Source organism: Metopolophium dirhodum, chromosome 1 (assembly GCF_019925205.1).
Source record: "Metopolophium dirhodum isolate CAU chromosome 1, ASM1992520v1, whole genome shotgun sequence".
NCBI lineage: Eukaryota > Metazoa > Arthropoda > Insecta > Hemiptera > Aphididae > Metopolophium > Metopolophium dirhodum.
In genome coordinates this window covers 33,453,935-33,525,835 of record NC_083560.1, presented here as the reverse complement: position 1 = coordinate 33,525,835, position 71,901 = coordinate 33,453,935, and the positions used below count along the sequence as shown (strand labels likewise).

Here is a 71,901-nt window from a genome sequence, read left to right as displayed (position 1 = left end):
TTTTGAATAAATAGATTCTTGTTTACGATGTTAAAGATAAACAAATAAAAATAAAAATATATACCAAGAAAAAATAACAATAATAAAATATTTAAGATTAAAGGACATTTTAGCATATTTTAATATAACCACATATAGGGATGAAAGTAATGAGAATAAACTAACAATAAAAAAATATAAGTATAATAATTTTATTATGGTGAATTAAATACACAGAATTAACACAAATCATGTTTATTTTAGATTTATTGAAGAATTAAAAAAAATAATAAGCACTGAAGTACATATTTAATATTTATAAACTTAAGGGAGATAATATGGAGTCATTATTTTTTAACTGGCATATAATGTTAAAAGCCAACAACAGATTAAAAAAACATTTTGATTTTAAGAAATTAATTAAAATAACTAGAAATGTTTAATTTTTTATGAAAGAACACTGCAAAGGAGAGTGTAAGAAATTGTTAAAAATAATAGAAACCACAAGGGACCCAAGTTACATACTCGATTACCCTAAATAATAATAAATAATAAATAATAAATAATTCAAGATACATAAATATGTATATACTAGCTGATCCCATGCATTTCGTTTCCCGTTAAATTTACCAACTATATATGACATAAACTTTGTTCAATTCGTTATTTAATATTCAGTGTATGGTGTTCAAAATTTATCTTAATTTTTCTATTGCCTGGAATAAAAATTCTAATTTGCAGCAGTATATTATCAGGTAGGCAATCTACCTGCGGTAGATCGCGGACGGCGTGCTGTTTGTATGTAACTTTATAATTTAACTCTAAAGTATCAAAGTTATACCAAGTATGTTACTGAACTCCTCTTAAACGGCTAGACTAATTGTGAATGCCCGAGTCTGTCGACCAATATTTCCTCCTTGTCCACAAAGACGTGGCATTGTTTTATGTACGTAACTTATGTGTGAGTATAATACGCTCAATATTTACGTAATTGCGATACATATAATATCAAGACACAGCAAAAAAAAAAAGTTTCAAAAAAATTGGGAATTACAATATTTTTGCAGTGAAATCAATAATAAAATACTTTACTTAATATGTAAAAGTCTTATTAGTGCTCCAAAGTTGTACAACATTAAGCGACATTATGAACAACATAAGTCAAAATACGAACAGTATGAAGGGTTTTTGAGACAATAAAAACTGAAAGAGTTTATACCAGGGTATAAAAAACAACAGATAATGTTTACTAAAATACCACAAGAAAATGAAGCTGCAGTAAAGGTTAGTTACGTGATGTCAGAGTTAATTGCCAAACATCCGAAACCGTTCACTGAAGGCGATCTTAAAAAAACGTGTTTGATTAAAACTGCTAAAATTATTTGTCCCGGAAATCTAAAAGCTTTTCAAAACATTTCATTAACACGAAATACGGTTTCTGAAAGAATAACTGAACTAGCTTGCAATTTGAGTAATGTAAAACAATTTGTAAGATATATGAGATTGTAAAACTTTTAATGACCTTTGCAGTCAAAGACCTTCAATCACGATAAAAAAAAAGCATGACAATGATACAAAACTAGCTGATCCCGCTGGCACTTCGTTGCCCGTTAAATGTACCAATTATATATGACTCAAACTTTATTCAATTCGTTATTTAATATTCGGTGTATGGTGTATGGTGTTCAAAATTTATCTTAAATTTTCTGTTGCCCGGAATACAAATTCTGATTCGCTGCAGTATATAATCAAGGAGGCAATCTACCTGCGGTAGATCGTGGACCCCGTGCTGTTTGTACGTAAGTTTATGATTTAACACTAAAATATCAAAATTGTACCAAGTTTGTCATTTTTACTTAATTCCACCTACAGAGGATTAGTATAATCAATTAATACAAAAGCCTAACGCATCCGTACTAAAACCCGATGAATAAAAAAAATTTTAACATATTTAACACTTTTTAAATTAGCCTATCTTCTTCCCAGAGGTCTAATCTACACACAAACATTCATTTTTATCTATACTAATAAATAAAATGATAGCGTTTGTTTGTATGTTCGGGATAAACTCCGAAACTACTGAACTGATTTCAAAAATTCTTTCACGAATACAAAACCACAATTTTTGTGAGTGTCATAGGCTAATTTAAAAAGGGAAGTGATCACCCCCGGTAGGTGCTCAAACAGGAATTTTGAGATTTACGATAGAAATTTTTGTTTTTTAATGGTTGCTATGAGTTATATATATAGATAAAAATAATTGTACAGACGTTGTTGTTGTTTTTGGCCATGTCACCAGGTGTGCACTTATGAGGCCATAACTCGGGAACCACTTATCCCACAGCGTACAAACAGAAACCATCTAATCGAAATCGGTTTGGTGGATCTTGAGTTATAAAATGTATTCAAAATGTACACTTCTTTTTTTATATTTATAGATGTATTATTATACGGTTGTACTATACTAGCTTCCATATTATTTTGTACTTATTTTAAAACTGTTGTGACTGTATCGACTTCGTGAAGTCAAAGTTGTATATTTGTATTGTAAAACAGAAACCATCTAAATGTCAATCTTAATATGCCCTGAAATTTTTATCGAAATTGTTTTGGTGGATCTTGAGTTATAAAATGTATTATAAATGTACACTTATTTTTATATATATAGATAAGTATACTACTTTGACTTCAAGTCGATACAGTTACAACTGTTTTAAAATAAACACAAAATATTATAGCAGTATAGTACAACTATATACAATACATATAATATATATTATACATGTATAATAATGAGTCTTTGTTGTACCTATGCATAACTACAACAAAGCCACAAAGTAAGTGCGTCATCGCATACACGTTTAGTTTGAAGATAATTTCCTGATTGAATAACGGCTGGAATCGACTTATAATGGGTTATTGTCTTAAAGGTGAACGCAATGCCAGAATAAAGTCGTCGGATGATAATCTGTAACCAATGAAAATCATTTATAAACAACATTTTTAATTTCCATCGTGAATCTCAAAACCCTTGTGTGAGCACCTCTCTAAAATGCAAATTTGGGGATATATTTTGATATATTTCAATATAAAGTACAGGATACAAAATCGGAAATTCAATCAACAACAAAAAGAAGCATATTGGCGCAAATAGCTTCATTATTCGACCCACTAGGTTTAGTGGGGCCGATAATTATAAAGGCAAAAATGTTAATGCGAGAAATGTGGAGGTTAAAAATTGATTGGGATAAACCAGTGCCAACAAAAATGCACAATGAGTGGACAAAATATTCACATGAATTGACAAGCTTACGTGAATTGTATATACCGCGTTTTTTATGTACGGAAGATAATTGTGATATAGAGGTACATGGTTTCGGTGACGCCAGTTTAGCCGCCTATGGCGCGTGTATATACGTACGCACTACAAATAATAGTGGCGTTTGTACGTCGCATTTATTGTGTGTGAAATCTAAAGTCGCACCTTTAAAGGTTATATCGCTACCGAGATTGGAACTATGTGCGGCCGTAATTTTGGTAAGGCTGTACAACAAAGTAATACCAAAATTAGGTATAAAAATACAACATCGTTATTTTTGGTCGGACGCGTCAATCGTCCTAGCTTGGGTAACGTCACCTTCTACGCGTTGGCAAACATTTGTTGCGCATAGGGTGGGGGAAATTCACGACCTTAGTTCAATAAATGAATGGCACCATATTGGAACTAAGGACAATCCAGCGGATATTATTTCAAGGGGTTGTAGTGCGAAGGAAATTATAAATAGTTCTATATGGTGGCATGGACCAAGCTGGTTAACTAACGATCATAAAAATTGGCCAAAAACTATTTGCGAGTTAAAATATACCGGAATACCAGAAGAAAAGAGTACACAGAAAACTGCTGCATTTATAGCACAACCGGTAATAAACGAAAAATTATTAAGCAATTATTCATCTTGGAATAGATTATTACGTATTTTTTGTTATTGTTTGCGTTTTATAAAAATTCGAATAAAAAAAATGAAAGTAGTTGGTCCAATATTAACTGATGAATTAAAAGAAGCTGAAATAATTATAATTAAAATAACTCAAGCGTCCTATTCGTCCAGTGAAATAAACGATTTAAATAAGAATGGTACTTTAACGGTAAAAAGTAAATTACATAATTTACAACCCTTCTTGGAAAGCGGAATTATACGAGTAGGTGGTCGCATAAAAAATGCCAGGCATGTAGAAATAACACAACGACATCCTATTTTAATACCGAAAAATAGTACAATTGCTAGATTAATATTGCTTAACGAACACGATCGACTTTTACACGCGGGTCCACAAGCGATGTTAGCAAATAGCAGATTAAAGTATTGGATAATTGGAGGCAGAAATATTGCAAGGCATGTATTTCACCAGTGTGTGAAGTGCTTTCGACTTCGACCAACAATATTAGAACCTATAATGGCAGATTTGCCAACCGAACGACTAGAGCCAAATCGACCGTTTAAAAAGTGTGGTGTTGATTATGCCGGACCTATTGCTATAAAAACAAGCTTACGAAGAAATGCTGCTGTACTAAAGGGATATATATTATGTGTATTTATATGCTTTAGTACCCGGGCGGTTCATATTGAGTTAGTTGCTGATTTGACTACTGAAGCTTTTTTAAATGTTTTAAAACGTTTTATCGGACGCCGCGGTGTATGTTCCGATATATTTAGCGATAATGCTACAAATTTTGTAGGGGCTAACAATAGATTACAGGATCTAAAAAAAATATTTCATTCTGAGGAATATTTAACCAAAATATACGATGCGCTATCAACTGAGGGTATAATGTGGCATTTCATACTCCCCTCGATCCCCACATTTTGGTGGGTTGTGGGAAGCTTCCATTAAATCTGTTAAAAACCATTTATACCGAGTTTTAGGTACGGCTAATCTAACTTATGACGAATTGAACACTATCTTAATTAGAATAGAGGCCGTCCTTAATTCTAGACCCTTAACTCCCTGTTCCTCTGATCCTACTGATACGACACCATTAACGCCTGCTCACTTTTTAATTGGTGAGCCCACATTTTCTTTACCCGAACCTGATTTAACCGGTATACCGGACAATCGCTTAAAACGTTGGCAGCGGGTAACACAGTTAACCCAAATATTATGGCAGCGCTGGAATAAGGAGTACCTGTCACAACTTCAAACCAGGCGAAAATGGTTAACCAATAAGGGCCCTAAGATAAAGGTTGGTACCATAGTGTTGGTGAAAGAGGACGACGCCCACCCGATGTCGTGGTCTATGGGTCGAATTGTCCACGTCCAGGCTGGTGACGATGGTGTCATTCGAGGAAGCTACCATATTAGTAAAAGGGAAAGAAGTAACTACAGCGGTCCGTAAGCTTTGCCCTCTGCCTTTTGAGGGTAATAGTACATAAATTAAAAATATATTTTTCCTTTTATAATTTTATGATATCTCAATACATATTATATCAAATTATTCCCATTCTAATGATTTATTTATATTTAATTACGTCGATACTTATATTTATATTATTTATTTATTTTTACTATCTTTATGTATTTTTTATGAACGTTTTGTTGAAAAATAATGTATATGTATTTGTTCTTATTATGAATATTCTAATTTTTCAAGGCGGGCGGAATGTTGACGCTTGTATAATACTATTGATGTAGTTATTATTATTATTCTTACGTTTATCTATACTGTCATATTATTATCTTATTTCCACCGATATCGGTTCGATCAACGTTCAATTGTTATATTATTTAAGTTAGTGTGTGTTTAACCGTGTGCCCATGTGCATATGCGTGTCACCGTGTCCGTCTCCGCAAAATAAATAAATTATTATAAACTAAAAAAAGTGTAATTTAATATCTTACAAGAAAAACTCAAAACTATACAGTCCACTAAAACCGACGTCAACACTACCTATGTATATAATATGTGTAATGCATGGTCGTACTATTCGACTAGTTATATTATAATATAATAATGCATTTATTTTAAAACTGTCTCGAATTTATCAACTTCTTGAACTCAAAATGGTATATCGTCGTTGACGGGAACAAACCTCCTATGTAAAAAAAGTGCATTTTTCAGGAAACAATAAAAACTATTTTAAAAAATAACTTTATAAAATAGAATATAGGAATAATTTATTTCAACTAGTAATTTATATAGTGAATATTTATTTGTTTTTGTTTTTTAACTGAATCCAACAAATTATTTAATACTTTAATATTAAACATAACTTTTGCACATAGGAGGTTTGAGAATAAAATATTTTTTTTAAATAGCACACATAGGATAATTATTATCCATTGAACTTTATTATTCATCAAAAAAAAAATAATATAATATAATTGCTCTATCATTATATTTTTTTTTTTAGCAACCATACTAAGAGCTGAAGCCAAAGTTTTATTTCGATTTTGATAGTTGCAGCCATCAGATATTAAGGTTACTTCTTTGACTTCAGTAGATAAATTGGATATATAATCTATAATACAAGATGTAAATTCATTTGCTGTTACATGTCCATTGCTTTCATGCCATACATAAAGAGTAACATCATGATCATGTAATCTATAAATAGTGAAATTGAGTACTTGCAATTTTTGTTTATAGTACATTGCTGATGCATTAGTAAGTGGGCATAAAAGTACACTTTCCAAGTCCATTGTAATAACAATTTTGGCATTACTGGCCAAACTTGTTTGACAGTTTTTTTCTTCTCGAGCTAAAGTTTTCCTTTCTAAATGATCATTATGCTCATTTTCCCCAATAGTACCATTTTTATGACCACAGCAAACATCACACTGATCTTTCCTTGGTTTATGAATTGATATTTTTTCTGATTTTAATGTGTTTAGAAATAAAGTTTTTGAAGCTGATAAAAACCCTTGTTCAATAATCCAGGCACTGTACACTCTAAACATATCTGACAGTGAAAAAAAAGTTGACTCTACATATATTTTTGAGGTTGATTTCCTACAATAGTGGCTAGGAACCTTAGGCAATAATTCAAGCCATTCTTTAATTTTGATTACACTCTCTATCTTTTTCATTTTTCTAGGTGCTGTTAATAGTTCAGAATTGTTATTAATTGTACTTTGAGAATTATTTGTTTTACTATCAGGTAACTCATCAGCTTCTGTTTCTGTATCAGTTTCTAGTTCATATGATTTTGTCCAACGTTTAAAGCTGTCTTCACCCAGACAAAGTGTACTTAAAAAAAAATGTCTGCAGACTTTTCTTTTTTCTATACTCAAAGGTAATGAAATATTTTTACTCTCCTTTTTTTTTAGTATCTTATTCTTTTTTAATTTTCTTCTTCTTACAATTTCTCTTGTCTGTACTAGACCTCTGACATAACCTTTTTTTCGCTTAAGACTAAAGACATATTGTGCAAGACGCTCAAGTATAAAAATTTATAATTTAACGAATTAAAAAAAGTGATAACTATTATGTGATAATACTCTCAAATGCATGTTTCCCAAACAAAATGTATAATATCTATGAATGATAAACCTCCTATGTGTTCTCAAAAATATTTTTGGCACATAGGAGGTTTTTCAAAATCATTTTAAAATCATCAACACATAGGAGATTAAGTTTATCATTTTTCATTTATTTTGCCATGAACGTAGCTTATCAGAGTTTTTATCATATTGTGGCATATTTTTTCCTGAATCCAGGATTATCAACATCTCAAAAACGTACATTTTGCACATAGGAGGTTTGTTCCCGTCAACGACGATATTATACTTACTGCAAGTTACGAGTATTACTATATTATAATACGGCTAAGTATATTTTCCTCGATAACGTGGCCATTCGTCATTAGTGAATATGAATAGTTTATTAGGTATAATGCTCACGATTTGGTTCTATGTTAATATTATAGTGACGCCATAGGTTAAGTCAGACATATTAATTGGTATACTAATGGGTGGCTCCATATTCACGCAACCTCAAGATGCTTCTTTTTTATTCTAATCTCACATTATACTTATTGTGCTTGAATGTATAGATTGTATATAAAAAAATAAAAAAAATAATATGTCTGACTTATATTTTCACTGTATAAAATTTGATTACAAATTATCAATAATAGATTTTATTAAAATGTACATAACTAATATTTTCACGCGATTGCCACCGTCCGGTATTCGCTCCTAAATAGAACGATTTGTCTCATTATTAGGTTATATGTCACTGCAGTAATATTCAATACAACAATACCTAATAATATTTAAAACAATATTATAAATTAAATGCAAACAATATCTGGTTTATTATTACTATTACGTTTAATCGTATGATTCTGCTGTGACTCAAAAACTTCTCTACCGATTCTGACGAAAATGTTAAGGATTGTTCTTAGAGTTAACAGAAAAGTTAAGAGAACCACGTTCGGCAATATGCCAAGAGCTATTAATATGTGAACTGAGGTACAATAAAACCGAGGTAAATACACCTTTGATATAACTCTGTTTTAATTCTTTAAATTTGTACTACTAATCTTTTTATTGATTGATTTATTATAAATTTTTTTTACATCCAATTAACCCAAAAGCCACGACCACCATAACTAAAAAGCTACCTATACCTTCCTATGTCCATTTTTCCTAGATCGCAAGTACTTATACTGTTTATAAAATATTTTTTCAGTGTAGTTACAAGGTGGTCACGATGGGTATCTACATTTTATTTACGATTTGTCATATGAAATGAAAACGACAATCGCAGTGAAGAGAGGTGAAATAATTTAATGGTTGATAATAAAAACAAACCTAAAATACAATCAGATCTGTCATACCTGTGTCGTTTCAACTGAGGTTGAAATAAATAACACATCTATATCAAATCTTAATTTCAAATAAATTGTTTTTCGTCTTGTCGGGTTTACTGGCCATGACGAGAACACACCTTTCAGACGGTGACGGAAAGCAGGCATATACATAAAAAACCCAAAGCGACGTGGGCACGAATGAACTGCAAGAACTACTATTTACGTATATTTAATGTTTGTTTTTACCACATTTCGTCACTCTTATCAACGCGTGATAGCAAGGTCAATTTCCTCGGCCCCCTTTCTTGAGAAATTCAGAAATCCGACTACGCTAATCGTTTGTGCTCGGTTTTGCCGTTTGTGCCCGGTAGTCTTACGTTTGTGCCCCGTTTCAACTAGCGTATTACAGTGCACTATTGTTTCGGGATGTATGCACATTAAATAAGATTCAAAACTGTTGTTATATACATTTAATATTAGTATTCAAACCATGTAAACACAAGTGCGTGTACATTGTCGTTTTCTAATAGATACTTATGCAGTTACGATATAGCTATGCAACACTTTTACTATCGCTTTCTTTATTATATACGGATACGGGATGGCCTCAATTATTCATATATATATAGGGTCATAGAGCCTTTGATTTATGTAATATTCACTTGCACAGAAGCCGTTGTACGGTTGTGTATAGTCACAGATAATTGTCCAAGTTGGGCGTTACTTATAGCACTTAGCTTGGAAGTTTAAGACATATTTAACAGGAAAATAATATGATGACAATAAATAATAACAATAACAATAACAAAAGAGGATAAATTAGGTTTACATCAATTTTAAAATAATCACGAACAAAGTGTGTTAGTTTTACGTGAGAAAAACTGGTCGGTAAGTAATTCTGATGGTATTATCAGCTATTGTGTATGTAAGTACAGTTGAATAATGTAGGATACTCTCGTCCATTAGGAACTTTCTAATGCACTTACTTACATATTATATTCCCGTTACATTTTATAAAAAATAACATTTCCTTAGTTTTTATCGGAGAATGAGTTTTCAATAGTTGAATTGTCATTCCATATGCAGGTAAAATATAGTCATTAACAATAAGATAAATACAAAAACGACTAGGTATGGTTTTAAACAAGTACAGGATGCGTACTTCGACAAAGAATAAAATAAATAGATGTTGAGAAAAATCGTCCGGATAAAAGCCAAGGACTATAATATATACTATAATATTATGTACAATTATAAGCTTATAATTACAGCTCCATCGCGTCGTCCGCACGCATATAGGTAAATATTATCCAAACTCGACGACTGAAACATAGTTTATAGCTTATACTTTACAGTAAAATCACGATTGGATTACATTCGTTAAGTACCTATACCTATGTACTATACGTCTAATATTAAGGCGTCCTTGAATCCATGACAGCATGAAAAAATATCGCGTTAGTCATAAGTTTAGGGTGTCAGGTGAGTAGACAAAGAGTGGTTCTTTTGTGAAAACTTGAGTCATATTGCTCATGACCCGAGAGTCATGTGGTCAAGTCAGGTCGCCAACCACAAGCCGAGACCCCAAAAAGTCGGAACGTCGTGGATTTTATTTATTTTGTAGTACCAGGAATGAGGAAATTTTAACAATAAGAATACGCAAAGAAAACATGACACACTATTTCGGGTAAAATATTAATATAATATTTAAAATTGGCACTGAGAAAGCCGTCGGCATAAGACTCGGACAGAGAGATAAATAAAAAAAACACATACCATAATAATAACAATAAATCAAACAATATGGCAATAATATGACTCAGAAGTTATAGGGATACCGTCCACGGTGTTAAAGAAATATATACAAATTATTCAGGCACGTTACCACCATGTTCTTGTATGTGCCGTCCGATGGTGCTACGGCGATCGCGGAGCTCTACTCCAACATGGTACTTGAATCGGCGTATGGAGAGAAAGTGTCGTCCGTCGGCTTAGTCGGCCGAAAACGCACGAAAAGACGATGTGGGACAGAGACGGTGGGAGTGAAAATAACAGAGAAAGAGCATGTGGAGACGTAATTATTCGGCCGATATCCCTACACACGGTATTAGTCGGCGTGGCCCAGAGCATGGAGACGAAAGAGGGGAGCGTGTGTGTGTTTGCCGCATCAGCAGGTATTGTCGTCGATCGGCGGACTTGGACCCACGGGACAAAGTCGCTATCGCACGCACACGCTACATACCTATCACTGCAGCATAATGCGTACAGTCGATGGTCAACTAGTCACCTAACTTTGATCGTCACAGAAACCTCCCTGTAGAAGTTGGTACACGTGGGAACAAACTTCTACACTGAAAAACAGAACATGATGTGGGTGACGTGTATGACTATAACGATACTGTGCGTTGGGGGACCTCGGTTACTTCGACCGGTTGAAGTGGACCCGGTCCTGGTGTGATGTACCGACGCAAGTGGATGATATTATAGGTCCCTATAATTCAGTTTGTTTCGGCTTCGGCTACCGTGTAGGCATTTTGTGACGAAACGCGCATAATAACGTATGGTCCTAGATACAGCAAAAAGAATTTGTGGATTTGCTTATCGACGCCTTGGTTCGTTGACATAGATCACACGTGCGTATCACTAAACTTACACGGGTCTGGAGGTGTTTGAAAAAACAGAAATCGAGAATAGCGAGAATACATTTCTTTGGCCCTACGTGTCCGAAGTGGTGATGTACCGAAACGATGAGTTCATCGACTCGATGGTTTGGGACACAGACCAACCACTGGTCGCTGCTTGCGTGTCGGCGATAGAAAAGAACACCTTCAACAAGGCAGTAGTACTGACTTTGTGGCCAGGCCTCTGGACTGTCTCCGTTAAGGAGATCGATAATCTTTTTTAATGGTGGGTCGTCTTTTTGCTAGGACAAGATAGCTTGGAAACATGGTAGTTGTCGATCACGTTCTTTACGAACACTTATAGGGGTGGTTAGTAGAATACTGGGACCACTTAGTGACCTGGATACCTCTTCATTCCGTCCTGCTGGGTTTCGCGATTATGCGTCCAGGATATTATCAGACCCGGGAATATAGGTGATACGCAAAACGAATTGTTGCAAAAGTAGGGTCCAACGAGTAAGACGCGCATTCCTCAGATTGCACTGGAAAAGGAACGTCAACGCTTGGTGGTCCGTGAGCACCTAAACAGGATATCCCCAGAGGTGTTCCCATAGGGTATACTACATATACGCCGTATACTCTCAAGATATTTTGTCAGAACTATGGGTATACTGCGTATACTCTCAAATTATATACAAAAGTAAAAAAAAACTGGTTTTGGTTACTCAGAAAATGCTACGAAAGTTAATTATTATTTATGACGCTGATAACGGAAATATGACACTTATATCTTACAACTATTATTAGATTCTCAGAAAACAAGAAACGAACTATCGCGTTAGATGGATTAGATTAGATGATGGAAATGCGTCTGACTCTGAACACGATTAATTTAATCAGTACATCCGTTACCGCCGACTTGTAACATTTTATTATTTTTATAAATCGATTGTGCGTTGTGTGATCTACCGTTCTTTGTTTACCGCGAATAAGTTCTTAATTCTTTTATTAATTATTAATTACTAACGTATTCATTTTATTTGAGCAGTTTTATTAATTTATTTAATTGAGTTTAATTAACTATCCTAATCTGTTTTACTGTATAAAGTGTTATTTAAATTTTTATCAAATATGAGTTCGAATTTTAAACGTGAAAGCGGAACACTTGATAGTTTTTTTATGCCCCGAGAAAAAAAACCTAAAAATGCGACTAATACTGCCATTTGTGCTACTAGTTCACACGAGCTAGTGATGCCCAATGAAGATAATTTTGTTAGTGATAGTCAAATCGATAATCAAATACAAGATGTATGGGATACTTCCAAAATTTGGCGGACATTAGGTTTTTCTGAATTTGAAAGTGTAGTTGACTTCCGTTCAAGAAATGTTTTTTCTAGTTGCATGAAAGCATTAAATATACTCCCAACTTCAACAGCTGATTGTGAACGAGGGTTTTCCGATATGAATTTGACAATAACTGATTTAAGGACTAGATTAAACATTGAAAATGTGTCAGATTTGATGTTCATCTCTATCAATGGCCCTTCAGTTGCAGATTTTAATCCTAGACCTTATATTAAAATTTGGTTAAGAGATCACCGTTCTGCCGTTTCCACTCCTAGAGGTAAAGAAAGAAAAGAAATAGACGACGAAAATAAGATGCAGAAATTATTTTTTAACAATTTATTTAATTAATTTTTTTAGTATTTGTATATTTTCATATTTTATTGACTTATAAAGGTAATTTCAAGCTTTTTTTAAAAGTTTGATTTTTTTTTTCATATTTTTAACACATCCTTTATAATTATAGACCACAGTAAAAATATTTGTATATTATTAAATATTCATGTTTATTACTAAATCATGGATCTTCACCTTGACTAGAGTCGTAGTATACTCTCAAAAAAAATATTGGGAACACCTCTGGATATCCCAGAACAAGCGACAAGAGTTCTAACTCGGTAATGGAGTTATTCCGTTCCGCGGAGTTCAGGATACGGTTGGTGAACAGAATCGTTCGGAGTTGTCCGTCAGACTAATTTGGAACAGCTCGGCTCAACCCCACATCGGTCTGATAATAAAATACCTGATTGAACAAGGGGTGTGAGAGGTACTGTTCGGTAAACGATTGCTTCACGTTGTTGAACATTTTGAGCTCCTATTCTCCAAACTTCCACGGCACACCTTGCTTAATGAGATTGATCAAAGGGGCAATTAATGAAGCGTGATGATCGGTGAACTTCTGGTAGAAATTGCAGAAACCAATGAACGACTGCAATTCTTTTTTAGTACGTGGTTTGGGAAAGCCGCGGATGGCTATAAGCTTCTCGGGGTCCATGGACATTCCGGACGAACTAATAATATGGCCCAGATACTTGATCTGCTGTTTAACGAATTCTGGTTAAGTCCAGGGCGGTCACTAAAATTGAGGATGAGATAAGTATTTAGCTTTAGCAATCCAGGTCATAGCATGAGTGTTGATCCCCACTGGTAAGTGGTATTGAAAGAGTTGGAAAATGTCATTCCAAATTTTTCTTTGTGTGGCCGCAGACCAAAACTGCTGACGGAACAACTTCTTTACCTCCTCATAGGTGGTTGGAACAGGCATAAGTGAATCAAACCATACTCGGGAACATCTGGTCAACCACCGTTGAAACAGTTCAACACGTTGATCGTCGTGTGGACAATTATACAAGAAGTATTGGTCCGGCTGGTTTAAGAACTTCTCTGGGTACACATTCTGATGATGACCAGTGAACTCGGACACAACATCAGTAAAACGTTCCGATTCACTAACTGATGCAGACACATTAGACTGGCCATACGGATTTGGTAATTGTCGAGAGTCATTGATATGGCACTCCGTCGAATTGTATGTCAGCTGGAATGTTAGCGCTTGAGATGTAGGATGAGTCGGAAGGTACCTTTAAATCAGATTGTATCTGTTTCACAGTTTCCTTAAGGGATTTGACGTCGGCGTGGATCTTCGCTACACTGTCATCGGTTTTTGTGTATGTAGTTCGCTGTTCAATCGAGTTGCGGTGAAGAGTGACGATATATTTTCAGTTTTATCCACTCGAAACTCAACTGCATCTTGCCGTTTGGCAAAACCACTAAACTGATTTTCCAGACGGTCAAACCGTTGTGCATGATCGCTGGCATGGCCATTAATAATAGCGATAAGATCGGCAGGAGTAGGTTCAACGTACATGTCCCCAGCCCAACCCAATAAAAATTTTAACATTTTTTTCAACTCAACATTTAGCAGTCAATTAGCAACAATTTGCAAGACTATTTTCACAATTTGCAAGCCTTTAGTTGAATCATAAAATAAAAAAACTAAGGGTGGGGCTGGGGACATGTGTCTCCCACCCCATCCATACCATCGAAAACACATTTTTAAATTTTTCTTGAACCATCATTTAGCAGCCAATTAGCAACGATTTGCAAGCTAGTTGTCGAAGTTTGCAATTCAATATTTCATCTGTTATACGCATTTCCGAAATTTGCACATGTCGCCAGCCCAGCGCCGTGGATTTTATATATTTTGTAGTACCAGAAATGAGGAAATCCTAACAATAATAATACGCAAAGAAAACATGACACACTATTTCGTGTAAAATATTAATATATTATATAAAATCCACGGCGCTCCGACCTTTTGGGGTCTCGGCTCTTGGTTGGTGACCTGACTCGACCACATGACTCTCAGGTCATGAGTAATATGACTCGAGTTGTCACACTTTTAATTATTACACTTTTATTTCGAAAAATATTAACGTTTTAGAAAATATTTTATTTACAGAATTGTAGTAAATCATCTCTACAAATCATCGTTAGCTTACAAATTAGAGTGAATCGGCCTATTATGAAAATGTATGGTAAGACATTATCTGTGTTTGTGTGTGGATTATTTATGACCCGAGGGAGTTTACTAGTTTTATAAATTGGGAGAGTTTACCACCACCCATCAATTTGAGTTACTAAATATTTGGTAACCCCATTTCTTAGATTACTGGCAATCAAACTTTGCTCAACGCTGAATAATACACCGCTTGCGTATATTTATATAATATATTATATATAGGTAGGTATATCGTATTTATGTATGAGTATTCGTATCGGATTAAATTACTCCGTGGAAGGCGACTTCCAATGTAAATTGTATTACAATATTATCGATTCAACCTTTATGGTTTTGAATGGTTAGACGTAAATATTATATCGAAACCTCGATAATCATTATATTGGTTTTATGAACGGGTACCTAGCATGCATAAATGGAGCAATTCGAATCTGCGTGGAATGGAAACTTGAGTTAGTCAATTATATCACAGATGTAACGATGCCTCATAAGCCGTATATCTAATATTACCTCAGTCCGCTCTGAGTAAGATCAATATATTTAATAAACACGTATTTTTTGGCAATACATTTAATATTACAAAAAACGATAACGTATAATCATACATTCATACGTTATACAAATACATAAAATATTTATAATATAGAATATTATATAAACATTAAAATGAACAATGAAAACAATATACATCGCAGGTACCTATGTGTATTGTAATATTAGGTACAGTTATACATTTAAATGCAACAGTTGATTTTTTTTGATTTTTTCAGTTTTTGAAAAAATTACCTATATTATCATACTACCTATATATGCATTATACCTACCTACATGGGTATATTCAAGTTTATTGCTTCATTGAAATGCTTACTATGTACATACCTATTAGAGACATTACACTTCATTCATCGAGTTTGAGTTTTTTTTCTAATATCCTGTGTTTGTAATTTTCTCCTGGCTTCTGAGCATTCGTCACATCAATGCCCGAATTCAATTCAGTTGTAATTTTGCCAAACTTTTTGTGTGTGCGTCTTAGATTAGTGTACACTATAAAGTACAAAATAATTTTCTTAAGGTTCATCTTTGTAATTTTAAGCAATTTAGAAAACCTATCAAACCCGTGGCATCTATTAATGGTAATAGATTATATGTCTTTGGTATAATTTTGTGCCAAAAATCTAACAAAGTAACACTATTACGTGTATAATATTGAAAATATTAGTAGTTTGATTTACACATTGATTTTTATAACTTACGATAGTATTTTGAAATTTTTTTTTAATGATCCTAAGGATATTTATGTGCTTAAGACGATGGTGTGATTTAAAATTTAATATATCTGATTATTGTATACATATTATAAGTTATAATTAAGTAAAATTATTAAGTTTGTGGTAAACTGACAATCGGGCTAATTGCGTGGTTTACCAGGTTGCAGGTAACAAGACCGTTGTGATGAGGATTTCTTCTTGTTGATTGAATAAAATTAAGCTCGTTGAATTGTAAAAGACGTTTATTAAGATTTTACTCTGGTGTATAAATTATAAATTATATAATTCTGGTGCTGAGTGCCGTGAAGATGCTTGTGATGGCAATGGGTGAACATTTCTGATTACAGACCATTTTAGGTCTGCTTTTATAGGGGTCTCCTACTCCCCTACCTGCCTCCTTGCCAATCGACTTATCCGTATTGCTCACAGTGTGCTATCTATATCCTGCACGCTTAGTTGTGCAAAAAGTCGTATCACTGTGTCCATGGTTGTCAATCATTTATTAGATACTACTTTCCTGTTTCTATTTATGCGTTATGTACATAAATATATCTTTATACAATATACATGTAAAAATATATAATTATGTACGTTATATACATATATATATGTGCCCATTTCCCATTGTTTTATAGGCGATTGACAATTTCGTATATCTGATGTGATTTTTTCTAAAGATTACTTTTTAGGTAATGTAATTGGTGGTTTATAATGGATTGCCAATTAAACTTCCTCACTATCTTAGTTGTGTATCTTATTTCTATTACTTATTATACCTGTTTGTTAATTACTTATTCTCCTTATTCGATTTACATTGTTGTAATAATTATATTTGCATTATTTATTATATCTGCATGTTATCTACTTATACTCATCATTTGGTATACGTAGGAGTAAAGGGACGTCATCCGTTACAAGTTCACAACTCGCGTTGTATTACCTAGGTACTGTGTAAACCAAATTTTACGAAATTTACTGTAATATTTTTATCTACTATAAAAAAACTATAAAGTATATCAAAACTATAATCACACCAGTGTAAATAGTGTAATAATCACTCCAGTGTAAATAGTGTAATAAACACAAAAAAAACATTTAAGGTTACATAAAATAAATTATTTATTCGTTATACATTGTTATTGTAGTATATGAATAATACACTATATATTTGAGTAAACTTGTAAATTAATGTACCAGGTAAGCTCATACTCGGGTGTAGGAACACAAACGCAATTAAAACATATTTTGCAATACAAAAGAATATTAGCCAACCAACATTCCTTAACGATTACGTAACAATCTTTCCGAGACGTCCATACAATAAAAAAAAATGTCCATATATGGATACACAACATGAATACGCGGACATGCGCAATTCACATAACAAACACGAACCATCAATTCTGACGTTACGTTATAACAATAGAGTGGGGATAAAACAATCGCTTTCTTATATAAACGCCACGCACAGACAATAGACTCTTTATAGTAGTACACTCAGCGGAACACGGCAGATTAACACAGATGACCTCGTCAACGGCATCAGCAGCAAAACCACACAACACCGACCAGTTTTTCTTTCGACATGAAATTAATCTTTCTTCACAAAGTTAACTTACTATTGCGTTTGTTCTAAAACCAAGATATCGCAGTGTAAATCGTAAATTGTTAATAACGTGCATTGACTCGTCACAATCGGAGACGTACACATTCCAACGAGAGTTTACACATCTTGCTCGATACAACACGAGGTAAGAGAATATACATAATATGTTTTACAATCGAAGACAAATTATCAATTCGGTACTCAACTAATAATATTCAGTAGTAGGTTAAAAGTTACAATAAGCATGCCATCTTAACTAGTTACTTCCTGTATAATCTGCCGCCTTGCTGCGCATTTCCCATACTCTCCATGACATATTCACCATCACACAAAACATATATAAGCTATTTTTATAAAACGTATTATGTGCTCATATCGCTACTACCATAGATAATATAAGATTCTTATATTACCTATAGCTACAACATTGTTACACGAATTTTCGCCAGGGACAAAATATTCGTTCTGATAAAAGTTTGACAGAAAGTAATGTTTCATTTTTTGATTGTTGGACAAAAAGTCCAAAAATACTAGATATTCTATTACATTTTTATTTATAATTATATTATATTATATAGGTAATAGGTAGGTTAAAAATCATAGTGTAATAGGTATTTCTTTTTTATAATTAATATTAATATTATATTATATATATATGTTACGGTCAATGACGAAAATTGAACATTTACGTTATTAACCGGTCATTAACGTTATAAGCCAAGTTGCTAGGTTAATTTCGTAAACTACCGGGCAATGACGTCAGTTTCCAAGATGATAGATTATTGTTGAAAATTACAAAACAAAATAAAACAATTTTACCTCAATGACCGAATATTATTAACCTAACCGAACGTTATTAACCATTGACTGTTGGTCAATTACGTAAATGACTGAAAATACACATAATTGAATTAATTAAAGACTACAGTTATTAATATTTGTCTTACTATTTTTTTTTATTATAAATGATATAATATATTTATTATTATTTATTAATTATATTTTTTTCGCAAGGCATGCTGTTGTGACATTTTGAGTTACACAAAAGTTACTATTCCCGCTAATCGACAAGTGCATTTGATTCTTCTGTACTTTAGTTTGCAATTGCACCTTCTGTAACCTTGTGATCCAGTGACACTACTAAAACCTGCAGCTTCTCTCTGCGTAATTTCTTTTTCGCTATTTACAGATTCCAATTCAACGAAACATTCTTTGTAGGGATCGATTTGTGATCGAGTATACAAATTACAGTAATGCCGTTTTCTCTGTACCTAATAAAAGATAATCATTTTTTAATTCAAATAAATATATCTAAATAATCTTGTTAGATAACCACGGCATTATAGAACTTAGCCATCGGTTATGTGCCTATGTATTATTGTATTAATATTATTATGGTTTGCTCGAGGAACTATCGCTGGTTATCGATGATATTAATAAATAATACAATACACTAATGTAGTAACGTGTGTGGATAAATAACAGTGACCCGTAGGTAAGTTATAAATGCATAATTTACAACCACGTCCAACGAGAGTTGGGAATTGACGTGAATAAAAAAATAATACTCGTGTTTACAACATTAACCATCATGTGTCGCCACTTCCGTAAATTACCAATCATTTACGTAAATTTGTACTGTACAAGGTCATTTTGGACATTGGCCGGGCTTTAACGTAAATATCATTTTCGTCATTGACCGTAACATATATATACAATAATTAATAATAATGAGTTGACAATAGAAGAGTTTTTCGCATACATCATTGTGTAAGAAAACGTCATTTTTATTAAATTATTATTATTATTGTAGAGTGATTGGATGTTTGAATTGACTATTTTTTTAATTTAACATATTTAAAAGAACGATTTGATCTTATATATTTTTGAACTTACTCTTATATTATTGGAGGAACAACATATTGCCCTTAAATAATGCACTTTAATATCTTTTATTAATATAATTTTTTTGTTTTTATCATCTACATCTCTATTCATAATAATATGACGTATGCTATTGACTTTATAACGAGTTCTTTTAATTTCAGCCCCATTAACACAAACTAATGGTTCATCACTAATACGATTGAGTACAGTTTTTATTTAAATAAGGTTTGAGGTCCCACACGAAAATGTATTCAGACTTAGGACTGACAACTTAAACGTAGTCTAGTATCTAAGACTTTAATAAATAAAGGTCCCGAATTGGCTCACCTATTAGTACAAAACAAATGTGTTAATTAACACAAGCTAATGGTTCATGACTACTAAGATTGAGTTCAGTTTTTATTTCAATAAGCTTTAAGGAATTAAATATTTTCCTAGGTCTAACATTAATTAAACTACATAATTTTCCCTTACTAAATATTTAATTCAACTAGAATTGTAAAAGAGGGTCTTGCTGACATTTTTGAAATTCTTTGTATTGCTTCCTACCTCTTTGATCATAAGTGAACAAAAGGACCATGTTTTTTTTAAATAAAGTTCATTTATTTCTCTTACGACAGTCTCTAATAACAAACAACTGTTTTCTTCGAATGATGTTGTCAATGCAATATCTAAGGGGGTTTAGTAAATTCCCACACTAAACATAGCAGGTAAGCGGGTACTAATGTAAGGTCCCTCACGGAAAAAAATACACCCATACGTAAGTTCCCACATGAAAATGTATTCGAACTTAGGACTGACTACTTAAACGTAGTCTAGTATCTAAGACTCTAATAAATAAAGGTCCCAAATTGGCTCACCTATTGGCACAAAATTACCAAGAAGTAAACCCAAAATGCCTGATGAAATATAACATTTCAGGTGCCGATTATTTATTTTTCACTACATTTATATGATCCACAGATCTCATGCATTGTTTATTGTGTTCTGGTTTATAATCGAAAGCAGATATTCTGTCGTTTAATTATTTCAAGGGAAAAAGTTTTAATGCTTTTAAGTGGCTTTTTAAAATAAAACTCTTAATGTAATTAGCACAACCTTCCAACAAATCATGAATAATATGTACATCATAAAAATCAAATTCAAATATAATGTAATATGAATAAAATGTGTTACATTTTTTAAATAAATATTAAATTTAATAGAATATTTTGTATTTTTGGACTTTTTGTCCAACTTTTTTCAAAATAAACTTTTTGACAGATTATCAATCTGATTTTTTTAACAAGTTATATATTAATAACATGTATGTTTTGTATGCTTACAGACGCACACTCTACACATTGCGAATCGTACGAATATCAAGCATACATCTGGGGATATTTACATAACTTGTGCTGTACCTGTGTGTCAATAAAAATGAAAGCAATATATTCTGTCGTTTTTTACACATCGTTAGCAATTGCATTATCTTCACCCAATGTTTCCACGTTCTGTGGAAACGATGAACAGATCGAAGATTTAAGAACGGCGTTAATAACACAGGAATCCATTTACACAGCGTTGACAACACTGAGCGCAATACCGATAACCGGTGCGACGTTAGCGTTCGCGCAAGTGATGATGTCCAGCCGGTTTGCTTTGCGTTTGCAAGAAGGATTTGATGAAATGGAAAGTTCGTTAAATAAGGATCATAGAGACTACAAACAGTGTTCAGAAATCTTGGAAATGTCAGTAACAGCAACCACAGTCATGAAGTCAATTAGTTTTGGATTCTCTCTGACATCAATGATACCGGGTGTCGGTTTGGCATTATTAATTCCGAGGTTATTTACATCGATATCTGCTATGGCCATTATAAGAGAAAGATTAGCAGTTTGGCAAAATGCTGGTTGCCAATATGCTACAACAAGAGATTGTAATATATAGGTGAATCAATAAATGTATATTAATGATATGATTTCAATATGATTTGATTGTAAACGATAATAACACCTATATATTAATTTTATCATAAAATAAATATTATAAATTATACTGTATTATGTTTGATTTCATTTATTAAAAAACTATCTGTGATAAGTTAGTTAATCCATTTTTTGGGTGTATATTTGTATCTAGTTAATTTACAACACTAGTTGTATGTATACAGTGTTATAGTAGTCAGTACAAAACGTATATCCGTGTTATCGTTTCATATTATTATTATTTGTATTTATTATGATGTCCTAGTCTAGGACATCACTCCTAGTTGTATTTATTAATCTGAGAATAGTTTAGTTTATAATTTTAAATAACATGTATAATATAAGACCGTGTGGTGATACCACTTAGGTACTGATCAGATATATATTATTATTTGCACGACGCTAACGTTTGGTATTCACAGGCAATATTATATTATAATAGGTCATTAGCCTTCCACGTGCGTTCCCGAATCTATGGCGTAATATACTTTTTATCCCATAACCAAATCATTTAAATGTAAGAAAATATAAATTAATATCACCACTTACAATAATAGTCAATACAATATATTATTTATATAAATGAATATACATAAATGGAATATTTTATAAATTAATAGGTAATTATAATTCATTATATTATTCTGTATTTATATATTAAAACTGTAAAAGCGTAAGAGTATTTATGACTGTCATGGTCAAACACTTTTAGAGTTTTACCAAAAATAGATTTTTAAATGGATTAATCTCATGTCATTATTCTTATTTCATTTACTAAACATATTTTATTTTTAGTTGTAGTTAAGTAAGTTGAGTGGTAACTTAAAATTCCTTTTTCAGCTTCGTGACTGCAGACTCTTAGTACATCTTTAGGTGGGTAAGTTAATTTTCCTATGCTCTATATGGAAATCAAACACGTAAGATGTTCAGTTGATTCTGTAAAAGCATCATAGCAGCTAGTACCTACAATAAATAACAAAGTTTTATTATTTTTTACAACAAATCCGGTAATATAACCTGTGGTGTTTTCTACTAGTTGATTTAAATTGATCAGTCTATTACAGTGGTCTTGAAACTTTTTGAAAGTATGTTAATATAAATATTAAATAGTTAGTTAATAAAATGATCAATGCACTTAGGCCTTATCTCAAAATATTTATCGTTTTTATAAATAAATACTATTTCTATAAATTTATGTTTTTAAAAAGTACCTACCTACATCATAAAACTTACACGACATTTTTTGAATAGAATTTGATATATTTATATCTCGGCATGTGGCTGAACATAACTTTCAAATTACTGTAGTCTGTAAGCTATTAATTATTGAAAACACTCTCCTTTTCAATTAACAATTTTTGATAAAGGTACGTCCGGACGCGTCCCTCTGGTACTATCAGTACTATATCATTGTATATCTGTTTTCGAAGAAAGGCTTCCACCAAAATTTGCTGCTCTCCTAAAAGTGCTGCCCGTGGCGATTGCTGTTTTTCCTCTACCCTAAATTCGCCACTGGATATAGATAGTTAAAACCATCATTTACGAGTTTTGGTTTAAAATGAGTTGAAATTATATGAAACGTTATTACATTTATGATATAATTTTTCATGACTTTGGAAGGTTTTCTTATTTATATAGCAGGGGTCACCAAGTGGTGGCCAACAGACAAGAAAAAATAAAATAAAAACCGACAGTATAAGGTTCTAGAGTTGAATTTTATTTTTTTTTTTAATTGGTTTTACCGACGTTAGTAAATTTTACGGCTCTTGAACAACTTACAGATTGTAGCCCATCAAAAATATTAATTGGTTTCTCCTGGTATATAGTCTATAGGTACTAGATTTCTAATACAAACTGTCCTGGTTCTGAAATGTACATTCTACCGGTGCGTATAAAATGTCCACGTTATAAAATGTATAGGTACACTTTATCTGGCCGTACAAAATGTCCACGATTTGAATTTTTAAAGTTCGACCGTACAATGTGACATAGAAAGCTATAACTATGTATTTTCGTATCTAGATTTTAAAATACTAACAATAAATAATGAATTATGGGTTCTTCCCATTTCCCAAAGAAAAACCCATAAAATGTAGGTAACGATGTAGGTATTTGAAACAGCTTATGTAACTTAACTACAAACTTAGTGATAACATGATGAATTAATCATGAATAAATTAGTATGTCTTTTTTAGTTTAAATTATATTATTTTTTCAATGTATAGGCATCCCGGCCGCCGTGTTTGTGAGATTTACAGCAGTATATTTATCATGTAGACAATTTACTCGCGTTAAGATCACAGACCCCATGTGGTTTGTATGTTAGTGCATAATTTAACTCTAAAGTATCAAAGTTATACCAGATTTGTAGTTTTTACTTAATTTAACCTACGGTGGATTTATAAAATCCTAACCTAACCATACTTTAACCTAAAAAAAAAAGTGGGTGTCGCTATTCTGTACAGTATGTTACAAGTGCCTCCCGTGGTGAGTTAGCTTCACAATAAGACCCGGCCTATTGGTATTCACAAGTACCTATCTAAATAATACAGATACTAGCATATTCTTATGTGAATACTTAAACCAATTTTCAATTATTTCATATTTGTACATTTATTGAAGCGATTGGAGAAAGTCGGGGGCCAACTTAAAAGAAATATAATATATATCTTTTCGTTATAATTCTAACTTCGAATGCTCATTAAAAACATATATGGACTTACGCTTACGCTATTTACGCTTTGGAATTCCAGTAATAAAAACTTAAAATTAACCTTGTATTAAATTGTCAAGCTTTTCATGTTTTATTAACAATTGTCAATTGTTGAAAAAAACTTATTAGTTAGATTTCAATAGATGAGAAACCTCTTTACAATGCAGTTTATCTAAATTATATTAATACATTTATATTATTGAAATTAATTTCTGAATATAATTATAATTCTATAAAAATTATATAACATAATATTCTCCTGACTCTTATTATGCGATGCAATTGGATGGTAACAAATTATTCAAAGATAACTTGTTTATTTGTTAGGTAATATATTCAAGGGGCCTGCACGTGACCTGTTTTTTTCTCAAATATATGGCTTACGGGAAAAACTTTCACGCCTCGTAGTAATCGATATTTTTATTTTTTTTTTTTGAAAGTGGAATTCTTGGTTTTCATAATTGGCATATCTATTTCTAGGCGACCATATAAACGAATTTGAATAAGACCAATTTGTCCTGGCTTTTCATATTTTTATTCTATGTTTGTTTTAAGCAATGAAATTAAAATTCGGTCCAATGTGGCCTGATAAAATGATCCTGTTTCTAACAAAAAATAATTAATGAAATCAGTCCAATCGACGATCCGTATGAGTTTATCCTGTAAAGGGTGTTTTGACCAAAAAATCACACTTTTCATTTTTGGTCGACGGTGCTGTTGACATGACGTGCGCACAATGCACATACAGAAAATGTGTAGATAGAATACAATCACACTCACACAAATCATCATTGACGACTGACACATGAACAGGCTCCATAACGTTTTTTTTTAAATTTAATGTGCCTATAACATTATATCTTTATTGTTATCGTTAATATATTGTTAGGATAATTATAATTTAATTTAGAATTGTGTCCGTTACCTATACAAATAAATATATAACTAATTATACTACAATTGACAAATGACGAGGATCTTAGGATATGAACCAATTCTATATCAGCTGCTGCGTATGTTCAACATGTGATTAACATTTATAATTGTATATGACAATTTGTAGGTATATAACCGGAGCTGACATCGCCATAACGCGATATTTCTATCAATAAAAATACTGTTATTAAAATAATTAAAATTATAAAATTTTAATTATTCACAAGTAAACAAATTTCTGACAATAAAATGTTGGTGCCCGAGGCTGTTGTACCCAGTGCTCCTCCTAAATGTGGCCTTGAATATAGCAGTACATCGATATTCCATACCGCGAAAATATTTACCCATTTATAAATAAAATCATATAACTAGACGATTACGTCTAGATTCGTTAGAAACACCGTGGCGATAAAACCCGTTCGGACCTGTAAGCGAAAATACCTCAGTGTGGCGTAAATAAAAAAGACACAATTGCCTGACACACACTAGTACACTACCAGTGTCTTAAAAAATAAGTATTTAAAGTATTATAAATAAGTATTTAAGTATTTAAAAAAGTATTTAAAATACCACCCAAATACTATCTATTATAAAGTATTTGAAATAATCTTCAAATGCAAAAAAAAATTAATTTACTTAGAATAAAAAGTATTAAAAAAGGTATTCAATACGGAGAAATGTATTTGAATACTTTTGCTTAAATACTTTACAACACCGTACCTTGTACACTACACACAAATATTTATTGTTTTCGACGAGCTCTCGCTACGTAGGTACGGTCTGCTGTGTAATGTCAAATGTATAAACTAACAAGTAACAGCCAACGGTAATCAATATTCATATATTTTGTTCAGTAAATTTGTACATAATATTTTGGTTTCTTCTTTACGCTACTACGTTCGATTTTAATTAATTAATTTAAAAAAAACACACCAAATAGGAAAAGAAAATTAATTACTAGTGAGGTATGTCGTACGTACGAGTATAGTAAATTAAATTATTTAAAATAATATTTTTCACTTACTTTTTTAACCATTATCGGTAATGATGACTCTGTCTTTAAACTGGAGCACTGTTTCTACAACAACATGCGGATAAATAGCTGGCTTTCGTCCTTTCACGATGCATAACATATGCATACCGCACAGATAATTTAAATTAAAATGTAATTGGAAGAAAACAATTGTATATTCTTGTAAATACTGAATGGAATTAATCACAAGTGACGATTCCTAAATAATTGTTTACAAACAATCGAAAACATCACTGATAACTTTATAATGATTATTTCACCAAAATGAGTATTCTACAAACATCGATATATAATTAATATTGATAACAGTATTATAGCAGTTATTTATGTCTAGTCGATTTATAAGCAATATTTTTTTTTTAGAACAACTAAGAAAAACAACATTTACCAAAATAACATTTGACTACAGACAAGGCGTATTTATACGGTAGTGTACGAGTACGACATTCATAAATAATTATTATGGTTATAAATTTATAATAAATGTATAAGTAACTTAAGAATATATACGATATACGTATTTAGATTACGAAATGAAATATTATTTAATTTGTATACCTACATACTTCACAAAAAACAAGGTTGTGTGAATAATATTATAATCATGATAACGTTTATTAAATCTTAATTGATTTATAGATAGACTCTTAATAAAATATGTAATTAAAATCAACAGGAAGTAAAAAAAATAACGATCTAAGCGTATTATCTAGTAAGGTATGAATTTCTTAACAAAAGGCAAAAGGTAATTTATTTATTTATTAATTATAAGATTCACGCTGAATGGCTTTTATAGAACGGTATACAGTATATACTTTTTAAAATAAGATGGGTGGCAACACAGAATTAAGTACAAACTAGACTAGGTAAATGAACATAAGAAAAAATTTAAACAAACTACATGAGATACAATGACGTGAATGTAGATTGCCCAACCTAAGCATCCTGTGCGTGGGGTGATTATGGCTGAAGGAAGTAGACAGAGTTGGAATGTAAAAAGGAATGTAATGAGTGGTAATTGTTGAACGTACTATAATCACTTAAATCTCGTAACAACATTTATATTAAGTTTACATAATAATGGCTTTAGGATGTAAGTTAAAAAATGTAGTGAACAAAATACAGCAATGAAGTACTTAATCATGGTCGTAAGGCAAAAATATAAATTAAAACATAAAAATACATTTAACTAAAAAAAAAATATTATTAAAAGTAGATTCTTAATTGCCGATTTTCGTACATTTTTGGGTCGTAAGAATTAAGTTCTGATGGAATTTGAAATGCCCAGTAAATTCACCAACTATATTATATCAAATTAACTTTATAAAAATCTGAATGGATCCAAAGTCAAAAATCGCATTATATCGGTACGGGGTGGGGCTGGCGACATGTGCAAATTTCGGAAACGCGTATAACAGACGAAATATTGGTTTGAAAATTTCGACAACTAGCTTGCAAATCGTTGCTAATTGGCTGCTAAATAATGGTTCAAGAAAAATTGAAAAATGTGTTTTCGATGATATGGGTGGAGCGGGAGACACATGTCCCCAGTCCCACTCATAGTTTTATTTATTTTATGATTCAACTAAAGGCTTGCAAATTGTGAAAATAGTCTTGCAAATTGTTGCTAATTTTTAAATTCTGTTATTCTGTTATTCCCATTTGGATATAACAAATCTAATTGTTTAGTGTAGTCTTCTTCAATATGGGAATTTCTTTTTCCAATATAAACTGAGTTAAAAGGGTATTCTGTATTATTTGAATACTTATAATGGAACATAAATCGCTGTTCTTTTTTATAGTTCAGCCATTGGATTTTCATCCATTGTACCTTATCATTAGTTACATCTATTTTTCTATTTGTAATTTGTTTTTCCAATGACTTTGTTGAAAAAAAATCATCTTAAGTCATATTTACAATTTGAAATGGGTTGGTTTTTCTAGCAGAAACTATAACGGTTCTAATCATTAGGTAAATGTATATCAGGATGGCATTTTTTTCGTTTTTCAACTAACCCAAAATCTTGGTCGCATGGTAAAAATAAGTGACCGCTTACTAAAAACTTGTTATTAATTTCATCAACAGATAGTGATGTATTAGTTACTATGTAGTTACAAACCGTAGCCATTTTTATATTTCTATTCTGATCCTTACACTGGTCAGAATACATGATAATATTAGATTATATTTTATATTTTATATTAGATACATAAGTTTTTACAAAGTGCAAAATACATGAACAAATCTCTTGGGGACCTCTTGAAGCAACTGATTCATCCGAAAAATACATCACAACCTTATTGTTTATAAGATTATGAACCCCAAAATAGTAGGTCCACTATTGCCTTTTATAATATGAAATTCCTGTTGATATAACAGGCGTCGGTAAGGTTTTCATTAAGTCAAAGGCAATACATGTAACGATGGTCTTTGCATTATTTGCTTTATAACCTAGCCATTGGTTTTTGTGTTTTTTTTTTTCTGTAATCGTTATTATTATATCCACTGCTCATATACAATATGATATATGGTATTTTTTAGGTCTATACAATTTATCAATTTTTGTTGGGTCTTTCTTACAGCTACAGGTATAGTAATAATTGTAATAATTATCATCGGACGACCTTATTCTTACATTACGTGTATATAAATTAGTTCGTTTGCCTTTCAAACAATAACCCATTATAATTTATTTTAAAACTGTCCCGAGTGGCGTAAATACCGGGTGGGCAAGGTGGGCAAACGCCACGGGCCTCGGGACCGAAGGGGGCCCCAGCCCAACATACAATACCTACACTATTGCCCATTGGTTATTTCTATATTCGTCATTCGATTCAAAATTTCACAAAAATATGTATATTATTTTGATATCTGAAAAAAATACTAGGAAATATGGACCTTATATTGGTACTACATGTAGGTAGGTATATGGTTTATACGCTAATAAATAATAATATATTATTGGAGGCCCGATTATTATCTTATTATAAAAAAATATTATCTAAAACGTATCTCATATCTGGAACTAATGGCTTAATAACTCAATGGCTAAAAATAAAATGGGTAAACAAACTGATAAAGCCAACAACAACAATACTGTTATATCATAGCTTCAGCTCTGTTGCTCTATGTGCTACAAATTACAATGACAGTATTACACTGATCAGTATAATAGTGTACACACTTACCAATATTAAAATTTCCTTGAAGCTTTGAAAGTGTTTTGTTTTTTATGTTTAACTGTTTAAGTTATAACATGGTTCGTATTTTTATTATTATTAAGTATTAAATTATTATTATTTTCTTTTTAATACAAGTAGTAGTGACAGTTTATAATAAACGTGCTATACTGCTATTAAAAACAATACTAAAATATCAAAAATAATTCGCAATATAATGTCAGATAAAAAAAAAATGTTTGAGTGGATACCAAAAACGAAAAAAGAAGAAGGATATTCAAGAGAAAATGTCAAAAATACCGAAAATCAACGCATTTTTTTCTACAACTCCTGCTGTTGTTCCTAGAATAGGTAAGTAAATAATGGTTAGTCTAGGGTGAAACAATGCTAACGCAGTTTCCAAGGCGAAACGCAGCGGAAGCGAATCGACGTTGGTTTTTTATTATTATTAATTATTATTTTTTTACCCACCTTGGTCTGTTTTTAAACAAGAAAAACCCTGGAAAGTTAATAGTTATAATTTTTAACATAACACTTTTTGACGGCGCACCAAAAATATTATTATTATTATTAATATTATTACAATATAATCTATTAAATATACATAGGTACTTTTGTATTTTATAGCTGATGAATCTCAAGCTTCAGAATTAAATGAATTATACCAGTCACCAGAGATTCAAATCAATGAAAAAACTGTTGATAATTTGAATATAGGTAAATTAATCAATTTCATACTGTTAATATCAATATTGTAGTCATAATCAATTTAAATATTTCTAGTAGGAGTATTAAATGTCTAGTTAGGTATATAGAGTATAGAGTTAAAAGTAAAATAGAATTATCATATTTATTAGGGTGACTTATATACAATTTTTTCTAAGTTAATAAATTAAAATAATATTTTTTGTACTGTATTATATCAATTTAACTCAAATTGTATAATCATACTTAAATCCTTAATAACATAGAAAATTGTAAAGTACCTATTATTAAGTTATATGCTGATTGCTGAACAATATTTACCTGTCATATATTATTATTATTATTATTATTATATATTTAGTGCACGTTCAAAAGGAGTTAAACCAGATTTTTACCTATAGGAAAAGCAATTTTTTCTAAATTAAACCTTTCAAACAGATTTTTTAACTTAATATAAATTTGAATAAAATATATTAGTGATTATTTTTATTTATTAATTATCATAACTAATTTTTATTTTTAAGGAAAAATTGATTTAAACTCAAACCCAATATTGTGCACCAATACCAATGATTCAAGTATACCTGAAAATGATAGTAATTATAAAGAAGAAAATGGTAATTAACAAACACTAAATACTAACTATATTTTTTTTAAATAATATTAAATATGAAATTTTGGTGAATTAATCAACTAACAAATAATGATTTGATTTTTGCAGAACAAAATGTATTGAATCTTACTTTGACTAATCCAACTGATCGTGCACACTTTGATGAAGAACTAGAGAACAGTGACATTAAAAGAAGCATTATATCATTTGGTCCATGTAAGCCAGTTATTGAATTTCCAAAAAATAATGAGGGCAGAAAATTTTCTTCTAATTTCTATTTTGTTTCTGCACGGTCTGGTTCAAAAATACCTCGTTCTTGGTTATGCTATTCTACAGTTTTAGATAAAGCTTATTGTGAATCATGCTGGTTGTTTACTAATAGAAAAAGTACTTCTTTTAAGTCTGAATGGATAAATGGAATCGATGATTGGAAACATTTATCACAAAGCATTAAACGTCATGAAATATCAATTCAACACTTAGAGTCAACAAATATGAGGATCATATGGGTGAAAAATAGAACGGTAGATAAGGAAATAGAAATACAATATAGTAAAGAGGCTACATTTTGGAGAAATATTTTGCTACGTTTGATTAAAATAATATTATCATTAACAGCCGGAAATACTGCGTTAAGAGAGCACAGAGGAAAAATTGGATCATTAGAAAAGTGTTCAGAAGGAAATTTTTTACGTACAGTTAATTTATTGGTGGAATTCGATCCAATTTTAAATAATCTAGTGAGTAATCCTAAACAAAAAAATCAAGTACTTAAGTCCATTAATTCAAAATGAGTTAATTGAAATATTGGCTAATAAAGTTCGTGAAATTATTCGTGATGACATCAAAAAATCTTGTGGTTTTTCAATAATACTGGATTCTACTCAAGATATTAAAAAAGTTGATCAAGTGAGTATTATCATACGTTATGTATTAGTTAACTATGAAAACAAGAAAATTGAAATCAAAGAATCGTTTTTTGGATTTTTTGTACTTGATAAACATAATGCTGTTGACTATGCAAACCTTTTACGTCAAACATTATTGACATTTGGTCTTAGTATTAATAAGTGTTTCGGGCAAGGGTATGATGGTGCTGCAGTTATGAGCGGAAAGCACTCAGGTGTTCAAACTTTAATTCGATCTGATTTTCCCAATGCTGTATATGTACATTGTTGTGCTCATAACCTCAATTTAGTGATCTCAGATCCGGTAAAAAGCTCTAGTAAAGTTCAGACATTTTTTAATACAGTTCAAGACGTTTACAACTTTTTTAGTGTAAGTGCACCTAGATGGGCTTTACTAGCTTTAGGGAAAGAAGTTGAATCAAAAATACAAAAGAAAACCTTAAAGAGAGTTTGCCCAACACGATGGGAAGCACGCCACGACTCTGTATTCACATTAAAGGAACGTTATTTGGACATAATCAAAGCACTTACTCATATTCTACTTACGTCTCATAAATCTGATGAAACAAATTTAGGTGGTTCCTTGAAAAAGAAGCTCGAATCAGCTGAGTTTGTATTAATTTTATGTTTTTGGGAACGAATATTATGATCATTAAATGTAGTGTCTAAAACTCTCCAGTTAATGAATTTCAACATAGAATTTGCTGTTGTTCAACTTGATAGTGCCATTAAAGATTTAACTGATTTACGAGCGAATTATAATAATATAGTAGAAGATGGCAAAAATCTTTGTGTTTCATGGAAAATACCTTTCAACTTCAATTGTAAACGTGAAAGATTTGCTGTTAGGTATCACGAAGAAGTTGATTGTGACCGAAGACTTTCTATAACTGAAGACAATTTTAAAGTTAATGTATTTTATCCCGCACTGGACACGGCATTGTTTGAGCTTAAAGAAAGGTTTAAAGGTCTTAAAACAATAAGTGATGAGTTTTCTTTTTTAAAACCAATAAATCTTACTACAATAGAGGAACAAATTATAATTAAAGCGTCCTACGATTTACACATAAAGTATAAGAATGAGTTAAGTTCAGATATTACAAATCAACTTTTGTGTTTAAGAAATTTTCTTTGTGTTAATAACTCAACATCTGTGTTGCATAATATTAAAGACCTAACAGTTTATTTAATCGAACATGACTTGGCATCGTCTTTTCATGACGTTTTTACGCTGTGTTTAATTTTTCTGACTATTCCAGTTACAGTCGCTTCTGCTGAACGTTCTTTTTCTAAGCTTAAGCTCATAAAAAATTATCTTAGAAACTCAATTTCACAAGACAGACTTACGAACATTGCAATTCTCAATATTGAAAGAGAAAAAACCTCAGAACTTGAAATTGACAAAATTATAAACGACTTCGCAAATTTAAAGTCAAGAAAAAAGAATTTTCTAAAGTAGTTTCAATGTTTTTATTAATTGCAATGTTCGTAAGTCGGTCTTGTGAAATTGAGTTTGTATTGTTTCTAAGATAATTTTTTATGAGCAAAAGTATTTCAAATAAAATAAAATAAAATAATGTTAGTTATATAATATTATGCATTATTAAATATTTGTATATTACCTAGTACCTACTATTTAATAAGTACTTAATTAAAAAGTGTTTCTAGAGATAAATGTAAAATGATTTTATTTTGTGGTGATCATTACAACATGAGTAATATATTTTGTTTTTTTAATTTAATGTTATTCTTTAAACGTATCATACTTTTATAGTATTTAAATGATTAAATGTACCTACATTTATAAAATTTATATATATATTATATATATATATTTATATACCTACATTTTAAAAATACCTACCTAAAAAAATTTACAAGATGTGATTAATTTATAAATGTTTATAAATGTTGCTAGGTTGCTTACAAGTAAGTAATGGGTAAACAATAAATATAACCTAATCATTAATAAGGATAAATCATATTTTATCACTGCTTATTTTTATTTTTTTGGAGGGCCCATTTAAGTCTTTGCACACGGGCCTCCAATGGCCTATTTACGCCACTGCCCGAACATATCAACTTCTTGAACTCAAAATGGTATATATATACTTACTGCAGGTTACTAGTATTAGTATATCATAATACGGTTAAGTATTTTTTCCTCGAAAACATGGACATTGGTCATTAGTCAATATGAATCGTTTATTATATAGGTATAATGCTCATAATTCGGTTCTTTGTTCATATTATAGTGACGCCGTAAGGTTTAGTGTTTTTTGTCTGTCATCGTTGTTATTATATCAAATACTTATAAACCTATTAGGTTTACACAATTTATCGATTGTTTTTGGGTTTTTCTTTTTTTTGTTTCTTTTGTATGTATAGGTACAGCTGTGCAGGTATAGTAATAATATTATAATCCGATGATTTTAGTCTGGCATTCCGTGTAGATTTATTAGTTCGTTCGCCGTTAAAACAATAACCAATTATAATTCGATTCTAGCCATGCCCACGTCTACACTTTCTAGATTATTCTTCAGTTATTAATCAGGAAATTATTTTCAGACTAGACGTGTATGCGATGACTCACTTACTTTGTGTTTTTGTTGCACTTATGCAGTGCCGGATCTAAGTCTCGCATGAGGGCGGGGTGCAACTACCAATTGGAGGCCCCTTCAAAAAAAATAGCTCGATATAACACTTATCTATTTATTTGATACCTATATTAAACAAACTAAAAACACAAAATTTAAATACCATAATTTAATAGGTAAATTATGAAATTATACATTCACTCACTGTTCTCATACCTATATTATACCACGCTTAGATAATATCATATTATGATGTATTAATCATTTATGTATGTTGCTATGCTAGTATAATATAAACTAAGAATAAATATCACTAATATGACTTAGAATATTTTATGCAGAAGAATTCAATAAACAACTTAAACTTTCAACCAGTCTAATTATTTATCAACTCTACCTAAAAAATCCTCTACCAACAGTCTTGCTTCCTGCAATTTATAAACTAAGCAGTTAACCCAATTGCTAGTTTATAACATAATCATAGATTTAAAAAATGCCTATTATAGTGTCCACAGGGAGAGTCTCTATAACATTATATACGAGTTTGGTTTCCCAAAAAAATTAAAAGCACTAACTAAAATGTGTATGGAAAACACGAAATAAAGAGTAAGAACACAAAATGTCACATCAGGAACCTTTACAGTAGAAACCGGACATACTTTATGTTGTTTTATTGTTATGTAATATACTTTTGTATTGCATCATATGTTTTAATTTCCTAATAACGGAAGGAAATAATATCATTGCCTAGTATATATTATTATTTTCTAACTATATCTGGCAAAGATGCCATATATTTTTTTTTGATTTTTTTATTTAATCCGTCTAATTTAAATATCAGTTTTATCAAACATAATTATTAATTACCCTGCTATTACCCTAATATATTATCAATAATCAATAAAAAATCAAGTGTTGTCAAACATTTTTCTTATCACTTTAATTTGTGTAATTTAACTTTTTTACATTTATACTAATTTTGTTTTCACATGGCAAACTTCCGTGACATTGCCGGACATTGCTGGCCCAACAAGTGTGAGTTTTCGGGCCGGACCGGGCTTGGACTGGACCCGGGTATGCACGGTCTTAGTGTGAACTGTGAGTGAGTACTGGCTACTAGGCTTACATTTTAACAAATTTTAGGTGAAAACGAGGTAAGGTTGGGTGGTTTTAACTAAAATAAATTGGGCCGGATACATAAATATTACGATAAACATATTATGTGATAGCCATGCCATTTTCCAATCAACCATTTTATCGATATCAGTCATTTACCCACCTATAATATTTTTAGAACACGGACAATATTGACATTAGTGGCAGTATAATGGTTTTTAGCATGTCGGCGTTGTGAGTTAGTTAACGTTATAATAGTTACATTTTAAAGCTGGTCCCACAACATCATAACTCCGGTTCTAGGTCACTATGTACAGTCAACCATTGAAAGTACGAAACTTTTGTATACTTATACTACTTATCACTTATATTTACAATATATGTATACCTTAAATATATAATAGTACAAAGTGATACGTGATAACATTGCCTAATAAACTACGGAAATTATGACAATTCCTAGGCAATAATGTAATTTCCTTCCGCTATTAGGAATTGTCATCATATCCTAGGAATTGTCAACATTTCCGGTAACATATATATAGTTCGTGGTTTTATCCGGAAAATTTTTCTCTATGTCTATTTATTTTATTCATTGTCGACTTACGCATCCTGTACTTGTTTAAAACCATACTTACCTAGTCGTTTTTGTATTTTTCTTATCGTTGATGACTATATTTTACCTATACATGGAACGACAATTCAACGATTGAAAACTCATTCTTCGATAAAAACACGTGAAATATTATTTTTATTATAAAATTTGACGGGAATATATGTAGGTAAGAAGGTATAGTATATTAGTATGTGCCTAATGGACGCGCGTATCCTAAATTATTCAACTGTACCTACATGCATAATAGCTGATAATACCATCAGAAATACCACCGATCAGTTTTCGTCCCATACAATTAACAGAGAAAACATACGTTGGATCGTGACTATTTTTATATTGATGTAAAACTTTTTTCCTCTTTTGTTATTGTTATTGTCATTATATTTTCCTGTTAAATATGTCTTATACTTCAAAGCAGCTAAGTGCTACTAATGGGTAGCTCATCTTTTTTTTTTTCTAATCTCACATTATACTTATTGTTAGGGTTGAAAACTTCATGAAAATTTCATGAAATATTTAATTTCTATGAAAAATAAAAATAAAACGTTTATTATATCTAAAAGTTTATAGTCGTCAAATTCCAAGTGAACATTTTTAAAAGTTTGTTTATTGTATGAAACAAAGAAAATATGTAAAATATTTACATATAATTTATAAGTTGATAGACTAATCTATAATATAACAAATTTAAACATCGCCTTTTAACTCTTAAGTTACAAACTCATAAACCAATTCAACATCATAACGTATTGTTGAGAACCATGACTCTGCGCATGCATATTATACTATATTATAATTATATTATATTATATTCACAATGTATATGGACATAAACCACTCTTATAATAGTCGTGAATCGTGACCTTTTAAAAAACAAAAACGATTTTAAACATATTATTATTTAATATCGAGTAATTAAAAACACGTGCAAGTTAACTGCATTTTAAATCTGCGTACACGCATACAATACGATTAGATAATATACCATATACGTGGTTGGTGATTCACCAAGCATGCTCGTCCCATTTTTTCTTTGACGATGCAGTTAATCGAAATAAGATTTTTTGAATCATTAAATATATTAATATATTATAAACATAAATGTTATTAGGGTAACCTCGTCATTAACAATAATAATAATATAACTATTTGTATACGCGCCACTTACAAATTATTATTTTATCAAAGACTCAAATGTATATAGGATTCAAAACGAACACCATATTATAAGTACTAACCAAAGCCCGAGGGTAGTTTACTATTCAATATTGATATAGGTAGAGTTCCACATGATCACATTTAAAAATTTCAGTAAAAATTTTAAATTAATAAATAAATATTTATGAACACTAATTCCTTTCCATTGGAAGTCAAAAAAATCTAAAAAATATTATATAAATATTTCATATGTATAGTAGTCAGTTTTACATTATTAATGAGAGGCAAACATTTGGACTAGCTTATAGTCTGTTAATTGTTATATAATATCAAATATTGTATCTAGTATAATAAAATATGGGTTTGCATATCAATATAATTAATTTATAAACACCACATAGGTATATTGAATAGATTTGGAACTGAAAAATAATCACACTCAGTACACCAATATAGTGATACGACATGATACACACAGTCGACATATTTTTATTTTTATTTTGTATTATATTTATTATTTGGTATAGTTTGTTTGAATATGTAAGAATAATTATAAAATTTAATGATAATTTAAGTACTTTGAAACGTATCTATTTATGTGAACAGTGCATGTCGCGTTGTTAACTAAATTAAAATTTCTTAAATAATTTGCAAAACATTTTTCACGCCAATAAAAAAAAATTCGCTTGCGGTGCCAATTTCATGTTTGACTTTGTCGTATTGTCTTCAAACTAGTGCCACCTTTTTGAAAATTAATTGCAACAATTTGCAACACTTTGAAATGCCAAAACAGCCAAGTTTTGCGGAAGTTAGTCGTGATTTAAACTTTTGAGGATAATTGAAAACGGCTGTTCTTAAAAATTACCAAATTGTGCTTACAAATACTTACGAATAATTGACAAAATTTGGAGCCAACATTTTGACATTGTGCGGCTAACTTCACTGACTTTCATTGGTCATTGGTCAATATGGATCGTTTATTATATCGTTTATTTGCTCACGATTTGGTTCTTAGTTAATATTATATAGGCGCCATAAGGTTTAGTGTTTTTTGTCTTTAATCATTGTTATTATATCAAATACTTATAAACCTATTAGGTTTACACAATTTATCGATTGTTTTTACTTTTGTTTTTAGTCGTAATACCAAATATTTCATTCTTCACTATACTGAGCAATTTTCACTTACACGACAGAAACACATCCTCCGCGCATACGCACAATGTAACAATCACTTAAAATATTAATCCTAAAATATTGTACGAAGGGACGGTGACATACACTCGCGAATATATGACATAACAAAACACCGTATTCGTACAAATAGTGCCAAAAAGCCAATGACAATGTGCAAAATACGACATAAAATGTACACACATGCTCACTATACGACATTCGGTCGAAGAACCTGAGATCACTGCTAAAACTATGCATAAAAAGAATAATAAGATAGCACCCAACGTGCGAAACACCCTTATCGTATCAATATTGCTAAAAACCCAATGACAATATTCGAAAACACAACATGAATACGCGCAATTCACATAAAAAACGCGAACAATCAATTCTGACGTTACGTAATAACAATTGCGTGGGGGGGGGGGGATAAGACAATCGCTTCCTTATATAAACGACAACGCACAGACAATAGACTCATTAAAGTAGTACACTCAGCCGGACACGACAGCTGAATACAGATGACCGCACATCGACGGCGTCCGCAGCGAAACCACACAACACCGACCAGTCGTTCTTTTGACACGAAATTAATCTTTCTTCAAAAGTTAACTTATTATTGCGTCTGTTCTGACAACAGGTTATTGTTGTGTAAATCATTAAGTGTTAATAACGTGCATCGACTCATATCAATCAGAGACGTACACATTCCAACGAGAATCTACACGTCTTGCTCAATACAACACGAGGTAAGTGAATATACATAATATGTTTTACAATCGAAGACAAATTATCAATTCGGTACTCAACTAATGATATTTGGTAAACAAATGATAGGTTAGGTTAAATGTACCAACTCTATATATGACTCAAACTTTGTTCAATTCGTTATTTAATATTCGGTGTATGGTGTTCAAAATGTATCTCAACTTTTCTGTTGCCTGGAATAAAAATTCTGATTCCCATGCAGCAGTATATTATCAGGTAGGCAATCTACTTGTGGTAGATCACGGACCCAGTGCTGTTTGTACGTAAGTGTATGATTTAACTCTAAAGTATCAAAGTTATACAAAGTTTATTTTGATTTAATACGGTGGATTAATATAATCAATTAATACATAATCCTAACCTAACCTAACCGTACTAAAATCCGATTAATAATAAAAACCAAATTTAACCTTTTTTAAAATAAATTAGCCTTGATGCATGCTGGTACCTGATCTGCCCGATTAACCAATTGCAACCAATAATAAATATATACTTTTTCTATTAATGATTTCTCCTTTAACCAATAGCAACCATTTATAAACAAATATTTCCATCGTAAATCTCAAAATCCCTGTTTGAGCACTTCTATTGATTGGTCGTAGCGTAATGTTGTATAGCCTTCCTCGATGAATTACAAACCTCGATCACTACAAAAATAATAATAAAGTAAACATCAGTTTGATATACAGCCATAGAGGTACCTGCTTACCCAAATATAGTGGATTTCTATTATATTTTTATTAGGTATAAGGATAAGAAAATATAAATAATAAAAATAATAATTTAACATAATATAATATATATGTATACAATAATTAGTAATAATGAGTTGACAATAGAAGAATTTTTCGCATACATCATTGTTTAAGAAAACGTAATTTTTATTAAACTATAATTATTATTGTAATGTGATTGGATGTTTGAATTAACTATTTTTTTAATTTAACATATTTAAAAGAATGATTTGTTCTTCTATACTTTTAATGTTACTCTAATATTATTGGAGGAACAACATATTGCACAACATAATACACTTTTATTATTATAAATTTTATGGTTTTCATCATCTACATCTCTATTTATAATAATATGTATGATATGTATAATGTATGACTTTATAACGAGTTCTTTTAATTTCAGCCCCATTAACACAAACTAATGGTTCATCACTAATAAGATTGAGTTCAGTTTTTATTTAAATAAGGTTTGAGGTCCCACACGAAAATTTATTCAGACTTAGGACTGACAACTTAAACGTAGTCTAGTATCTAAGACTTTAATAAATAAAGGTCCCAAATTGGCTCACCTATAAGTACAAAACCACCGATAAGAAAAACCCAAAATACCTGATGAAATATAACATTTCAGGTGCCGATTATTTAATTTTCCCTACATTTATATGATCCATAGACCTCATGTCCTCATGAATTGTTTGTTGTGTTCTGGTAAATTATCGAAAGCAGATATTCTGTCGTTCAATTATTTCAATGGAAAAAGTTTTACTTCTTTTAAGTGGCTTTTTAAACTAAAACTCTAAATGTATTCGGCACAGCCATCCAACAAATCATGAATAATATATACATCATAATAATAAAATTCAAATATAATATAGGTAAAATTAATAAAATTAATTACATTTTTTAAAAAAATATTAAATTTAATAGAATATTTTGTATTTTTGGACTATTTGTCCAACTTTTTTTAAAATTGACTTTTTGACATATTACCTCGCTCTACATATTTAATATGTATGCATTGCTTGTTTACAGACGCTCACTCGACACATTGCGACTCGTGCGAATACCAGGCGAACTGCTTGGGATATTTACACTACTTGTGCTGTACCTACGTGCCAATAAAAATGAAAGCAATATATTCTGTGGTTTTTTACATATCGTTAGCAATTGCATTATGTTCACCCAATGTTTCCATGTTTTGTGGAAACGATAAACAGATCGAATATTTACAAACGGCGTTAATGACACAGGAATCTATTTACACGGTAATGACAACACTGAGCGCAATACCTGTAACCGGTGTGGCGTTAACGTTGGCGCAAGTGATGATATCTGGCCAGTTTGCTTTGCATTTGAATGATGTATTTGAAGAAATGGGCAGTTCATTGAATAAGGATCATATAGACTACGGACAGTGTTCAGCAATCTTGGAAGAAATCGTAACAGCATCCACAATCATCAAGTCAACTAGTCATGGGTTCCCTCTCGTGTCATTGATACCGGGTTTAGGTTTGGCACTTTTACCTCCGAGGTTAGGTGGATCGATAACTGCTATGTTACTTATAAAAGAAAGATTAGCATTTTGGCAAAAGACCGGTTGCCAATATGCTACTACAAGAGATTGTAATTTATAGGAGAATCAATAAATGTATATTAATAATATGATTTGATTGTAAACAATAATAATAGTTTTATCATAAAATAAATATTCTAAATTATACCGTATTATGTTTGATTTAATTTATGTTAGAAGTAAGTAAATCTACTTTTCGCATGTATATTCTTATCTATTTAATGTACAACACTGGTTGTATACAGTATTATAGTAGTCAGTACAAAACGTATATCCGTGTTATCGTTTCATATTATTATTATTTATATTATTATATAATTATGTTTATTTATTATGATGTCCTAGTTGCATTTCTTGATCTGAGAATAGTTTGGTTTAAAAGTTTAGATAATATGTATAATATAAAACCTTGTGGTGATTCCACTTAGGTACTGATATATATTATTATTTTCACGACGTGAACGTTTGTATTCATAGGCAATATTATATTATAATGGTTAGGTCATTAGCCTCGGATGTAAGAATGAAATGAATGGAATATTTTATAAATTAATAGGTAATGATCATTCAATCTATTCTGTTATATATGAAGTTGTAATTATTTGAAATATAATAACATTTATGATATAATATTTCATGACATGGGAAGGATTTTTTATTTATATAGCAGGGGTCAGAAAATGGTGGCCAACAGACAAGAAAAAATAAAATAAAAACCCACATTATTAGGTATAAGGTTCTAGAGTTGAATTTTATTTTTTTTTTTTATTGGTTTTACCGACGTTAGCAAATTTTACGGCTTTTGAACAACTTCCAGATTGTTGCCCATCAAAAATATTAATTAGTTACCTACCCCTGGTTTATAGTATATAGGTACTAGATTTCTAGTACAAACTGTGCTGGTTCTGAAATGTACATTCTACCGATTTAAATCTGATGAATAAAAAAAAAGTGGTTGTCGCTCTTCTGTATAGTAAGTTACAAGGGCCTCCCGTGGTGAGTTAGCTTCACAATAAGACCCGGCCTATTGGTATTCACAAGTACCTACCTAAATAATGCAGATACTAGCATATTCTTATGTGAATACTTAAACCAATTTTCAATTATTTCATATTTGTACATTTATTGAAGCGATTGGAGAAAGTCGGGGGCCAACTTAAAAGAAATATAATATATATCTTTTCGTTATAATTTTAACTTCGAATGCTCATTAAAAACTTATATGGACTTACGCTTACGCTATTTACGCTTTGGAATTCCAGTAATAAAAACTTAAAATTAACCTTGTATTAAATTGTCAAGCTTTTCATGTTTTATTAACAATTGTCAATTGTTGAAAAAAACTTATTAGTTAGATTTCAATAGATGAGAAACCTCTTTACAATGCAGTTTATCTAAATTATATTAATACATTTATATTATTGAAATTAATTTCTGAATATAATTATAATTCTATAAAAATGATATAACATAATATTCTCCTGACTCTTATTATGCGATGCAATTGGATGGTAACAAATTATTCAAAGATAACTTGTTTATTTGTTAGGTAATATATTCAAGGGCCTGAACTTGACCTGTTTTTTTTGCTCAAATATATGCTGTTCGGGAAAAACTTTTACAACTCGTAGTGATCGATATTTTTATTTTTATTTTTGGAAAATGGAATTCTTGGCTTTTCTATTTCTATGCGACCATATAAAGGAACTTGAATATGACCAATTCGTTCAATCTTTTCATATTTTTATTCTATGTTTGTTTTAAGCAATGAAATTAAAATTCGGTCCAATGTGGCCTGATAAAATGATCCTGTTTCTAACAAAAAATAATTAATGAAATCAGTCCACTCGACGATCCGTATGAGTTTATCCTGTAAAGGGTGTTTTGAGCAAAAAATCACGCTTTTCATTTTTGGTCGACGGTGCGGTTACAGACAATGCACATACAGAAAATGTGTAGATAGAATACAATCAAACTCACACTAATCATCATTGACCACTAAACACAAATGCCATGGGCAGCGGAACCGAAATTACATCTTTCCTAAATCTTGCCCCTTATACACACGAACACCTTAACGTTTTTTGTTTTGTACTCTTATGAATAATTTATAACATTGTGTCTATAACATTATATCTTTATTGTTATAGTTAATATATTGTTAGGATAATTATAATTTTATTTAGAATTATGTCCGTTCCCTATACAAATACATATATAACTAATAATACCACAATTGACCAATTACGAGGATATGGACCAATTCTATATCAGTTGCTGAGTATGTTAAACATTTGATTAACATTTATAATTGTATATGACAATTTTTAGGTATATAACCGGAGCTGACATCTCTATATTGCGATATTTCTATCAATAAATTATCACGCTCGTAAATTATAGCGCACATTTTGCCCCACCTCAATTATTGAGAAAAGTATAGGGAATTTTTAACCTATTTTAGACCTCTGAAAAGTATTAACTAGATCAAATTTTCTACCATAAAACCATCCCCGTAGTTTAAAATCGAAATATTTTTTATCGTGTATAATAAACACTGTATATAAATTGTGAAAAACGATTGTATGCATACATTTGTGAAATATCACATAAGTATGAAATCTATTCTATCGACGATTTGCTTAAAAAAAAACCAAAAGTATTAATAGAAACATAGTAAATTGACCCTCAACCAGAAAATGAATCTTTAGCAGTATATAAACGAAATAAATTTTTTCACGATGATTTAGTCGAAATATTCAAACCACATCCAAACTTAATTCCTGATAGAGATTTTATCTAAATAACTCAACAATTCATCTCGGTTCCCTCAGCGCAAGTCCCCGTGTCATAAACCCACGACCCCGGGTGAAATCAATATTTTAATTAAAACGAAAGCCTCGCGGCAAGGTGCCTGATTATGATCTTATTACAAGCGCAAACATAAAAAAATGTAGGTATCTTATAACTTAGAAGACAAGAGAAAAATAATTTTTTGCTAACCTACATAATGGTTGCTAATAAAAACTACTGTAGTCTAAGGTCTAAACATTACCTAGGTACACCGATTTACTTTAGTAAAAAAAAAAATGTAATTATATTATGTTAAAAGTGTATAGTTCTTACTAATTTCTAAAAATTATCAAGATCAAGTACTGTACATAATAATCACTGGGTGTTATTTATGTGAAAGGAGAGGGGGTGGGGAGGAAATACTATCACTTCAGGTGGTTACATTTTTAGTGATTTAAGGATGGAAGAATTACTGATCACAATCTCTATAAACCATTGTTTACATCGATCACCGTCATTCGACCATTATGAGACATTTTTATCATATTTATTTGTATTGTATATTAAAGGCGTAGCAGCCGGTGCGTTTTTAGTACAAAAAAAGGTCTTAAAACTCTCAATGCCTTCAATAATAGTCGGATTTTGTCAGTTTTTTTTATTTAAAAGAAGAGAACATTTTGCAGTTCGATTCGCCTGATTTTCAAAATTATAACTATAGAAATCAAAATATACATTTAAATAATACACAAAATTTTTATTTGTCAAATCTTTTTTTCTAGCATTGCTTAAAGTAATATTAATATTCAGGCATTGATACAACCTGAGAAAATTCTCTTCTTTTAAATAAAAAATAATCAAAATCGAAATGTTTTCCTGTGTTGCCATTTTTGTTGATACACTACACCATATTAACCCTACCCCAAATAGTTATCGGACAGAAGATAAGTGGATAGGTATTATAATAATGGTTGTGATTAAAATATAAAATATAATTTAAACATTTTATATATAGAATTATGGAAAATTGTAAAAACCGTCATCGACAACCTTAAGGTTAATTTTAGGTTTATCTAATATTGATCGGAAATTAATTGTTTAGCAATATATAATTAGGTATAGGTACTTTTAAACGTTACGCACAATGCATATATATAGGTAGTCGCGTAAGCTTTAATAGAAAATCAAGATAATATAGATAAATTATATAACATGTTATTCAATTTATCCCTGTGTGCATAAATGTGATTTCGATTTCTCAGGGACTGAATTTTTAAGTCTCAAATGTGACATCGCATAACTACTACTATTTAATTTTAAATAGATGTTATAAAAAAAGTGATTATAATTATATTCTCTGAGATGTCACAAAGTGATTTCTATGCGATTTAAATTTGAAATAACAAATAGAAGTTACTATTCGACTACTATGGGTGTTATTGTGTGCGGAGTAGTATCGATCTATCTACTAGATATAATGCAATTGTCGGATGTGATGTCCCAGAGATATCTTGACATCTCGTCGTTGTGAGATAATCATCGACAAAATCTAAAAATATTAACTATAAAAAAACCACAACCTATTAGGGAGTACGTTGTGTAATCATTGAGACATCCCAAAATGTAATATTAATAAAAATACATAAATATAAATACATCTGATTGTAACTCCATTAAATTATTGTATTATGTAAATAATTTTATATTAACAATAATAATCATAGTATGTAGTTATATCTACTAAGGTATACTAATAATAAACAATCTGATTTCTTAATGCTAATAATAATTAATTATTTCTGTACCTAATTTAAAGTTTTCATAATACCTAAATATTAATAAAGAATTTAATTTTTTAAAAAATTGAAATTAATAATTGTTTTATTTTATTTATGTATGATTGTATGAACTTGTATAAATTTAGTTTGATAAGTGATAACCAAATTGTTATAACTACATAACAAACTAACAAATAAAGTTGATTGGATTAATTACTTACTGCATGTTGCTTGGTAATAATTAGTACTTAGTAGGTAGGTGGCAGATAAGTTTTATACCTACCTATCTACTTTATTCAACAATGTATAAACTAGAAGTCTATAAATCATAAGTATACCTATACCAGTATTGTTGTTAGTAATACATTCATATTTCATTATTATACTTATACCACGTACCAAACACCTGACTATTACCTAATACATATACGAGTTATTCACTATGTTATTTCTATCTTGATAGCGTGTCCCTGTAGGTAAGGCGTAGGTAATTTAAGTGATTTTAGTGTGATTTGATAAGACTTAAATATTTTTTTCCTATTTTTCCAGACTCCACTTTGTGTACTCTCAGTGAAGTCATTGCGCTGAAGTAGGGAAGTCTTGTTTTACTCTATATGATTGCTATGAAAGTTACAATGTGATACATACCCAACTAGGTAGGTATAGTCGCTAATATTACTATATCGTTTAGGGTTAAGTATTTTTCTATCGATAATATCGTCAATATGGATCGTTTATTACCCACGTTTTGATTCTTTATTAATTATTAGCATTATGGTGACGCCATCGGTTTTTGTGTTTTTTGTCTGTAATCGTGGTTATTAAGTAAACTACTCATATTATATCTATGGGTTTACAAAATGTATCGATTGTTGTTTGGTTATTTTTTGTCTGTATGACGGATACGGTTTAGTAATTATTATCATCACTTGACTTTATTCTAGCATTACGTGCAGATTTATTAGTTCATTCACTTTTAAGACGATAGTCCTCCATTATTCAATTCCAGCAACACCTACGTCGACACTTTCTAGATTATTCTCCTGTTATTCCATTAGGATATCATCCTCAGATATGTCGTCTAAACATGCATGCGGTAACGCATTTCCTTTTATGTAGGAACCTACCTATGTATTAAATATGTGTAATGCATGGTCGTACTATACGACTTGTTATATTATAATATAATAATGCATTTATTTTAAAACTGTCTCGAGTTTATCAACTTCTTGAACTCAAAATGGTATATTATACTTACTGCAGGTTACTAGTATTACTATATCATAATACGTCTAAGTATATTTTCCTCGATAACGTGGCCATTGGTCATTAGTGAATATGAATAGTTTATTATATAGGTATAATGATTTGGTATGTTCACGATTTGGTTCTTTTTCATATTATAGTGACGCCATAGGTTTTTGGGTTTTTTTTGTCGCTTCTGATTCGCTGCAGTATATTATCAGAGAGGCGGTTTTTAGTTAATATTATAGAGATGCCATAAGGTTTAGTGTTTTTTGTCTGAAATCTTCAGACTAGCCGTATATGCAATGACGCACTTACTTTGCGTTTTTGTTTTACTTATGCAGTGCTGGATCTAAATCTCGGGAGGCCGGCGTGCAACTACCAATTGGAGGCCCCTTAAAAAAAAATTGTTTTACAAAACACTTATCTATTTATTAAACAAACTAAAAACACAAAATTTAAATACCATAATTTAATAGGTATATTATGAAATTATACATTCACTCACTGTTCTCATACCTATACTATACCACGCTTAAATATGATGTATTAATCATTAATGTATGTTTCTATGCTAGTATAATATAAATTAAGAATAAATATCATTTATATAATAACGGCTGTATATTCTCTATATTTTCCTAAAACGAAAGGACACAAATATGATAATCGGTTACAATTACCTGACTTGAATTCAAAATTATTCATCAATTCTCTAAATTTTTTTAATTCATTGTTTTGGAAATTTTTCTTCCCCTTTTAGATGCACCACTTTCAAACTCTCTGTTACAGTGGCGTTCTCAGTAATTTTCTACGGGTCGGGTTCTGAACATTTACTAGAATTCAATCTGCCCCACACCCCCTATAGTCATAATATTTACAAACTTTGTGTTATTATATATTTTACCATTTTAGTAGTCAGTACCTAGTGAGCTGTATTTGATATATCATATAAATATCAAAAGTAGAATAATGCAATCAAAAAATTAAGCTTTTCAAAATTCATACTCAATCGTTATAAAACCATAATAATTTACCAAAACATTTCAAAACACAAATTTCAAGTTTCAGTCCATGATCTCTATCCATTCTCTTTAAAAAACTAATTTATATATAACCTGTTTATGCTGAGCCTTGATTTAAACTTTCAATCCTTAACTATAAAAGTTTAACATTTTTGAAAGTTGTAATTACAAAATAATGATTAAATTTTAAATTTGATAAATTTCCTCATAATGTGAACTTTAAATTCTTATTAAAAATATTGTGCCTATGTATTTTTAAATTTTTCAAATGTATTTATAAATACTATGTTATGTATGTAATAATACCATTTAATACAATTATTTTTTAAAATAATATGATACCGATTTTACAAATTCAAATATAGTATAACATTTAGTAACTAATAATTATTTTTAAAAAAGTACATTAACTACAATAAATTTTTTAAATAATGCCATTTAATACAATTGTTTTTGTTAATACTTCAGTTTGTTTTATGACGGCTATACTAAGTGGTTATAGAAAATCTAAGTTTGTTTGACTAAAAACAGTGTATTTTAAAAATTATATTACAATATATAAGCATTTTATCAGGTTTATAATTTTATCATTAGTTCTTGTCCGAAATGTTCATAAGATTTTAATATTTTTAATACAAAACGTGTCATCATAGGTCATTACAATAGGACCATTACACCAGTTAACTCAATTTGAAAATTCTTTCCAAATCTCGATCTTTTACCAACCCTTGCCAGCCAGTACACATATTAAGTAAACAATTTTCAAAATATCCTATACATTGTTGAAAGACAAATCCACCATTAACATAATATTTTTCAATACTATGAATTTTTTACTCATTAATTAAATGAGTAAATAATACTCAACACATCATTAATTGACACTGGCAAAGCATCAGGTGCTAATGATTTGAAAAAATGAATTTAAATTTTAAATTATTATATAGATTTCAAATACAATTTTATTATAAAAAAGAAATATGACATCAGAGAAAGATTATTTTAAAGGACATTCCCAAATCATTATCGTGGATTAACTGATTTAAGAGAAAAAATAACTATTTTAAGCATGATTATCCAACAAAAATAAGTAAGTTTTATATTTTCCACGGTCATTAAGGATAGATTATAGATAAGTAATATGGAACGAAATAAAATCAAAATGTTTTAATGAAAAATTACAAATTGCAATTGCAACTTAACATTATGGAAATATATATATTGTAACATCACAGCATTTTTTGCCTTATTATTATAAAAATAATGAACATACTCATACCCATATTATCGTTTACGAGCATACCTTATTGTTCTATTGTTATGGTTATCGCGCGCTAATACAGAAATGACCGCAGTATTATGTAACAATCGTCCCCCGGCCCCCACAACCCGCAGTGATTGGTGTCTGCACGTCGCAGCTCACGGCCGCCGGTGCTGTCGGCGCCTCCGTCGAGTTCGGCGGCACCGCACCGGCATAGAACAAACTGTGAACATCCCCGATTATTGTAAGAATTCCCGTTACGATACGACACTGACCTGCCCCACTTCAACAAAAAGCTCCGTCGCCGGCTCGACACTATTGTGTTTCAAAATAATTAAGGTGTCACTAAAACTGAATCTATAATATAAAAATGATCAACAAATAATTATGATTAACTGCTATAATACATACCTTGAAAGTTGGCATAAAACTTTCACGAACTACATTTGTTGCCCCAAATGAAGTCATTTGAAAGCAATTGTTATATTTTTGGATATTTGTCAAAAAGTGTATGGAATCTGTTCCTATTCCTGAAACCAATGAGTACAACGGCTCTGGTGGTGGATCCAATGGTATCAATTTCACTTTACCATTTGCGCAACACAAACCATTGGCCTCGTTTTTGTACTTCAAAGCCTTACAATATGAGCAAACTGAGTTCATAGAACCAATAACAACACACTGGTAGTTACTGTAGTCAATTGACACATCGTAACTAAAAGCAGCTCGATTCAAGTTTGCGCGATTATTAGTTGAATTTCGCGTTCGCACTTCACGCGTTTGTGATATCCGAATTCTTTCACGTTCATTTCTGTCGTCACGTTCTTGTGGACTTTGGTTAGATCGGTAATTAGCTTGGTTGGTAGCATTTCGGGTTATTCTACCTAAATTGCTTCGTCGTATAGGAGGCATATCAAAATTAAATTATTATGTTTTTTTAATACAAATTTTTTTAAGGTCTTCCCAGTAATTTTTTTTTATATTTTATTCAAACAATTAAATTGAATAAATATTGTCTTTAACATTTCCATGGCAACAAAAAAAATATTATAGTTTTAATTTATTTTTTATATTTTAACGGTATCGGGTTCAAATCACAGACATCAATAAATATTTTTTGCACTTTTTCTACTTATTCGGTAGACTTTTTAAAAATTTTCGTTCATAAAAACCTTCTCCTGGCAATTCAGAACAGTTAAAAAAAAATTTCAGCCAAATCGGTCCCGGCGTTGTTGAGTTATGCGCTTACCAACACATTTTGCGATTCATTTTTATATATAAGATGAACATACCCATACCCATATTATCGTTTACGAGCATACCTTATTGTTCTATTGTTATGGTTATCGCACGCTAATGCAGAAATGACCGCAGTATTATGTAACAATCGTCCCCCGGCCCCCACAACCCACACTGATCGGTGTCTGCACGTCGCAGCTCACGGCCGCCGGTGCTGTCGGCGCCTCCGTCGAGTTCGGCGGCACCGCACCGGCATAGAACAAACTGTGAACATCCCCGATTATTGTAAAAATTCCCGTTACGATACGACACTGCCCCACTCCAACAAAAAGCTCCGTCGCCGGCTCGGCACCATCGCCGTCGTCGGGTCTCTACAGTACTTTTCAACGACGTCTCTTACCCACGACACTACTTTTCTATTCGACGTCTCTTACCTACGACACTACATTTCTTTTCGACGTCTCTTACCAACGACACTACATTTCTATTCGGCGTCTCATACCAACGACACTACGATTCTATTCGATTTATCCGTTCAACGACGCTCCACCTGTCTGGTCGACAATTGTTTTCAACGACGCTTCACCTACCTGGTCGACGTTCTGACCCTTGAATTACATTTGTCTACGTCAACCACGTGTCCACGTTACGCCATCCGACATGATCACCAGCATGATGGGCTAAGTACACCACGAGGGTCCTGACTACGGGCCCGGCTGATCCAGTCAACGTCACCACCACGCAGTCAACCGTCGTAATATAATTTTTCCACCCTGCCCCCCCTTTATTTTATAACATTTTCCCGGTAACCCTGTGAGGGCACACCATGAACAACATGGAGTGCCGCCTCCAGTGGGCCGAGCAAAATATGTCAAAATTGTTATAATTGCCATGTGCCAACCCGTATTATATTATACCTTAATGCCGAAATTTTCATTATACCTAATGTCAAAACTTATTATTATTTAACATAACCATGTAAAATAAATCCACATGATTACCAAAAACTCCCATATTATTATTTAACTTAATTATGTTCCCCCAAATAAATCCTCGGCATTCAGCTTGCCGTTGCGTGTAACAAAGCCTATGAGCTCCACCGCGTGATGACCCGAGGGCCAAGTCGGTGGAGCTCATAGGTCACGACCAAAGTGTTCCCCTTTGGTCGTGGGTGGTTTTTGGTAGTCTCAAAAACTACCAGATTCTCACAATATATTAATATAAAGAAAAAGTAATTGTGGTTATGAACTAGTGTTTTTACTGCATGGGTTTGTTTTATTCGATTTTATTAATAAAACCTTCTTTCTTATATTAAATCTTAAGAAGATTATTATATTGTCAAATATATAATATATAATCAATAATTCTCAGTACCTCTTTGGCCGTACAGTATATGATGCAAAACAAGTTGTGTGTACATATTTATTCTTATATTATGATACAATAAACAGCCTACAGATGATTATTTCCTTATAGTAAATATACACATAGCTTTGTTTGGGCGTTATTAGTTGAACATTTTGATTTTATATTTTACAATCACAAAAATCCCCGATTATTTATAGTAGATATTTCCTAACAATACACTAGAAGTGGCTAAAAATATATAATATATCCCGAGAGTTTTCCAAAAAGAGTACACACATTGGTGGTCAAACTACTAACTATTTTATAAATATAAGTGGACAAGAATATTACTGATGTCTAATTAGAAACACTGAATTACTAAAGAAGAGAAACCAGGACGTTGATGACCAAGGCCCTACATATTCAATAAGGAAAGCATGAAAAATCATAAAAAGGATAAAGATATCAGACTTTATTGACCATGTTTATTAAAAATATTAATACTTATTTACTGACCGACATATTATCCTCATTGTTTCTAGTAAGTCTAGAAGACCGTACTGGTGATTTAAAATTATTTAAAAAGCATTTTCAACATTTTCCTCTTTGTAAAATTCAGATTCTATGTAATCACTTTCATTATAATAAGCCAATTTTGTAGATTTTTAAATAAATGTAAAAATAAAACTAGTCAAATACAATTTTCATTAACTCACCTTATAATATTTTGTTCCATTGATAAAATAACATTATTTCCAGTTTAATAAAGTTAAAATAATTAATATAAAAGTGCAATCATCGAGACCAATTTTACAAGTCTGATATTGAAGTTAGCCTTATCAGTAGACAGTTATCTGTATTGTATGTAGTTGGAACTCAGAAAAAAGAATTCGATCAATGGACGTGGGTAGCCTCGATCACTCAGTCTTGGAATGTATATGACACACTGTATTTCGGTCTCCTATAGACCGATGAATGTATTTCGAAGAGTAAGTTTTCTCGTGGTAATTAATTCCCATAGAATAGTACAGTGGTTAGGTATCGCATGTCGTATTTTTCAAAGGTATAGTATGCTTCAAGTATAATACATATAATATAATATGTCTAATGCAATCTCGCCGAGTACTGTACAAAGCACATGAACAAACCAAGAAAAACATACAATTTTTGATTTCACAGTCACAAATTTGATGAGATAAAAATAAACGAAGTAGTCACGAAAATTACGAAAACAAAAGACAACGAACTAGTGATAAGCGGACGACAGAATATCTGCTTTCGATAATGGACCAGAACACAACAAACAATGCATGAGGTCTATGGATCATATAAATGTAGGGAAAATTAAATAATCGGCACTTGAAATGTTATATTTCATCAGGTATTTTGGGTTTTTCTTATCGGTGGTTATGTACTAATCTAATAGGTGAGCCAATTTGGGACCTTTATTTATTCAAGTCGTAGATACTAGACTACGTTTAAGTTGTCAGTCCTAAGTCTGAATACATTTTCGTGTGGGACCTCAAACCTTATTTAAATAAAAACTGAACTCAATCTTATTAGTGATGAACCATACATATAACTTTACGCTACGACCAATTAGTAGAAGTGCTCAAACAATGATTTTGAGTTTTTCGATGGAAATATTTGTTTATAAATGGTTGCTATTGGTTGAAGGAGAAATAATTAATAGAAAAAGTATTTATTTATTATTGGTTGCAATTGGTTAATCGGGCAGATCAGCTCATTTCCCACCAAGGTGGCTAAGTTGCACTTACTGCAGTGGGTTACACCAAAAAGGAGTTGAACAATCACAATTTTTTTGACATTTTTAATGGGCCACAAAGATTTATATTATATGTACTTTACTAATACTTAAATTTTCTCTTAAAACCTATATAGTCAATATTAATTACTTAAACTTCATCTATTCAAAACTTTATCTCTCTTAAAATTAAAGTTTTTCTTTAAATTCAATTGTCTCTCTTAAAACCTATAGTCAGTATTATTCACTTAAATTTTTTCACTTAAACGAATTTGAAAAGAAAAAGTTATTATAAGTGAAATACAGTTTTGAATAAAGAAAGTGTAAGTGATTAATACTGACTATAGGTGTTAAGAGAGACAATTGAATTTAAAGAAAAAATTTAATTTTAAGAGAGATAAAGTTTTGAATAGATGAAGTTTAAGTAATTAATATTGACTATATAGGTTTTAAGAGAAAATTTAAGTATTAGTAAAGATAAACGATTGTGAAATAAATAAATTTAATTATAAACCAGAAAAGTTTGAAATAACGAGTTTTGAGTGATAATATTAAGCATAGATTTTAAGTACTAAGGTAACAATATATTAGTATATATGTTAGAATATAACGAACTGTTTAAAATTTAAACATACACAAAATAAAAATAGGTTAGGAAAGTTAACCATAGTTAATCTATTTAGAACGAGTCTTTTTTTATTAATACTGGTAGATAAATAACGGAACGTGGTATTTAAAAAACAACGATAATAATCTTACTATAAATTTAAATACAGAAAATATTAAGTTGGTGTCTCAGAGTTTTAATTTATTGAAAGCAGATAGAGAAGAATTATTAGAATTTCTTAATAAATTAACGTTAGAAGAAGTACAGATTTTATTTAATGCAAGTAACGCAAATCGAGTAGAACATTTTGAAGGTAACATAAAAAATTTAAACGACAAATAATGAGATATTTTTGAATCTTCCTTAGAACAAGAAGAATTAGATATATTTTTCAGTGGTAAACTAGGACAATTACCATACATAAAGAAAGATAGGTTGAAAACTATTTTACACGAACAATTTGACATAAGAACAGACAGTCATACTCAGGAACAATAAGGAGATTTAGCACGTAATATCATACGGAAAAATATTAAAATAAAAAACGAATCAATAGAGACATTAACTAATAACGTAACAGAAAACTCAGTAGTCATAAAAAGTTCAGAAAACAAAGACGATCAAGGCAGTTTAAATCTTAACGACAAAACATTTATTCTAGACAAAATATTAGATAGTAACTATTAGGATATAAATCAAACAAATTGCATAGAACCAACTAAAATAATTAATATTTATAACAATAAAAACGAACTAAAATCAAAAATGGAATTTAAAACAATAATCCATCAACCCCAAACTTTTTCGGAAAAAATGGGAGAGGACGTTGATTCTTTTACAGACAATTTTGACTTAGCTGTTATAATAAATAACTGGGGTGAAACAGAAAAAATTACGTTGTTACCATTATATTTGAAAGACCCGGCATCAAAATGTTTTAAATTAATAAAAACCAAAACATCAAACATAAACTGGGAACAGACTAAAAAACAAATAAAGGAGAAATTTACTAATATTGGGAATGATAAATTACTTAGAATACAATTAAACCAAAGAAAGTTAATAAACAATGAAACTTTAAATGAATTTATAATAAATATGATGGAACTTTGCTATAAAATTAATCCAAACATGATAGAGGAAGAAATTTGCGAGAAAATATTGGCGGGTTTACCAGATGAAATATACAATAAAATAGACATTTTAGACAACACAAACATAACGAAAATAACAGCAAATTTAAAAATATACGAATTAGCAAATCTGGTTAGAAAAAAATCGCATAAAACAAATCAAATAACAAATAGTAGGGGAAAAAGTATAAGTAAAGATAGAAAATAAAGGGTCAAATTTTGCATACAGATACAAATATCAGATGTTACATATTATGTAGTAGAAATAACTAAGAATGGACAGTTAATTAACGACTATAAAAACGTTAGTCAAAGTAATAATTTTAAATATGTCACTACTTATGACGATAAATTTTGTCAGTGGTTTTTGATATGAAATTGGGTTTAATTAGTACTATTAAAAGGTAAAAAAATTTGTATATGTAATTTTAATATTTTAAAACTGCAATATACCAGGAGCCTTGTAATACATTTTTATGAATAACATATGGCATTTAATCAAGCACCTAAGCAACAGAATAACACAGCTGAAATTACACGAGGGGAGAATTAAAATAGCAAAAATAAATCATGGCGCAAATCAAAACAACACCTCAACAAAAATTCACTACAGCACTTACATACATGAACCTATATAAATACTATACTAACTTACAAAGTCATAATAACAAATATTTCATTCATCACTATACTAAGCAAGTATAACTTACACGACAGAAACACATCCTCCGCACATACGCACAATGTAACAATCACTTTCAATATTAATCCTAAAATACTGTACAAAGGGACGGTGACATACACTCGCGAATATATGACATAACAAAACACCGTATTCGTACAAATAGTGTCAAAAAGCCAATGACAATGTGCAAAATACGACATAAATGTACGCACGAGCTCACTATACGACATTCAGTCGAACAACCTGAGATAAATGCTAAGACTATGCACACAATGAATAATAAGATAGCACCCAACGTGCGAAACACGCTTATCGTATCAATATTGCTAAAAACCCAATGACAATATTCGAAAACACAACATGAATACGCGCAATTCACATAAAAAACGCGAACAATCAATTCTGACGTTACGTAATAAAATTTGCGTGGGGGGGGGGGGATAAAACAATCGCTTCCTTATATAAACGACACGCACAGACAATAGAATCATTACAGTAGTACACTCAGCGGAACACGACAGCTGAACACAGATGACCGCACATCGACGGCGTTCGCAGCAAAACCACACAACACCGACCAGTCGTTCTTTTGACACGAAATTAATCTTTCTTCAAAAAGTTAAACTTACTATTGCGTCTATTCTGACAACATGTTATTGTTGTGTAAATCATTAAGTGTTAATAACGTGCATCGACTCATATCAATCAGAGACGTACACATTCCAACGAGAATCTACACGTCTTGCTCAATATAACACGAGTTAAGTGAATATACATAATATGTTTTACAATCGAAGACAAATTATCAATTCGGTACTCAACTAATGATATTCAGTAGTAGGATAAAAGTTACGAGGAGCGCGCCATCTTAACTAGTTAATTCCTTTATGATCAGGCGCCTTGCTGCGCATTTCCCCTACTCTCCATCACCTAATCACCATCACACAAAACATATATAAGCTATTTTTATAAAACGTATTATGTGCTCATATCGCTCCTACATTGTTATACGAATTTTCGCAAGGGACAAAAAATCGGTTTTGAAAAAAGTTGAACAGAAATAAATGTTTCATTTTTTTGATTGTTGGACACAAAGTCCTACCTAACACGTTTTTATTTTCATTATTTTTATTTATAACTAGCTGATCCTGTGGACTTCGTTGCCCGTTAAATGTACCAATTCTATATATGACTCTAACTTTGTTCAATTCGTTATTTAATATTTAGTGTATGGTGTTCAAAATGTATCTTAACTTTCCTGTTGCCTGGAATACAAATTCTGATTCCCATGCAGCAGTATATTATCAGGTAGGCAATCTACTCGTGGTACCAGTGCTGTTTGGACGTAAGTGTATGATTTAACTCTAAAGTATCAAAGTTATACCAAGTTTATTTTGATTTAATACGGTGGATTAATATAATCAATTAATACATAATCCTAACCTAACCTAACCGTACTAAAATCCGATGAATAAAAAAACCCAAATTTAACCTTTTTAAAATAAATTAGCCTATCTTCTTCCCAAAGATCTGCACCCATACATTCATTTATATATAATATAAATCTTTGTGGCCCATTAAAAATGTCAAAAAAATTGTGATTGTTCAACTCCTTTTTGGTGTAACCCACTGCAGTAAGTGCAACTTAGCCACCTTGGTGGGAAATGAGCTGATCTGCCCGATTAACCAATTGCAACCAATAATAAATAAATACTTTTTCTATTAATTATTTCTCCTTCAACCAATAGCAACCATTTATAAACAAATATTTCCATCGAAAAACTCAAAATCATTGTTTGAGCACTTCTACTAATTGGTCGTAGCGTAAAGTTATATGTATGGTTCATCACTAATAAGATTGAGTTCAGTTTTTATTTAAATAAGGTTTGAGGTCCCACACGAAAATGTATTCAGACTTAGGACTGACAACTTAAACGTAGTCTAGTATCTACGACTTGAATAAATAAAGGTCCCAAATTGGCTCACCTATTAGATTAGTACATAACCACCGATAAGAAAAACCCAAAATACCTGATGAAATATAACATTTCAAGTGCCGATTATTTAATTTTCCCTACATTTATATGATCCATAGACCTCATGCATTGTTTGTTGTGTTCTGGTCCATTATCGAAAGCAGATATTCTGTCGTCCGCTTATCACTAGTTCGTTGTCTTTTGTTTTCGTAATTTTCGTGACTACTTCGTTTATTTTTATCTCATCAAATTTGTGACTGTGAAATCAAAAATTGTATGTTTTTCTTGGTTTGTTCATGTGCTTTGTACAGTACTCGGCGAGATTGCATTAGACATATTATATTATATGTATTATACTTGAAGCATACTATACCTTTGAAAAATACGACATGCGATACCTAACCACTGTACTATTCTATGGGAATTAATTACCACGAGAAAACTTACTCTTCGAAATACATTCATCGGTCTATAGGAGACCGAAATACAGTGTGTCATATACATTCCAAGACTGAGTGATCGAGGCTACCCACGTCCATTGATCGAATTCTTTTTTCTGAGTTCCAACTACATACAATACAGATAACTGTCTACTGATAAGGCTAACTTCAATATCAGACTTGTAAAATTGGTCTCGATGATTGCACTTTTATATTAATTATTTTAACTTTATTAAACTGGAAATAATGTTATTTTATCAATGGAACAAAATATTATAAGGTGAGTTAATGAAAATTGTATTTGACTAGTTTTATTTTTACATTTATTTAAAAATCTACAAAATTGGCTTATTATAATGAAAGTGATTACATAGAATCTGAATTTTACAAAGAGGAAAATGTTGAAAATGCTTTTTAAATAATTTTAAATCACCAGTACGGTCTTCTAGACTTACTAGAAACAATGAGGATAATATGTCGGTCAGTAAATAAGTATTAATATTTTTAATAAACATGGTCAATAAAGTCTGATATCTTTATCCTTTTTATGATTTTTCATGCTTTCCTTATTGAATATGTAGGGCCTTGGTCATCAACGTCCTGGTTTCTCTTCTTTAGTAATTCAGTGTTTCTAATTAGACATCAGTAATATTCTTGTCCACTTATATTTATAAAATAGTTAGTAGTTTGACCACCAATGTGTGTACTCTTTTTGGAAAACTCTCGGGATATATTATATATTTTTAGCCACTTCTAGTGTATTGTTAGGAAATATCTACTATAAATAATCGGGGATTTTTGTGATTGTAAAATATAAAATCAAAATGTTCAACTAATAACGCCCAAACAAAGCTATGTGTATATTTACTATAAGGAAATAATCATCTGTAGGCTGTTTATTGTATCATAATATAAGAATAAATATGTACACACAACTTGTTTTGCATCATATACTGTACGGCCAAAGAGGTACTGAGAATTATTGATTATATATTATATATTTGACAATATAATAATCTTCTTAAGATTTAATATAAGAAAGAAGGTTTTATTAATAAAATCGAATAAAACAAACCCATGCAGTAAAAACACTAGTTCATAACCACAATTACTTTTTCTTTATATTAATATATTGTGAGAATCTGGTAGTTTTTGAGACTACCAAAAACCACCCACGACCAAAGGGGAACACTTTGGTCGTGACCTATGAGCTCCACCGACTTGGCCCTCGGGTCATCACGCGGTGGAGCTCATAGGCTTTGTTACACGCAACGGCAAGCTGAATGCCGAGGATTTATTTGGGGGAACATAATTAAGTTAAATAATAATATGGGAGTTTTTGGTAATCATGTGGATTTATTTTACATGGTTATGTTAAATAATAATAAGTTTTGACATTAGGTATAATGAAAATTTCGGCATTAAGGTATAATATAATACGGGTTGGCACATGGCAATTATAACAATTTTGACATATTTTGCTCGGCCCACTGGAGGCGGCACTCCATGTTGTTCATGGTGTGCCCTCACAGGGTTACCGGGAAAATGTTATAAAATAAAGGGGGGGGCAGGGTGGAAAAATTATATTACGACGGTTGACTGCGTGGTGGTGACGTTGACTGGATCAGCCGGGCCCGTAGTCAGGACCCTCGTGGTGTACTTAGCCCATCATGCTGGTGATCATGTCGGATGGCGTAACGTGGACACGTGGTTGACGTAGACAAATGTAATTCAAGGGTCAGAACGTCGACCAGGTAGGTGAAGCGTCGTTGAAAACAATTGTCGACCAGACAGGTGGAGCGTCGTTGAACGGATAAATCGAATAGAATCGTAGTGTCGTTGGTATGAGACGCCGAATAGAAATGTAGTGTCGTTGGTAAGAGACGTCGAAAAGAAATGTAGTGTCGTAGGTAAGAGACGTCGAATAGAAAAGTAGTGTCGTGGGTAAGAGACGTCGTTGAAAAGTACTGTAGAGACCCGACGACGGCGATGGTGCCGAGCCGGCGACGGAGCTTTTTGTTGGAGTGGGGCAGTGTCGTATCGTAACGGGAATTTTTACAATAATCGGGGATGTTCACAGTTTGTTCTATGCCGGTGCGGTGCCGCCGAACTCGACGGAGGCGCCGACAGCACCGGCGGCCGTGAGCTGCGACGTGCAGACACCGATCAGTGTGGGTTGTGGGGGCCGGGGGACGATTGTTACATAATACTGCGGTCATTTCTGCATTAGCGTGCGATAACCATAACAATAGAACAATAAGGTATGCTCGTAAACGATAATATGGGTATGGGTATGTTCATCTTATATATAAAAATGAATCGCAAAATGTGTTGGTAAGCGCATAACTCAACAACGCCGGGACCGATTTGGCTGAAATTTTTTTTTAACTGTTCTGAATTGCCAGGAGAAGGTTTTTATGAACGAAAATTTTTAAAAAGTCTACCGAATAAGTAGAAAAAGTGCAAAAAATATTTATTGATGTCTGTGATTTGAACCCGATACCGTTAAAATATAAAAAATAAATTAAAACTATAATATTTTTTTTGTTGCCATGGAAATGTTAAAGACAATATTTATTCAATTTAATTGTTTGAATAAAATATAAAAAAAAATTACTGGGAAGACCTTAAAAAAATTTGTATTAAAAAAACATAATAATTTAATTTTGATATGCCTCCTATACGACGAAGCAATTTAGGTAGAATAACCCGAAATGCTACCAACCAAGCTAATTACCGATCTAACCAAAGTCCACAAGAACGTGACGACAGAAATGAACGTGAAAGAATTCGGATATCACAAACGCGTGAAGTGCGAACGCGAAATTCAACTAATAATCGCGCAAACTTGAATCGAGCTGCTTTTAGTTACGATGTGTCAATTGACTACAGTAACTACCAGTGTGTTGTTATTGGTTCTATGAACTCAGTTTGCTCATATTGTAAGGCTTTGAAGTACAAAAACGAGGCCAATGGTTTGTGTTGCGCAAATGGTAAAGTGAAATTGATACCATTGGATCCACCACCAGAGCCGTTGTACTCATTGGTTTCAGGAATAGGAACAGATTCCATACACTTTTTGACAAATATCCAAAAATATAACAATTGCTTTCAAATGACTTCATTTGGGGCAACAAATGTAGTTCGTGAAAGTTTTATGCCAACTTTCAAGGTATGTATTATAGCAGTTAATCATAATTATTTGTTGATCATTTTTATATTATAGATTCAGTTTTAGTGACACCTTAATTATTTTGAAACACAATAGTGTCGAGCCGGCGACGGAGCTTTTTGTTGAAGTGGGGCAGGTCAGTGTCGTATCGTAACGGGAATTCTTACAATAATCGGGGATGTTCACAGTTTGTTCTATGCCGGTGCGGTGCCGCCGAACTCGACGGAGGCGCCGACAGCACCGGCGGCCGTGAGCTGCGACGTGCAGACACCAATCACTGCGGGTTGTGGGGGCCGGGGGACGATTGTTACATAATACTGCGGTCATTTCTGTATTAGCGCGCGATAACCATAACAATAGAACAATAAGGTATGCTCGTAAACGATAATATGGGTATGAGTATGTTCATTATTTTTATAATAATAAGGCAAAAAATGCTGTGATGTTACAATATATATATTTCCATAATGTTAAGTTGCAATTGCAATTTGTAATTTTTCATTAAAACATTTTGATTTTATTTCGTTCCATATTACTTATCTATAATCTATCCTTAATGACCGTGGAAAATATAAAACTTACTTATTTTTGTTGGATAATCATGCTTAAAATAGTTATTTTTTCTCTTAAATCAGTTAATCCACGATAATGATTTGGGAATGTCCTTTAAAATAATCTTTCTCTGATGTCATATTTCTTTTTTATAATAAAATTGTATTTGAAATCTATATAATAATTTAAAATTTAAATTCATTTTTTCAAATCATTAGCACCTGATGCTTTGCCAGTGTCAATTAATGATGTGTTGAGTATTATTTACTCATTTAATTAATGAGTAAAAAATTCATAGTATTGAAAAATATTATGTTAATGGTGGATTTGTCTTTCAACAATGTATAGGATATTTTGAAAATTGTTTACTTAATATGTGTACTGGCTGGCAAGGGTTGGTAAAAGATCGAGATTTGGAAAGAATTTTCAAATTGAGTTTACTGGAGGATCTTAATTTCTAAAATAAGACACTTGTTATATTTTCCTCGGTATTCTCATATGGGGAATCAGGCTTAAAATTGTAATGGTCCTATTGTAATGACCTATGATGACACGTTTTGTATTAAAAATATTAAAATCTTATGAACATTTCGGACAAGAACTAATGATAAAATTATAAACCTGATAAAATGCTTATATATTGTAATATAATTTTTAAAATACACTGTTTTTAGTCAAACAAACTTAGATTTTCTATAACCACTTAGTATAGCCGTCATAAAACAAACTGAAGTATTAACAAAAACAATTGTATTAAATGGCATTATTTAAAAAATTTATTGTAGTTAATGTACTTTTTTAAAAATAATTATTAGTTACTAAATGTTATACTATATTTGAATTTGTAAAATCGGTATCATATTATTTTAAAAAATAATTGTATTAAATGGTATTATTACATACATAACATAGTATTTATAAATACATTTGAAAAATTTAAAAATACATAGGCACAATATTTTTAATAAGAATTTAAAGTTCACATTATGAGGAAATTTATCAAATTTAAAATTTAATCATTATTTTGTAATTACAACTTTCAAAAATGTTAAACTTTTATAGTTAAGGATTGAAAGTTTAAATCAAGGCTCAGCATAAACAGGTTATATATAAATTAGTTTTTTAAAGAGAATGGATAGAGATCATGGACTGAAACTTGAAATTTGTGTTTTGAAATGTTTTGGTAAATTATTATGGTTTTATAACGATTGAGTATGAATTTTGAAAAGCTTAATTTTTTGATTGCATTATTCTACTTTTGATATTTATATGATATATCAAATACAGCTCACTAGGTACTGACTACTAAAATGGTAAAATATATAATAACACAAAGTTTGTAAATATTATGACTATAGGGGGTGTGGGGCAGATTGAATTCTAGTAAATGTTCAGAACCCGACCCGTAGAAAATTACTGAGAACGCCACTGTAACAGAGAGTTTGAAAGTGGTGCATCTAAAAGGGGAAGAAAAATTTCCAAAACAATGAATTAAAAAAATTTAGAGAATTGATGAATAATTTTGAATTCAAGTCAGGTAATTGTAACCGATTATCATATTTGTGTCCTTTCGTTTTAGGAAAATATAGAGAATATACAGCCGTTATTATATAAATGATATTTATTCTTAATTTATATTATACTAGCATAGAAACATACATTAATGATTAATACATCATATTTAAGCGTGGTATAGTATAGGTATGAGAACAGTGAGTGAATGTATAATTTCATAATATACCTATTAAATTATGGTATTTAAATTTTGTGTTTTTAGTTTGTTTAATAAATAGATAAGTGTTTTGTAAAACAATTTTTTTTTAAGGGGCCTCCAATTGGTAGTTGCACGCCGGCCTCCCGAGATTTAGATCCAGCACTGCATAAGTAAAACAAAAACGCAAAGTAAGTGCGTCATTGCATATACGGCTAGTCTGAAGATTTCAGACAAAAAACACTAAACCTTATGGCATCTCTATAATATTAACTAAAAACCAAATCGTGAGCATTAACTATATAATAAATGATCCATATTGACCAATGACCAATGAATGTCCGTGAAGTTAGCCGCAGAATGTCAAAATGTTGGCTCCAAATTTCGTCAATAATTTGTAAGTATTTGTAAGCACAATTTGGTAATTTTTAAGTACTTACGTTTTCAATTATCCTCAAAAGTTTAAATCACGTCTAACTTCCACAAAACTTGGCCGTTTTGGCATTTCAAAGTGTTGCGAATTGTTGCAATTAATTTTCAAAAAGGTGGCACTAGTTTGGAGACGATACGACAAAGTCGGGGTGCAACATGAACTTGGCACCCCGAGTGAATTTTATTTTACTGGCCTGAACATTTTTCGCAAATTTTTTAATAAATTTTAATTCAATAACAACGCGACATGAACTGTTCGCAGAAATAGGTACGTTTCAAAGTAAGAACCTAAATTTGCATTGAATTTTATAATTATTCTTAAATATTATTAAAACAAAATATACCAAATAATAATTATAATACTTTTCATGTGCATTATTTCTTAATTAATTGATTTATTCATAAATATTTTATTATTTAAAATTATGTACTAGAGAGCTAAGAAGAAAATAATGATATGAAGTCTGAACAATCCAGCCACACGTTATGATTAGTTTCTAATTATTTGCTTTTTTGGGATCTAGGACGTTTCGGTGCGGGCGATTCGGCGCTGACAGTTCGGCGCAGACGTTTCGGCGATATGTCAATTCGACGATGTCCGTTTCGGCAAGTGACCATTTCGGCGAAATTTTATAGTAAAAAAAAAAAATATAATTTAATATAAAAACGTGTTATATAATATAATAAGTAATTTTAAATCATAAATAAGTCAAAATAATAATTATTATTTGAATGTAAGACAAGTCCCTTTAAATCGTAAATAAATAAATCAAAATAATTATAATTATTTATACCTAGTTAATACAGTTAAACATATGATATAACATTATTTAGCCAATAAAAAAAAAATTATCTACAATTTTATTTTAAAGCAATATTATTTGCTATACCTCTTAAAAATATCATTTTATTTTGCCTATCATAATTATTTACTAACCTTTTTATTCTTTTATCTGTGTCTTGAAATTTTTTCAACTTCCTTGGAGGACTATTTCCCGACACAAGATTTTCATAATACGTGTCACGCCCGGCTTGAATTTTTTTGAGATTCGCAATGAAGGTCCATATCGTTGGATGAGTACCCATTTGAATATTTAATCGTCGGTTCGCCGCCTCTGCATGATTATTTGTCCGATCTGTATCATTCAATATTCGTTGGTGAAGATTCCACATTTCAGGAGAATATCGTGGTTTTCTTCGTCCTATACGTCGATTTTTCTTCCCAATATAAAATTCTTCAAACCACTCAAATAATGGTATAAGCTCATCTGGAAGTTCGTCTGCCAACTCATCTGCAGCCATATCTAAATCACACAGTGGTATAAACGCCAGTGCAATAATTGTTTTGGTCGCAACACAAAAATTTGCTTCATTATTATATTTTGACAGTAAATGTAACTCCCCAACTTTTTTCAAAAAATTTTGGCTTAAATGAAAATAACATCCAAAAATATTTATATTTACAAATGAATTTTTAATTGCTGTTATGGCTCCAAGTTCAAAATCACAAGAAACTGATGTTGGATGGAGATCAGGTTGTAATTGATTAATCATACTAAATAATTTTACATATGTTTGTTCCTTTTTGTTAGGTAGCAATGCATAAACTGCAGGATGCACTCCCCCTAAAAATTCAGCTAAAATAACATAAACTTGGCAAAATAGAGTAGGTGCCACTTTGAAAGTTCCATCCATGTACCATATTTTCGAATCTTTCAATAACTTGAGTCCAAGTGGTCGACCAAATATTAATATTCTTTCATTGCTAGGCCCACTATCAGCCAATAAAAAAATTTCATTAACTCCGATTGATGGTGAATAATTTTGATACTCATCGGGTATCTAAAAAAAGTCCCATTCCTGCTTTTTTGGCATAGTTTTAGAGTGGATTGGGTCAAGTGCGTGGACGTATATTATTGGTATCATTTTGAAATTCGTAATTTTAATTCAAATATATGTAGATTTTTTATACAAAAGTGTTTTTTTATTCATCTAAGCTATTTTTATTTAAATTTCGTATTGTATAATAAATCTATGAGTAAAAAAAAAATAGTTATACCAAACATTCATGAGCTTATAATTCCATACCCCAATTTTATGTTCCTATAAATATAAAGTAAATAAAATGAATTTTATTTGAAAATTCTGAAAACCTATTTGTAAATGTTTGTAAATTATTTGCAAGTTGGCTTTGAGAAATAAGTCCTGTTGTATTATTGGTAGCAAAATTATAATATGGACAGCAACACAATCATATGTATATAGAATATAAACAACACGGCACTCTTGTACCGACAATAAAAAAAACAATGAATAATAATAATATATATGTAAAAACTCAAAGATTGTCGGTGCTTTGCTGGCCAGCCGCTACCACCTGTGCCTGTATAATAATTTTATGATAGGTGCACAACAATAATGAGTTAACAATAATAAAATAACTGGCTAATCGAGCCAGACAATAATATTTAAATGGCAATAGCTAGATATAGCGCTTGTGGCTAAATAATAATAATATAACAGTACAAAATATGAATTAAATAAATCGCACTCGTGACATTATAACATAATAGTATTATGTGAAATAACGATGCGGTGTATCTAGACAAATAATAATAATATTCAAATGGCTATTAGAGCCGGCGCTTACAATTTAATTTAATATTATCTAAACCAATAATAAAATAACCGGCTGTTCGAGCCAGATCACGATATATGAAACAATATAATTTGATATTTACAACTTGCAAGGCGATTCGCGCCTGCAACGCATATTATAATAAAAAGAACGATTTGCGCTGCTTTCGCGTTAACGGTAATTAACGGACTGCCGGCTTAGGCGGCTGTGGTAATTATACATGGACCGGCTCGTCGTCGGCGGCCGTGCCGTTTTACGTAATAGATAACAATAATATAGTACAGCAGGTAAATATAATAGTGTAATAATTCAATTAGACAATAAAATTAATATGTCGTGTGTATGCCGGTCGGTGGCGGAGTGGTGGTACGAGGTAATATAATAATTATGAATATTTTATTCGTTGGCTTGGACACCCCCTGTCTTATAATTTTTATACTGGACAGGGAATTTATTTACAAATTCTGAAAACCAATTTTCAAATATTAGCAAATTTTATTTCTACTGGCGTAAAAAATGTTTTTCAAATTGTTCAATCAGTGTTGCCAGCTGTTGCAATTAATTTGTAAAAAGATGGTACTAGTTTGGAGACGTTACGACAAAGTCGATGTGCAACGTGAATTTGGCACCCCGAACTATGTTTCTTTGTGTAGGTTCTAAAACTATGTTGCAAATTTTTTTTCAGTGTTGCGCAATTTTATTAATTTGCAAAAATATGGTACTAGTTTGGTGACGAATACGATACAATACGTGTCATAACCACGGTCCTCGCTGTATACCACCTTTTGCAAAAATATGTCGACTATGTGTGTCATGTTGAGTCACTATATTAATGTACTAAGTGTGATTATTTTTCAGTACCAAATCTATTCAATATACCTATGTGGTGTTTATAAATTAATTATATTGATATGCAAAGACATATTTTATTATACTAGGTACAATATTTGATGTTATATAACAATTAACAGACTATAGGCTAGTCCAAATGTTTGCTCTCTCTCTCTAATGTAAAACTGACTACCTACTATACCTATGAATTATTTATATAATATTTTTAAGATTTTTGAATTCTAATGTTCATAAATATTTATTTATTAATTCAAAATGTTTACTGAAATTTTTAAATGTGATCATGTGGAACGCACCCTCGGACTACCCCCAAACTACCCTCGGGCTTTGGTTAGTACTTATAATATGGTGTCTGTGTTGAATCCTATATACATTTAAACCTATGATAAATAATAATTTGTAAGTGGCGCTGGGTAAAGAAAAAAAGGTGGTTCAATTATTGTGGATGTAATTTTCTGATTGGCCGTTTTTTTATCACAGTAAATATTGTATAGCGGCCAAAAAAAAAAAATAATAATAATATTATATTTAGATTAACAAGACGTGTACTATATAAAATAATAATAAAAGTTAATCATCATCGATACCGAATTTTAGCATAGAAATAAACATCATGGATTAAAGTAAATATTCTATTAATTTTGTAATAAAAAAAACCTCCACTTTTAGAGAACCTTACAATTATTATTAATTTTTTATACCCAACTGATAGTTAATGAAAAATATGCTAATACTATTATTATAGCCGTCCGTATAAGTGTTTGGTAAAGGTAAAATGTTTGGTTACCGTAAGACGATTACCAATTATAATATATTATATGGAAAAAGTTTTATATTTTATTTAAAATATTATAATTATGCTAATAAATGTAGAAATCATCAAAAGGTATATTATGCATTTATACGCTCAATAATAACGAAAAATCGCGAAAAAAATATAGCAAGTCATAAACATCTGAGCTCTAATTATTATTATTATTATAGCATAAGTACAGGACCAGACTGCGCTCCGCGAAATAGAGTTTTATCGTCATATTATATTATTATAATAATACTTATATATTTATAATTATATGAGTTAGGTACAACAGGCGTACAGCTCAAACAGCTGCCTATAAAATATACAAATGTATTCTATTGGACCAGAAGGACCATTAATATTATCACTTTTATTATTATCGCTGTATTCCACGAGTGAATAAAAATATAATAAAAACTAATGTTTAATAATATTAATATACATTAGATAACGACTAATGAGCATACTAACGTGTAAAGTAAATAGTTATATTATTATTTTGTTAATGACGAGGTTACCCTAATAACAATTATGATTATAATATATTAATACATTTATTGATTCAAAAAATTCTATTTCGTAACTGCATCGGCAAAGAAAAAACTAGGTTAGTATGCTTGGTGAATTACCGTGTACCTATATGGCAGGGATGGGCAACTCAATGCTACTAAAGGGCCAATTTTGAATGTGCGAAAATCTAGCAGTCCAGAGAAAATTGGAAGCAAAAAAAAAACCTAATGTTAACAATACCTCTATAAACAATATAATATTATTTACATTTAATAGTTCAACACTAGATAAGAATTTATATCTACGTTTTGCGATAAACATTATATCGATTTTAATAATTTTATAAATATAATAAAATAAAATACAGAAAAATCTTAATCTTGCATTTCTGTAAATTACGTTTTACCTTTTTAGTTCAACTTGGGCCACTATGGTTATTCGTTATTACAATGTTATAATAATATTATTAATCAAAAAATTGCTGTCTGGGAAGTGCACACCTGGTGACATGGCCAAAAACAACAACAACGTCTGTACAATTATTTTTATCTATATAATATATAACCCATAGCAACCATTAAAAAACAAAAATTTCTATCGTAAATCTCAAAATTCCTGTTTGAGCACCTACCGGGGGTGATCACTTCCCTTTTTAAATTAGCCTATGACACTCACAAAAATTGTGGCTTTGTATTGGTGAAAGAATTTTTGAAATCGGTTCAGTAGTTTCGGAGATTATCCCGAACATACAAACAAACGCTATCATTTTATATACCTATTAGTATAGATAAAAATGAATGTCTGTGTGTAGATTAGACCTCTGGGAAGAAGATAGGCTAATTTAAAAAGTGTTAAATATGTTTTTTTTTATTCATCGGATTTTAGTACGGATGTGTTAGGCTTTTGTATTAATTGATTATATTAATCCTCCGTAGGTGGAATTAAGTAAAAATGACAACACTTACGTACAAACACCACGAGGTCCACGATATACCGCAGGTAGATTGCCTCCCTGATAATATACTGCAGCGAATCAGAAGCGACAAAAAAAACCCAAAAACCTATGGCGTCACTATAATATGAAAAAGAACCAAATCGTGAACATACCAAATCATTATACCTATATAATAAATTATTCATATTCACTAATGACCAATGGCCACGTTATCGAGGAAAATATACTTAGACGTATTATGATATAGTAATACTAGTAACCTGCAGTAAGTATAATATACCATTTTGAGTTCAAGAAGTTGATAAACTCGAGACAGTTTTAAAATAAATGCATTATTATATTATAATATAACAAGTCGTATAGTACGACCATGCATTACACATATTTAATACATAGGTAGGTTCCTACATAAAAGGAAATGCGTTACCGCATGCATGTTTAGACGACATATCTGAGGATGATATCCTAATGGAATAACAGGAGAATAATCTAGAAAGTGTCGACGTAGGTGTTGCTGGAATTGAATAATGGAGGACTATCGTCTTAAAAGTGAATGAACTAATAAATCTGCACGTAATGCTAGAATAAAGTCAAGTGATGATAATAATTACTAAACCGTATCCGTCATACAGACAAAAAATAACCAAACAACAATCGATACATTTTGTAAACCCATAGATATAATATGAGTAGTTTACTTAATAACCACGATTACAGACAAAAAACACAAAAACCGATGGCGTCACCATAATGCTAATAATTAATAAAGAATCAAAACGTGGGTAATAAACGATCCATATTGACGATATTATCGATAGAAAAATACTTAACCCTAAACGATATAGTAATATTAGCGACTATACCTACCTAGTTGGGTATGTATCACATTGTAACTTTCATAGCAATCATATAGAGTAAAACAAGACTTCCCTACTTCAGCGCAATGACTTCACTGAGAGTACACAAAGTGGAGTCTGGAAAAATAGGAAAAAAATATTTAAGTCTTATCAAATCACACTAAAATCACTTAAATTACCTACGCCTTACCTACAGGGACACGCTATCAAGATAGAAATAACATAGTGAATAACTCGTATATGTATTAGGTAATAGTCAGGTGTTTGGTACGTGGTATAAGTATAATAATGAAATAT

The 71,901-nt window shown here is 31.0% G+C and overlaps 5 protein-coding genes and 2 pseudogenes across 5 annotated transcripts; 5 read left to right on the top strand and 2 right to left on the bottom strand.

Moving 5' to 3' along the window:
• Positions 1–3,999: 3,999 nt before the first annotated feature.
• LOC132936768 (uncharacterized) lies at positions 4,000–5,374 on the top strand. The gene is made up of 2 exons (XM_061003539.1): positions 4,000–4,804; positions 4,905–5,374. The coding sequence occupies exons 1-2, from the start codon at positions 4,000–4,002 to the stop codon at positions 5,372–5,374; spliced, it is 1,275 nt and encodes a 424-aa protein (XP_060859522.1).
• A 6,950-nt stretch (positions 5,375–12,324) lies between these two features.
• Positions 12,325–13,338, top strand: LOC132936833 (uncharacterized). The gene has a single exon (XM_061003613.1). It carries the CDS (start codon positions 12,545–12,547, stop codon positions 13,106–13,108), a length of 564 nt encoding a protein of 187 aa, XP_060859596.1. The 5' UTR covers positions 12,325–12,544; the 3' UTR covers positions 13,109–13,338.
• A 494-nt stretch (positions 13,339–13,832) lies between these two features.
• LOC132936757 (uncharacterized) lies at positions 13,833–14,624 on the bottom strand (annotated as a pseudogene).
• A 6,834-nt stretch (positions 14,625–21,458) lies between these two features.
• LOC132933692 (uncharacterized) lies at positions 21,459–21,968 on the top strand. The gene has a single exon (XM_060999972.1). It carries the CDS (start codon positions 21,459–21,461, stop codon positions 21,966–21,968), a length of 510 nt encoding a protein of 169 aa, XP_060855955.1.
• Positions 21,969–30,155: 8,187 nt separating this feature from the next.
• LOC132936754 (zinc finger MYM-type protein 1-like) lies at positions 30,156–33,553 on the top strand (annotated as a pseudogene).
• Positions 33,554–41,386: 7,833 nt separating this feature from the next.
• Positions 41,387–41,896, top strand: LOC132934619 (uncharacterized). The gene has a single exon (XM_061000949.1). The coding sequence runs from the start codon at positions 41,387–41,389 to the stop codon at positions 41,894–41,896; it is 510 nt and encodes a 169-aa protein (XP_060856932.1).
• Positions 41,897–62,021: 20,125 nt separating this feature from the next.
• LOC132936748 (uncharacterized) lies at positions 62,022–68,446 on the bottom strand. Its single transcript, XM_061003506.1, has 3 exons — positions 68,411–68,446; positions 65,867–66,835; positions 62,022–62,201 (listed from the first exon to the last, which is right to left on the bottom strand). The coding sequence occupies exons 1-3, from the start codon at positions 68,444–68,446 to the stop codon at positions 62,022–62,024; spliced, it is 1,185 nt and encodes a 394-aa protein (XP_060859489.1).
• Positions 68,447–71,901: the final 3,455 nt, after the last annotated feature.

Coding starts and splice junctions, on each gene's coding strand:
- LOC132936833 (XM_061003613.1), top strand. CDS start 12,545: ATGAGTTCGAATTTTAAACGTGAAAGCGGAACACTTGATAGTTTTTTT.
- LOC132936748 (XM_061003506.1), bottom strand. CDS start 68,446: ATGACACACATAGTCGACATATTTTTGCAAAAGGTG. Junction 66,836..68,410: donor ACATATTTTTGCAAAAGGTG/GTATACAGCGAG, acceptor GACTTTTTTTAG/ATACCCGATGAGTATCAAAA. Junction 62,202..65,866: donor GAGGTATAGCAAATAATATT/GCTTTAAAATAA, acceptor TTTGTCAAAAAG/TGTATGGAATCTGTTCCTAT.
- LOC132934619 (XM_061000949.1), top strand. CDS start 41,387: ATGAAAGCAATATATTCTGTGGTTTTTTACATATCGTTAGCAATTGCA.
- LOC132933692 (XM_060999972.1), top strand. CDS start 21,459: ATGAAAGCAATATATTCTGTCGTTTTTTACACATCGTTAGCAATTGCA.
- LOC132936768 (XM_061003539.1), top strand. CDS start 4,000: ATGAAAGTAGTTGGTCCAATATTAACTGATGAATTAAAAGAAGCTGAA. Junction 4,805..4,904: donor CGATGCGCTATCAACTGAGG/GTATAATGTGGC, acceptor ACCGAGTTTTAG/GTACGGCTAATCTAACTTAT.